General features: G+C 38.3%; 1 protein-coding gene and 1 pseudogene across 2 annotated transcripts; one reads left to right on the top strand and one right to left on the bottom strand.

The window, feature by feature from the left end:
* Nucleotides 1–54: 54 nt before the first annotated feature.
* Nucleotides 55–372, bottom strand: LOC122747977 (annotated as a pseudogene).
* Nucleotides 373–25,292: 24,920 nt separating this feature from the next.
* On the top strand, nucleotides 25,293–41,752 carry FEM1C (fem-1 homolog C). Of its 2 annotated transcripts, none has more exons than XM_043962932.1 (3): nucleotides 25,293–25,624; nucleotides 26,409–27,136; nucleotides 37,169–41,752. In XM_043962932.1, exons 2-3 carry the CDS (start codon nucleotides 26,593–26,595, stop codon nucleotides 38,476–38,478), a joined length of 1,854 nt encoding a protein of 617 aa, XP_043818867.1. In that variant the 5' UTR covers nucleotides 25,293–25,624; nucleotides 26,409–26,592; the 3' UTR covers nucleotides 38,479–41,752. The 2 variants fall into 2 exon arrangements, with proteins under 2 accessions (XP_043818867.1, XP_043818860.1); XM_043962925.1 differs by having other exon boundaries at nucleotides 25,293–25,652.
* The last annotated feature ends 30,337 nt before the right edge of the window (nucleotides 41,753–72,089 follow it).

Raw genomic sequence — 72,089 nt, 5'->3', positions numbered from 1 at the left:
AATCTTTATTGGGTAATTTATTGGGTAACTGGGGCAAGGTAGGCAGGGTCCAGTCTAGTCCTTCTTGGCAGCGGCCTTCCTCATGGTAGCCAGGACGTTGCTGAGCTCCTCTCTCTTCGTCTTGGCTCAGATGTGAGTTCCCACCCTTTTTTTGATGAACTTTAGGGCTCGCTTATCCTTGGAGACCTTTAATAATTCCATGGCTCACCTCTCATAAGGGGCAAACCCACACACCTCCCGGTTCATATCTCGCACAAACTTGGTGTGTTTCATCAGGCGCCCACGGCGGCGGCAGTGTCGTGGCTTCGAAACATTTTTGGTAACTTTGTGGCCCTTGTTGAGGCCCAAGGCCATAGGGTAGCGGATAGCCATGGCTGCTGTGAGATTGTAGCCTCAACGGCAGCCACAACAGAGGGAAGGAAAGAGCCAGTAATGTTGTTCTTTATACACATCTGGCATGTTTCACATTTCTTGGCAACATCTGCAGGAGTCTTAGGCCAGTAAAGTTGGCTTCTTATCAGCTCTAAGGTCCTTTCTTGATACACATATCATCTTGAAAGGCATTCATGTCTATCAAGTGGCATGCTTCAGGTAGTATCAGCTGCTTTCTGGTTCTATTTGTGGAATCAATTACAGTACTATGCCATACTCCATTGAATAGTTTCAACTTCTGCTTGCTTCTGCAGTAAGGTGCCTTGTTGTTGTCTGGAACATCATGCAAACTGCTTTGGGGCTTGTATTATTGTCTTAGTCTTTCATTAAACATTTGTTTTCACTACAAGGTGTTTGCAGAAAGTTGTGGCAAGGAGACTGGCTCAATGTTACAAGATTTACATATGTCCTTGGCATGCTGTCTGGTAGAAATGCCATATACTCACTTGTAGTCCAGTACCCTGAATGTCATAGATTGCTCTCATACCTTATTCTGGCATCATCATAGTTCTAGTACTCTGTGGCATTCTGGACAAGGTATCTGCACACATATTAGTCTTTGCAGACCTATAATGAATGCTGAAATTACAGCTGGCCAAGGGGCAGCTAGATGGCACAGAGGATAAAGCACCCATCCTAGATTCAGGAGGACCTGAGTTCAAATCTGACCTCAGACATTTGACACTTACTAGCTGTGTGACCCTGGGCAAGACATTTAACCCTTATTGCCCTGCAAAAAAAAAATTACAGCTGGCCAATGTGACTACCCATCTCTGGCAAGCTTCGTACAGATCAAGATATGTCAATGGATTCTACACTTGGAATTTTGTTGCATATATATTTTCTTTGAACTTCTCAGAAATGGCCCCTTGAAAAATAAGAACTCAAACTTATTAACAGGGTAGCAAGACTCAATATTAGTCAGACTTCTGCTATTGAATGCAATTGGCCTTTGGTAACCATCATGCTTTTGGTATAGGACAGTCTTCAAACTTCTAGCCCCGGCATCTCTGTGTAGGACAAAAGGTTTATTTGGGTCTGATTAAGGCAAAATCAGTATATGGGTAAGACAATTGATCAAATCCTTGAAGGCTTTTTCACATTTGTTTGGCTATTTTTCTCCAAAAGCCTTTATAGGTTTTAAGACAATTTTGCCTTCCTTGGCTTTTTGATTCTGGATATCTTCAATTACATGTGCATGAGTGAGGTCATTTAATGGTTGAGAACTAGCTCACACCTTCCCTCCAGAAATGGTGCAGAGGTCTATTTCAAATCCAAAGTCAGAAGGTAGGCTGGAAACATAGGTCAACAGAAAAAAAACATACCTTAATGAGCTATTTTGGTGTCAGGGATGCTAAAGACACACAGAAGAAAATTACTCCAAAATAGCTACAAGCAAAGCCTCAGAGAAAATCATAGCTTGGGCACAAACTCAACAAGAATTCCTGGAAGTGATAAGGCAAGAGTTGTTTTTCTTTAAAGGATCTAAACTATTTTTATAAATGAAATGAGAGTACTTGAGGAAAAAATGGAAAAGAAATGAGAGCTATGGAAGAAAAAAATTGGAAAGGGAATTAACAGCTTGGCACAAGAGGCACGAAACTTTTCTGAAGCAACAAATTACCTAAGGATTTGAATGGACCAAATGGAAGCCAATGTCCTCATGAGAAAATAAGAAATATTAAAACAGAATTAAAAGGCTGAAAATGGAAGAAAATGTAAAGTGTCTCTTAGCAAAAAAACAAAACAAAACAAAACAAAAAAACCAACTGATCTGAGAAACAGATTAAGGAGGAAAAGTTTAAGGATCTTTGGGTTATCTGTACACTATGACCCAAAAAAGAGCATAGACATTCTTTTTCAAGAAATTCTAAAAGAAAACTGGCCAGATCTCTTAGAGCCAGATGACCAAGTAGAAAAAGAAAAAATTCAATAGTCATCTCCTGAAAGAAACCCCTAAAAGAAACCCCTCCTGAATCCAGGGCTGGTGCTCTATCCACTGTGCCACCTAGCTGCCCCCAAAAGGAGAGCTTCTTACAGTCAAGAATAATATACCCACAAAACTATAGAGGGAAAATGGATTGAAAATTAAATAGAGGACTCAGAGGACCTGAGTTCAAATCTGGCCTCAGACACTTGACACTTACTAGCTGTGTGACCCTGGGCAAGTCACTTAACCTTCATTGCCCCACTAAAATTAAATTAAATTTTAAAAAATGAAATTAAATAGATGACTTCTAAGCATTCCTGATGGAGAAAAAAGCATAACACAACAGTTCTCTAGAAATTTTGAAGTTCAAAACTGGGAGTGAAGAGAAGTATAAAAAGGAAAACATGAATGAACAATCATAAAGGAATAAACAAAGATAAAGTGCTTGCATCTAAATAAGAGGAGATAATATTTGTGTCTCCTCTGAACTCTATAATCATCAGGTATTATAGAGGAAATCCAAACTGACAAGCCTTGGAAAGGACTCTGTTTTATCTTTGTGATTTTAAGAAAAGAATGGAGAGAGGAAGAGCAATCTATTGGGGTATGGGGATGGAGGGAAGGAAGGTTAGGGGAAATTATGTCATATAAGCAAAGTGCACAAGTAGATATCTATACAAAGAGAAGGAGATAGGAGGAGCAATTAACACTTGGACCTTGCTCTCATCTGAACTGGTCAAAAGAAGGAAGAACACACATACACACACACACACACACACACACACACACACACACCCTAAGTTGGGTACAAAAATCCATTTCACTCAACAGGAAAATAGGAAGGAAAGGGGAAAAGTGGAGAAGAAGCCTTAGAGGGAGGTTAGGTTAAGAATTAAGCAAAACAGGGGCAGCTAGGTGGCGCAGTGGATAAAGCACCGGCCCTGGATTCAGGAATTCCTGAGTTCAAATCCGGCCTTAGACACTTGACACTTACTAGCTGTGTGACCCTGGGCAAGTCACTTAACCCCATTGCCCCGTAAAAAAAAGAAAAAAAAAGAATTAAGCAAAACAAATTCTAAGAATGTACAAAAATATTTAGAATTCTTTTTGAGGTGACAAAGAATGAGAATCTGAGGAAATACCCATAAAATGGGGAATGAATGAACAATTTATGGTATATAAATGTGATGGAATACTATTGTGCTTAACTCTTATCAGTGTAAGGATCAATAATAATTCCAAAGGACTAATGATGAAACATGCTACCTCTTAAGACACAGGAAAAGCACTTGGAATTCAGAACAAGAAATTTTTATTGGACAAGGTCAGTGTGAAAATTTGTTTTGATTAGCTATTCATGCTTGTAATGGGTTTTGTTTTTCTCAAGTTCTCAACTGAGGTCAGGGAAGGGGAGATTAAGGTGGAGGGGTGAGAAGGCAAATTATGGCTACTTAAAACAAATACAGTTTTTTAAAGTTATTTATTTAATGCATAGGACTAGGGTAAATCTAAATGGGCATTAAACAATTGCACCCCAAGCAAATAGCCTGGAAGGACTAAAGCTAAAATGTAATTAGTAGAAGCCATAGGGGGAAAAAATACTAAGCAAAGCTCATCTCAGCAACAAAGATTGATATGATGGTGGCTTTGGGATAGAGAGATTGTGATGCTAGCTGACAATGGTAGAAGTGGGGCTGTTAGAGCTTCAGAGGCAAAGAGTTATCTGTAGGGCTTGTCTTCTGTCTCTCAAGGAGGCCAGTGTCTTGAAGCATGGCACTTCTCCCTGGATAATTTGTTTCCTTTTCCCAAATAGTTATTCATAAACAAATGGAAAATAACCCCCTGCCCTATTCTCTGATATTCTGACACTAATTTTAATGACATGAAACCTCTTATTCTGTTTCATTCAATTATAGATTGCATTAGATTTTGCTTCTGATAACATGGGGGATTGAGTTGGATATATTTCCTTTATCCATATGTGAAATCAAAGGACAAAATGCAGAACCATAGGATAGAGTGGAACAACTATGTTAAACTGATATTTCCAATCAATAGAAGTGATCTAAGTAGATTTTCCTTTAAAAAAAAATTTAACAACAACAAATTAATTAATTAATTAAAAAATTTTAAAGGGGGGGAAGGCAGCTAGGTGGCTCAGTGGATAAAGCACTGGCCCTGTATTCAGGAGGACCTGAGTTCAAATCCAGCCTCAGATATGTGACACTTACTAGCTGTGTGACCTTGAGCAAGTCACTTAACCCTCATTGCCCTGCCCCCCCCCAAAAAAAACTAACATGGGTATCCTTGTAATAAATGCTCAGGGAATCACAATTCTTTTTTTGGGTCTAGACTCAATTTGTTGAAAGTGCTTTGTTTTAGGATTGTTACCATTTTGTAAATATTTGGGAAAGAAGAAATGATGAGTAATGCATTAGAAAGCTGATGTGAAGAAAGCATAAAGGTAGAATCATAGAATGTTAGAGCTGGGGGGCAGGGGGGGGGGGAAACACACCTTAGAGATCATCTATTCTAACCACTCATTTTATGGATAAGGCAACTAGGGACCAGTGAGGTTAAGTGACTTGCCCAATAATTGAAATTTAGCTGTAGAATCAGGATTAGCTTTTCTAGTTTAGTCTTCTTTTCTACGGAGCAAAAGCAATCTAAACCTTTCTGTAAGGTAATTGGGAACAACAGTACTAGACTGCCTAAAACCATGTTTTTATTTCCATAAGCCTAACTATCTAGGAAATCATGCAGAGTCAACAAAATGGACCAATCTTTTATAACTAAGAACTCATGAAAGAAATCAACCATAGCATCCTCCCTTTTCTGCTTCTTATTTAGAAATTACTGTAGTTGTCTTGGTATTATTTAGATCTTTCACAAGTTTCTCCAAGTTTCTTTACACAGCTCCTGATCTCTTAATGCACAAAACACTATTACATTTGTATGGAAATGGGCGCGGCTAGGTGGTGCAGTGGATTCAGGAGTACCTGAGTTCAAATCCGGCCTCAGACACTTGACACTTACTAGCTGTGTGACCCTGGGCAAGTCACTTAACCCCCATTGCCCCGCAAAAACAAAACAAACAAAAAAAAAACATTTGTATGGAAATTATCAAAGTGCTTGTTTCCTGTAATGAATGAAAAACCCAAGAGACAGAGTTTCTGGGTAATTGATATTCAATTTATTAATTAGGCTAGCTAATAATCAATACATTGGTGGCCAGTGGTTTTTCTTGGCAACCAAAGACAAAAGACATAGAAAGCCTGAAAGTGAATAATCCTTGAAAGTGAATTCCCTTGACAAATGAAAATCAACCTTAATTAGTGGACGTTTAATGAGAAGGTGGGCTAGAAGCTCTTCCTGCTGAGAATGTGGCTTGATCATGAGACTGAGCCAACTTGAGCAATCTGGACAGGGGAATCTATCTCCCTTGAGACCACTCTGGTTAGTTTTTTCCTTCATGAGAGGGGTCACCCTAAACTGTAATGGAGGGAAAGAAGGAAAAGGAGCTCTTCTCCTTTGGGTAGGAACTAGTCCAGACTGGATTTTGTTTACACTCTAAACAGAAGTAAGGTCTCCTAGTTGGGTGGGATTTGGCCCAAGATAGAAGAGAATGTTCCTTGAGGATTAGGGGTAATCTTAATCAGTCATGTCCTTCTGAAGCTGACCTTCCACAGGAGCTGGGTCTCAATGAAGAAACAGAAGAGAAAAGCCTGGATATCGAACGGTTATTAATATAATAGTAAATATTAATATAATAGTAAAATTAATTCTCTCATTACAAAAATACTGGTAACATCATTAGAGCTTGTTATATGACATCTTGATATGTTCTACTACATTATTTCCCAGAAATGACCTGAATAAACCTGATTTTTCTAGTTTTGAACCTGTTGTGTGAGTAGTTAGGAAAACATTCTTAATTAGCTGCTTAATGGAACTGCTTAAATATAGCTTACTGTTAAGTTGCTAATAAAAGCTTTCCTATATCTGAGTATGACTCAGAACTAACTCTGTAGAGGATGGTAGGAGAAATTTTTTTAAAGTAGCAGCTTTTTTTCCTGAACAAATCTTATTCATTCTAAATAAAAGATTATATTCACTTTGCTAAAAAGTTTATAGTAAATGAAAGGTGCCACTGTATCTTCAGGAAGAGAAATAATCTGTGTTTTTAAATGAATTGACTTTGTTGGGATTTTGAGCAATTTCTTTTTTTTTTTTGAACAATTTATTTTTAAGCTATGAATTATCAGTTGATGCAACAATGCAGTATAACTGATATTTAATTGTCTAGATTAGTTACAATTAACAAAGACAGTCTTAATGATATAGTATGTATACCTGTCCAAATGCTAATGGTAACCACCATGATATAGTATATATACCTATCCAAATGCTAATGGTGGTATACTATAGCATGACCTGTGAATACATATGTGGGTTAGGAGAGTAAGATCAGAGCTTTGTGACATCAGTTGTTGTGACTATCTAAAACATTTTTTATTTGGGTAAGTGAAGGGAGAGATGTGGAAGTGGTATTTACCAGTCAATTTTCATATGTAGATTCTATTTTAAGTGTTGGTTTAGAAATGTCAACTACAAATCACTCTGGTTTCATTTCTGGTAGCAAACAGACAACCTTTGGGAAGGGTGCTGCTTTATCTCTGTGATTTTATAAGAAGAATAGAAAGAAGAAGGAAAAGCAATATACTGGGGGGGGGGGGAAAGGAAGGTGAGGGGAAATTATTGCTTAGCTTTTTCTCTTAGCCCACAGCTCATCCCCATCAAGTACAAAGGGCACCACGATTTTCTACTTAACAAGGCTAGAACTAGAATGCTTTAGGATTCAGTTTGCTTGCTGAAGCTTGAGAACACTGTAGCAATCAGGAACAACTATGCCTTTCCTTATTTTCACAGGACTGAAGGAGATAATATTTTTAAAGCCCTTAGCACAATTCCTCATGAGGGGAACTTAATAAATCCTTGTTTGTTTGTTTTATCACCAATCAGAAAATATTGGAGAAATAATGGGTAACTGACATTGAGAACAAACCAGAATAGTGGCTTGAATTTATAATTGTTGTTCATCCTTTCTTTAGAAGAGGACCAATGACATTATGGGAAGATGTCTTGAACTGTGTGTGAATTAGATTTGAGTGAGGCAGAATTGCACAAGGTAGTCAGCCTCACTATCTTCCAGAGTCATCAAAGTCCAGTGGCAAGACAAAAGTCAGGACCACTGGTGATGGCCTAAAATGCAGTAGATGACCGTGGCATCTTGGATGGTTGATCAAGTTGTAAGCACTCCATAGCACCTGCTACAGCCACTTTTGTGGCCATTGAAACAAATTGTTCTCATCTGCCCATTCCAACGGGGGGGGGGGGGGAGGGAGTCTCCACTACTCCTTCAGGATACCCCTAGAACCCTGGAGAGGTGTAGCCAGCTAATGTTATGCTCTGGGAGCCTGACCTGTTAGTGCATATGTGGGTTAGGAAAGTAATACCACAGCTTTGTGACATGTACTTGACAAATATTATTTCATGAACATTTCCTTATACATGGAAGAACAACAAAAAAAAGAAGACTGAACATGAAACCACACATTTCTATTTCACACATAAGACTATCAAAAATTCAACATGTTCTTTTCAAAGCACACTTGCATGTCTGTTTCCTTCTGAACTCCTTTATGTTCTCTTTTGTGCATTTAAAAAATACCACAACTCTTTTCTTTCCTTTATTATTCTTTGGGGGGGGGGTGTATTCCTAACAATAGACTCCTTTCCACTGGCCATGTCTAATAATAATAGCTAGCACTTATTTATGTAACACTTATTATTTGCCAGGCACTGTGCTAAGCACTTTACAAATATTATCTCATTTGAGCCTCACAACAACTCTGGGAGGTAGGTACTATAATCATCCCCATGTTACAGCTTGTAAAACTGAGGCAAACAGAGATGAAGTAACTTGCCCGAGGTCACACAAGCTCATAAGTGTCTGCACTCAGGTCTTTCTGACTCCAGGCCTGGTGCTCTATCTACTGCACAATCCAGCTGCAAAAATCTGAAAATGTATCTCAATTAGTCCCTCATGTTTCCCACCTGGTGGCAGGTAACGTGATTCTTTATCAGTCCTCTGGAGTAGTAGCTGATAAGAATTCTTAAAGCTTTAAAAATTGTTTTGCTTTACCTTGTTTTAGTTATTGTATGTTTCTCCTCATTCTCATTCACTCTGCATCAATTCATGTCTTACTAGGTTTCTCTGAATATATACCTTTTGTCATTTATCATGACATGATAATATTTCTTACATTCATATACCATAACTTATTTAGTCATTTCTTTGCCACAACAAAAGTGCTGCTATCAATATTTTTGTACATATGGTTCCTTTCCCTCTTTCTTTAACCTCTTTGGGGTATTAGTGGTATCTCTGAATCAAAGCGTATACACAGTTTAGTATCTCTTGGGGGTATAGTCTTAGATTAGATGGACCAATTCATAGCTGTACCTACAGTGCATTAGTATGTGTTTTTTTCCCCATGGCTTCTGAGCAACACTGCTGTGCCAAAAGTGATCAGCTGTAAAATCTGGCACTGGGAATAGTCTTTGATCATTCTTAAATCTTCCCCCAAGGCTAGTTATAGGAATATGACAAAAGAGGCAATATGGTATAGTAGAGAGTGGGAGTCTTGGAGTCAGGAAAATCTGGGTTAAGTCCAGCTTCTGATACATACTGGAAGCTTGGCAGTGGAGAATCATTCAACTTAGTGCCCCAGGCAACTCTCTAAGGATATAAATTGCAGAACAGAACTGCATTGGTAGAGGAAGTTTCCGCTTAAGGATTAAATCAATATAGGTTAAATCATTAAAGAATGATTTAACCAATAAAATGTTTATCAGAGCACATTGAAAATCAGGAAAATCAAATTGATTCTATTTGTTATTGATTCCATTTTGTATCACCATAGACATTTTTGTAACTGCCTTAAGTCATGTCTCATTTTTTTTTTCGGTAAGTTTGGAGATTCAGCTTTCATGTAAATCACTCATTGTCTCTGAGTTAAGTTTGGAAATTCAGTTCTCCTTCTAATCACTGTTCAACTTTTGTCTCAAGGAAATCTGTTATCCTTGAAGGATGCAGGTGGATACCAGGGAGTCTAGTCTTTTATCTAAAGTAGTCTGGTTCACTAATGCTAAACTATACTTGCAAGTGAACTCAAACAATGAACATTTCTTAGCAACAGGATGGAAAAAGGGACTGTTTTATTATCTCATTCCTAATTTCCATACAATCTTATTGTTTCTCACACCTATGATGCTATAATCTTTGTAACCAATCATACTGTTTTCCCCATCTATGAGACTGCCTTCTTTCTATTTTTTGGATGTTCCTCCTTTTGTCTATAAAAAAGGAATGCAAGTCTATTTTGGGGTCTTAGCTTTGCTGAGGAGGCTGAGACCCTGTTTACTGTGAAATTTGTGTTTTGTCAATAAATTAATCATGCTCAGAACTTTGTGCCTCAGTTTACCTTGATTTTAATCCTAACAGTTTGGCAACCACAAAAGTATTGAGGGAGGGAGGCTAGTCCTTGGAACAACCTCTTGGAACCCCCCCACCCCAAGTGCTCAGGAGGAATTTTCATGAGTGCAGGATTTCTCTGCAAAGGATTGTACTGAAGACCTGACTCTCCCCTCAATCCCAACTATTCTGAGCCAACATAAGCCCCAACACTTTTAGGGAAATTGCAATTGTTTGTCTTGGTGTCTTGTCTATGTTTAAGTGTGACTGCTTGGCAATAACTAGCAATAAAAAATCCTAGGAACTAGAATTAGGGACTAAAAGCCTTGGAGAAATTTTAACATAGAGGACTCCCAGTTCAATCCAGGAAAAGGTCATAAGATGTGTGCCAATCAACATCCCTTCAAGTAAGTACTGTAGAATTGACATGTCTCTTAGGAAATTGCTTCCAATTCAGGAAGTTGAAGGACCACCAAAGAAATAGAAATACTTTCCATTCAAGAAGGGGTTGGGGAAGTACCATGTCATAAGTAACCATCATTGCTGAGTGACACAGCAGGCAGTCACAAATAACCATAGTTGGTGCGTGAATGATAGATTGGTAGTGGATCCTCCCCAGTTAAAAGGAGAAAAACCAAAATTATTAGTCAGCAAGATAGAAGAGTCCCAAATGTGGCCTGAAAAGGGACTTTCATCCTTGCACACTAAATTTGTACCTTCATTACTGATGCTTAATATGTCGATAATTTCTCATTTCACTGTATTTAAATTCTAGAAAAAAAGAGGGAGATCATTTCCAGGTTTTGCCCTCATACTATTCTATCATAGTCAAAAATTGGGTACCAGAAAATTGAGGGGTGAGAGCAATGCACTGGGGGAGGGGGGAGGGCAGAGATAGCATGGGATGAAATTCCACATGAAAGAAACAGGAAAGGGTTTATGGAGTGGGGGAAGAGATGGGGGAGGAGCAGGGCAGTAAATGAACTTTACACTCATCAGAATAGGCTCAAAGACCTTAATTTCATCAGAGTTGGCTCAAGGAGAGATTAAGACACACCCAATCAAGTGGAGTAATCTATTTAATCTGGGTAGTAAATGAGCCTAACACTCTACAGAACTGGCTCAAAAACCTTAATCTCATCAGAATTGGCTCAAGGAGGGAATAACATACATACTCATTTGGATGGAGTAATCTATCTAACCCTGCAGGAAAATAGGAGGGGAAGGGGATAAAGAGAGAGGAGCAAAAGAAGGGAGGGCAGATTGGGGCAGGGGACAGACAGAAGCAAATCTGTCTGGATGAAAGAAGATAAAGAATAGAGTGAATATCATGGGAAAGGGAATAGGATGGAGGGAAACAGTTAACAATAGTAATTGTGAAAAAGAGAAAAGGGGAGAAATTGTACAAAAAATATTTATAGCAACTCTTTGTGGTGGCTAAGAATTGCGAATCAAGAGAATGTCCATCAATTGAGGAATGACTGAAGAAGCTTTGGTGGCATATGATTGTAGTGGAATGGTATTGTGCTATAGGAAATGACAAACAGGATGATACCAGAAAAACCTGGAAAGACTCATGTGAACTGATGTATAGTGAAATGAGCAGAACTGGGAGGACATTGTACATAGTGACAGCAGTATTGTTCAATGAGCAATTGTGAATGACTTAACTACTCTCATCAATACAATGATCCAAGACAATCTCAAGGGACTAATGATGAAGCATACTATCCACTCCCATAGAAAGAACTGTTAAAAAGAACTTGTAGATTGAACATATATAACCTATACCAGATTGGTTGCTGTCTTGTGGAGGGGGGAGGAAAGGGAAAGAGGGAGAAAAACCTGCCCTCCCTTAAACCAAAACATCTGGGACCCTCTAAAGCTTGAGACAGTGTAACTTGGAAGTAGGGCCCCACTGTAAGAGGGAGTTAAAAGTCAAGTAAAAAACGGCAAGATTAGCAAGCGAAGAAAGTTGAGAAAATAGAAAGTTTCTTTAGCAACAAGGAAGATCAAGGTGCACCCCCAGAAGATGATAACAACCTCAGGGCCCCTACATCCAAAGCTTCCAAGAAAAATATGAATTGATCTCAGGCCACGGAAGTGCTCAAAAGGGACTTTGAAAAGAAAGTAAGAGAGATAGAAGGAAGATTTAGAGAAGTGGAGGAAAGAATGGAAAGAGAAATGAGAGCAATGCAGGACAGCTATGAGAAAAAAGTCAACAACTTGAAAAGCCAAATGGAAAAGGAGATTTTAAAAAGCTGTCTGATGAAAATTATTTCCTAAGAACTAGGATTGAACAAAGGGAAGCTAGTGACTTTATGGGAAACCAAGACACAGTAAAGCAAATCCAAATGAATAAAAAAATAGAGGGCAATATGAAATATCTCCTTGAAAAAACAATTGACCTGGAAAATAGATCCAGAAGAAATATTTTGAAAATCACTGGACTACTTGAAAACCATGACCAAAATAAGAGTTTAGATAGCATCTTCCAAGAGATTGTAAGAGAAAATTGCCCTGATATTCTGGAACTCTTAATCTTATGAAAATGAATGTTGAAAACTACCCTTACATGTAACAGGGAAAAAATAAAATAAATGTTTGTTGCAAAGAAAGAAGAACTAACAAATAAAATTATACTTCAATCTGTAAAAACCAACAACAATAATAACAAAAACCTGGGTACCAGGACAAGGACTTAATCTGTTGGCAGCTGCACCTACCCTGGGGGACTATGGACTTGTGATCCCAGTTGTAAAAAGCAACCCTATGTCCTCCCAGGAGAGTCCTTTTGTACCCATGAGCCTTTCCTTAGACATAAACTGACTACCCATTCTGGCATGACAATTGGCAGTGGCCACCCTGAGGCTATCAAGAGGGATTTCCTGTTAGAATTTTCTGGGCTTCTTCTACATCTATGAACTAAGGACCATATCTGTTATGAGGCTACTTTCATGAACCACGTGAACCATTTGAATCATGTGAACCGTGTGAACCATTGGCAGGGATTCCTAGGGAATGAGTAAAGCCCTATCAGGGCAATTCCAGAAGCCATATCTCTCTATACAATCAGTTACACAAGTCTTTTTATTAAAAAGCACATAGTTGGAAGGGTGGCTTGCCTAAAAGAAGTTAATTCGGTCCAACATAGTTAAGTTAGCATCAGGAAAGGATCTTTGCTTTTGTTGCCATGGCTAGGATTCTTGGGGAATGCCTCATAGAAATCCATCAACCTTGTGCCTGTTTATCTGTTTCTCTATGTTTATGGTCTCATGACTTATAAATTTTGTTTTCCTTTTCTGTGGCTTGACCTAAGAATAATGGGATCTAATAATAGCAAGCCAGATAATAGAGTGCCAAAAGAAACCCCCTTGGAAAGATTTATTGTAGCATGGGACAAGGTTCCTGGTACAGTCAGAAATGACAAAGAAGTTATGTAAGTTATATAAAATCTGGTCTAAATCTGTTAGACATTTGGCTGATAGTTTGTTTTGCCCTCAAACCTTTGATGGTGTCAAACTTTTGAGGACTGTAAATTGAAGAACTTAAAGTTAGCTCTAAGTAAACATCCAAGTCAGATGGAGTTCCAGTTCTGTTGGTTAGCCTTGGTAAAGGGAATATGTCTGACCTGAAGGTACCTTCTCTGTACCCTGCCTTGACTGTGCCCTCTCCTGTTCCTTTGCAACCCTTTTCACTATTTCTGTTGCTATTGATTTGCCTTGTCTTCCCCACAGCAGCCCCCTCTCCTCTGCCTCCCCCTTCTTCCCTCCCCTCCTGCTTTCTGTGCCTCAATCTTATCCTCCTGTCTGGGCTGGAGATTCAGGGTTGGGTTTTTTTTTTCCCCTGAAAATGAGAGTGGTGCAGTGAATAGAGCACCGGCCCTGGATTCAGGAGGACCTGAGTTCAAATCCGGTCTCAGACACTTAACACTTACTAGCTGTGTGACCCTGGGCAAGTCACTTAACCCCAATTGCCTCACCAAAAAAAAAAAAAAGAAAGAAAATGAGTAATAACCTACTGGTATTTTCCCTCTTCAAGAAAGGTTTAGTTCCAAATGCCAGGGGAAACAGTTATTCATAGGAACCTGGAGAAGGGACACTCTAAATTTTGATGAAGACTCTGGGGCTATTACCCAATTTCAGGCCATTTTGAGGGTTATAATTCTACTTGGAGAGATGTTACTGACTTTATGGAGACTCTTCTTTCCCCTGGAACAAGAACTGTTATGGAGGCAGCTCATAAACTGCTGCTTATCAGAGGAGGTCCTCTAGACCCTGTAGATCTTCCTAATTGGCCAATGAAAGATCTCTATTGGAATCTCAATGTTCAGGTCCATTATACTAGATTGGTGCAAGAAAGGGACACCTTAATTGCTGGTGTGGAGGCTTATGCCACAAGATAAATGGGATAAATTTCAAGAGACATTACAAGAAGAAAAAGAAACTCCTAATTGTTTTTATGACAGATTGTGCCTACAAGATTAAACCCACTCAACCTGTGGAGTTGCATGTATCATTAGTACATATTTTATTAATCAATCAGTCCCTGCCTGATATGAAAACATGCCCTGGATAGCATGAAATGCCTACTTGCCTACTTAAGAGTCTTGCCCTATATGTTTATAAAGGAAAAGAGAAGGAAAAAGTGAAATAGAAGAAAAACCTATAGAAAAAGAACATCCCCCCCTTGCTCCTATATAGGCTCTACTGCAAACCATCCTTGCTCCTGTACAGGCTGTTTCAGACCCCCCCCCCAATATTCACATGGACTTCACAAGTCACACAAATGTTTTTACTGCCAAAGGAGGCATCATCTTGCTTGATACTATAGAAAGAAAAGATGTGACATCAAGTATGGGAAAAGTGTTCCTAGATGTTCTCAGGGGAACTCTGATGCATGAAGGTTTAGGGAAGGGGTAGGTACTTTGGATTTGGGAGAAGATTCTTTTAAGTTTCCCTGAATCTGCTCTAAGTCAGTCATTCCAGTCTATTCCTCTCCCTGTACTGTCAAATCTCATGTTACCCTTAGAGTTGGTACAATCTATGATTGCTTGCTGGATACAGGTGTCACTAATTTGTTCCTAATGAGTTCATCTGATTCTGAATGTGCCTCTACTGGATCATTAAACATAGGGTTTTGGGAAAGCCTTGCATTGTTCCAAGATTGTCCCATTTTATTGTTGTCATTGTCTCCTTTCTGTTGAACACTCCTTTCTCCCATACTGAAATCCCCTGTGATTCTGTTGGGGCATGATCTCTTATGCAAATTTAGGACTATTGTTTCCTATTCTCCTCATGGTTCTCTGTCACTACAGCTGCCTGCATTCTCCTTATTCCTTGTTCTTATTCAAAATGTCCAACAGACTGTCAGGGATGCTTATAGTATTCCATCTGATATCCCTGACTTCCTATGAGCCTCTTCGCCTTCAGGCTATCCAGCAACACTGCCCCCATCACCAAGTAGTAGATGTGTGCCATCCTTGGGGCATCGGGATAGAGCAAGGATTGGATTCCTTCATTCAGTAGGATTACCAAACCCCTTCTCTCTCTGACTAATGACTCTGTTCTGGAACCTTTGCACCTTGACAACCAACATCTCTTCACCCTTGTGGACCTCAAAGGGGCCCTGTTCCTGGAACCTGCACTGGGGCTCCAGGATTACAGTAAATTCTTCTCTCTTTTTATACACAAGCAAAGTAGCTTATTATTCTGCCCAGCTTGATACTAGCTGCCACCATCCCTTTGGTAGAGAAGGCTTGTGATATGGTTTTGGAGTACCCCTTAATAGTGCAGTGTCCCTATGAAGTTGAGACTTTCTTACATTGTCACTAAACTTAGGCCTTTTAGGGTCAAAGACTTAACCAAATATGAGGTCACCTTGTTTGGCAAAGAAAATATCACTCAAGTGATGCACCATTCTAAATCTTGCCACATTGCTCCCTGATTTGCCAGTCTCTGGAGACCCACTGAATGACTATACCTTAATAGTGAACATGGCTGAAAAATTCCTTGATAACCTTTCTAACACCCCTTTGCACAATCCAGATTACATATTCTGGTCAGTCTTTTGTAAGAGATGCTGCTTACCACACTGGTGCTGCCATAATTTCTTTTTTTTTCCCTGCAGGGCAATGAGGGTTAAGTGACTTGTCCAGGGTCACACAGCTAGTAAGTGTCAAGTGTCTGAGGCTGGATTTGAACTCAAATACTCCTGAATCCAGGGCCGGTGCTTTACCACTGCGCCATCTAGCTGCCCTGGCTGCCATACTTTCTGACTGACATTATCTGGGTGGCTTCACTGACTTCTAGTCTCAACGAACAAGCTGCTGAGCTTATAGCCAGGCATGTCACCTTGCCACAGCTTATATTGATTCATGGTATGTATTTTGTGTCTGTCATGCTGTTGGCATGCTTTGGTTACAGAGGTTTTGGGGGGTTTGTTTGTTTCTTTGTTTGTTTTTAGTGAGGCAATTGGGGTTAAGTGACTTGCCCGGGGTCACACAGCTAGTAAGTGTTAAGTGTCTGAGGCCGGATTTGAACTCAGGTACTCCTGACTCCAGGGCCTGTGCTCTATCCACTGCGCCATCTAGCTGCCCCTTGTTTGTTTGTTTTTTTATTTCTGCTGGTAAGAACATTGCAAATGCAGATTTCATCAAGATCTCTTATGTGCTCTGAAATTCTCTGCTGCCCTGACCGTTGTCTATTGCTCTACCCACACTGGTAGAACTGATCCTGTTTCACAAGGAAATGAATAAGCTGGTACCATGGCAAAACTTGCAACCCTGGAAGGCTCTGCTCATATTTTTAATATCTCCTTTTGATTACAATATTTTTCTTTCTTGTGATGACTGAAACTGAGAAGTAGATACAACAGTTTAAAGCTAAACAAGTTGCTGGTGCCTGGGTGACTAAAGGGGACAAAATACTCCCCTAGAGTGTCTATCATCAGGTATGTCTATGAATTCATAAAGCTGGAGGGAGCATTTTGGCATTTAGGTAATTGTGAATTCAATTAGGAGGATTTGGGTTGCTGAAGATATTACCCAGGTGTGCCTCTTGCCCTATTTGCCAGCTATGCAAATCAGCATCAGCATGCCTTTTGTGCTTTTGCATATGGTGGGCATCCCCTAGCCTTTTGAACATTTCCAGATTGATTTCTTTTTTGTGCCCAAGTCTGGCCATTATAAAATCTGTCTTGTTATTGTTGACCAACTCACCTGGTAGGTGGAGGCCTTTCCTGGCTCTTGAACAATAATAGCCAGATTTGTTGTTAAGCTTCTCTTAAAAATAACTATTCCTGGGGCAGCTAGGTGGCACAGTGGATAGAGCACCAGCCCTGGAGTCAGAAGGACCTGAGTTCAAATATGGTGTCAGACACTTGATACTTACTAGCTGTGTGACCCTGGGCAAGTCACTTAACCCCAATTGTCTCACCAAAACACACACACACACACACACACATAACTAAATAACTATTCCCTGTTTTGGTCCACTGACAGGCACTGATTCTGACAGGGGCGTCCAGTTTACTGACTCTATTCTGTCCCAGGTCTACTCTTGGCTGGGAGCTGTTCCTAAATTCCATATGCCTCATCAGCCCCAAATCTTGGGACAAGTTGAATATATGAATAGGGAGCTGAAAATTATGGTTGGCAAGTTGTGTACATCTGAAATGGCCTGACATCCTTCCTCTGGGCTTCTCCTATCTATGCAATAGACCAAGGGAGGAAATTACATATATCTCCTTTTGAAATGTTTTTTGGGCACCCCACCCCCATCCAAACCAGATCATTCCCTGCCCCAACCCCACTCTATACATCCTTACTAGAAAGAGATACTTCTGTTGCTTCCTACATACAGAAACTACAAAACAAGCTGTACAAACTACATGCTTCGGGAGCAGCAGGGCAGGCTGTACCTTTCTACTTTACACTTGAGAGACAAGGTCTACATCAATAACTTCTAGCTGACCAGAGAACTCAGCCCACCTGGGAAGGACTGTTCCAAGTGCTGCTGACCACCCCCACTGCAATCAGGAATTGAAAAAAGGAGTCTTGGATATATTGCACTCATGTGAAACCTGTTCCTTGTGTTTTTTCAAAATGTTTCAGCCCTCTCCTCTCCTGTACGCTCCTCACAAGAGGATTAGAAAAGACTTAATGATATTAGCAATCTCCTTGGGGAGGTGAGACATACTTTATACCACCTTCACACTATTGGACTTCATGGATGTTGGGTTTATCATCATATGCACCAGAGAAGTGCTGACCCATGGGAAGTTTTCCTTGTTACTGAAAAGGGCATCCTTTCCCAGTCAGAAGACATTTGTAACTCAGACATTTATCATCTCCACCTTTAAGTGGGGCTTTTAAGCCTTTTGCTTTAGATGTCTGTATTTTTTTGGTTTTGTTTTTGTGAGGCAATTGGGGTTAAGTGACTTGCCCAGGGTCATACAGTGTTAAGTGTCTGAGGTCAGATTTGAATTCAGGTCCTTCTGACTCCAGGGCCAGTGCTCTATCCGTTGCGGCCACCTAGTTGCCCCTGGCTGCCTGTATTTTTATTGTGCTAATGTTTCTAAAGGCCATTTTCTTTACTCACCTCAGGAAAAACCAAATTATTCTCAAATTCAATGGGTCTCATGGTATTATTCAAGTCAGGGCTATTTTGTTAAAAGTTGTTACTCTTGGGGCAGTTAGATGGCGCAGTGGATAGAGCACTGGCCCTGGATTCAAGAGTACCTGAGTTCAAATCCGGCCTCAAACACTTAACACTTACTAGCTGTGTGACCCTGGGCAAGTCACTTAACCCCAATTGCCTTACTAAAAAAAAAAAGTTGTTACTCTCTTCCTTAGTTTTTATTTGTGTTTTGGGGTTTTTTTTTGGGGGGGGGGTGTTGCAGCACAATGGGGATTAAGTGACTTGCCCAGGGTCACACAGCTAGTAAGTGTCAAATGTCTGAGGCCGGATTTGAACTCAAGTCCTCCTGAATCCAGGGCCGGTGCTTTATCCACTGCGCCACCTAGCTGCCCCTAGTTTTTATTTCTGCATAAAGGAGAAAGGCCCTAGTGCTACTTTAGATTTAGGTAAGAGAAATAACTGTATTTATTTCCTTCCTTTCCCTAATATTCATAAAGGGGATTGATTTATCTGTACTAAAGCCATTCTTTATAATGATAGAATGACCACACATCTCTACCTGTTTCCCTAATTAGTGGGTCCAGGTGGGTTCAAGTAGATGAAGCCAGGGACCAATACTATAAATAGTAACCATTTTTAGCAAAACCTATGATGGACATAAACTTTCCCCTTCCAAAATTTAATGGGGGTTGGTGACTCAGGCCAGTTTTTTTATTTGTAAAGATAAAGTCTATTCCTCCCTGCCTCCAAACTGGTTTGTTCTTCTGAATTGCCTATTTGGCCCTACCAATATCAGTCTTTAATCATACCATAGGACTAGTCGGGGGGAATCTACCTGCAATTGAGGTGCATTGTAGCATAAGCATCAAAGGAGCACAGAGTATGTAGTTTTAGTTCCAAACCCTGTTAAGGAACTTGGAAACAGAATGAAATTCTTTTGGTCACTATTTCCATTTTTAGGAGTCACTTCACTAAAACCAGCAGCTAAAAATCTCTCCCTTGAGATTGAGAAGTTGGCCCAGGTCACAAGTGAATCCATCTCTTCCTTCCAGATTGACAAAGATTCACATTACCTTGAATGGCCTTATAAAATGGAATAGTTCTTACCGCAAATCAGGGAGGGGCTCATGCTAAGATTAATCAATTCTGTTGTTTCTGTATTAACCGTTCAGGCAAATTATAACCATGCTTTATAAAACCCAAAAAATTATAGCAGAAACACAATTATCCAATTCCAGTAACTCCTGGTAGAATTCCTCTCCTTTGTTAACTTGGCTGCCTAGAAACAATCTGTTAACCATCCTTGGTAAAATGGCACCTTATTGCTCTGTCTTATTATTCTTTTTAGACTTTGCCTTAGTTGCTGTGTTAAAGCCTGTTCTAAACTAGCCCCAGAAAAACTTGACTATGTTAAAAAACCTTATGGAATTAACTTATAGATAAGTGATCTATGAGAGATGTGTCTTCCACTAATCAAAGGAGGAAACTAAAATTGGGATAATGAAATTGATTCTGTCTTGTTATTGTTATTATTCTATTCTGTATCACCACGGACATTTTTGTAACTGCCTAACTCATGTCTCATTTGCCAATCATATTGCTCCTTCATATTACTATGAAGCTGCAAGCCTTGTAACCAATCATACTGTTTTCCCCATCTATGAGGCTGCCTTCTTTCTGGTTTTTTGGATATTCCTCCTTTTGTCTATGTAAGATTCAAAATTGGATATACAGAGCATTAATCTCCCCCTTAAAATTTTCCCTTTTATATATATCTCCCAGACCAATAAGAAAAAGGAGCCTCTGAGCTTTAATCTGTGAGGGATTAGTTTTTATTGCTTGGGAATTAATTAGACAACAAAAGATGAAACCAATTAAGGAAATAGGGAAGTAGAAATACAGATGAATAGTCTTAGATCTAAGCTTAGTCTATTCGATCGCAGAGATTAAGCCGGTTTAAAGGAATTTAGGATTTTCCTTTATAAAACTCACTGAATCTCAAACTGCCCACCAGGACTCGAACCAGCACACCCAAGGCCAAACACCAACCATGTGCTTCCCAACTCCCCTCACCCGAGCACCGCTACAGCTAAGTCAGCAGCCCGAGAGAGCCAACTTCCATTCCTTGCCCTCACTTTTAAGTTGGCATTCTGGAAGTTCCTCGCGTGTTCCTCCCCAAAAGGGGAGATCCTTCAAAAGCCGCTTCAGTAGCATGCACAGTCTCTCAAATGATTCAGCTAAAACTTCAGATATTAATCTTTACCACAAATAATTTTTGCCACATCTATAAAAAAGGAACGCAAGCCTATTTCATAGTTTTAGCTTTGCTAAGGAAGCAGAAACTCTGTTATTGGCAAATTGTAAATAAATTGATTGTGCTCAGAACTTTGTGCTTTAGTTTACCTTGATTTTTACCATAACATGTATATATTTTTAAATATTGTTTATGCAGTACAAATGAGATATACTTTTTTGTTGATAAAATAAATAATAAGAAAAAGGTTTTCCCCCAGGGATATTTTTTGTTTGTTCTCCATATGAAAATAGTATGAAAACTACAAAATGTTAAGCTTAGCATTGATTACTGGCCAAATAGGACAGATGTTTTGTGAATAATTAGATGGACAAATAAGTATCGTGGCAGCATTGTCAAGGGTTCACTAAAATAATAATAAGTAGTGTACATTCATACAGGTTTGATAAAATAGCCCTTTTGCTTGCCAAGGCCAATCCCTCAACATGTACCTTTGATTCTATCCCCTCCTGTCTGTTCCTATAATCATCCTAAATTTTTCTAATCTTCAGTCTCTATCTATTTGTCCCTTCCTAGCTGTATACAAAAATACTCATGTCCCCCATTTTAAAAAAATACTCCATTAAACATTATAATTCCTCAAATAACATTCCAAATCTCTCCATTCCTCAGTCAAACTCATGGAAAAAGATGTATACATTTACTGTTTCTACTTCCTCCCCTTCTAATCACTTCTCAACTCTTTACTATCTGGCTTCCAACCCCAGCACTCAAATGAAATTGCTCTCTTCAAAGTAATCAATGTTCTCACATTCTTGACTCCTCTGCAACATATGACATGCTGACCATCCTATCCTCCTGAATAATCTCTCCTCTCTGAACTTTCATGAAACTAATCTCTTCTAATTCTTCTCTCCACTTCAATATATTTTCCATTCAGCCACTAAAGCAATTTTCCTAAAACACAGGTCTGATCATGTCACCTTTCTACTCAAACTCCAGTGGCTCCTCGTTACCTCTAGGAGCAAATGCAGAATGCGCTTTTTGGTATTAAAAGTCGTTCATAACCTAGCTCCCTCCTACCTTTCCAGACTTCTTATACCCTACTCACTAATACCTACTTTTTAATCCAGTGACACTGGTCTCCTGGATGATCCATGAATAAGGTACTCCAACTGTTGGCTCCAGATATTTTCTCTGACTGTCCCCCATGTCTGTAATGTTCTCCTTCCTCAACTCCACCAGGATGACTACCTTGTCTTGCTTTAAGTAGCAACCAAAATCTCATCTCTTACATATTCTAGTGCCTTCACTCTGTTAATTATTTCCCATTTTTCTTGTATATAGCTTACTCTGTATATATTTGTTTGCTCTGAACTAGGCTCCTTTATTCTCTTGCAGTGACTTCATCAGCTCTTGTTGTAGGCATGGTTCTAAAGCCAGTGCTCTCTTAGTTCAGGTTCAGTGTTGGGATGAAATGAAGCACTAGGAAGGTACTGTACATTTAACAAAGAAGGAAGTTTACTTTGGCCTAGCACAGCAAGGACACACTGGCACTTAGCTTCATTGGTCATGAACCTCCTCATCTCCATCTGGAAACATGTCTGATTAGCTAGTCATCAGGGTACAGTGACTCACGTGGTCTCAGACACCCACTAATTCAGAGAGGTGGTGACTATGCATAGTTAGGTCTTTATGCTTCATCAGGGAAGTTGGGGCCAATCAGTTTTTGTGGGAGAAGGAAAATATGTCAGGGTCATTAAAGCTTTGATGACTTCCAATCTTGCCCCAATCTCTTTAATCCTGTACCATCAATTGTTTATTGGACGTTATTTTTAGCTAGATGCTATGGAGATACTTTAAGTGCAACAATGCAAAAATAGAACTCATTGACTTTTCCCCAAAACCCACCACTATTCCAAACTTCTTTTTGTGGTAGGCATCACTATTTGTAATCTTGTCATTATCCTTGAATGCTTACTCTCCCTCACCTCACATATCCAATGTGTAATTTAAAATTCTAAATGTGGATTCTAATCTGTTCCCCCCCAGTTTTGGAGGAAACTGACTAAAACCACTGATAAAACGAGTTTGTTTTTAAGGGTTTATTGAAAGATAGAAAGAGAAAGATTAAGAACAGAATTCCTACAGCCTAGCAATGCTATCTTTCCTCAATTTGCCTGTGAAGTCCTCTGGAGTCTCTCTTTCCTCCACCATGGTGAAGTCAGGAACCAAAAGAGACAGAGCTCTCTGCGCAGGCTCTCCTTCCTCCTTCCTGTCCCCTCCCAGAAATGGGAGGTTCTTCAGGCTGGTTGGTTGACTGGGCTGGAAGTTCAAAGTTTAGGTTTTTTGTTTGTTTGTTTTTTTAGTGAGGCAAGTGGGGTTAAGTGACTTGCCCAGGGTCACACAGCTAATAAGTGTGTGTTAAGTGTCTGAGGCCGGATTTGAACTCAGGTACTCCTGCTTCCAGGGCCGGTGCTCTATCCACTGGGCCACCTAGCTGCCCCCAGTTCAAAGTTTTTTTAGCTTCTGAGGACCATGCTTTCTTAAGTACTCTCAAGTATCAGCCAGATGTGCTTAGAATCTAGTCAACTAGTAACCAGTCAAATCAGCCAGTAATCCACTCAGGTGGGTTCCTGAGTATATGCCAAATCTCATCTATCACATTCCATTATCTTGACACAATAACTTGCTAAATCTTGCTTTTTTAGAGGGAAAGAACTAATATTAAGATAGGATAATAAAAGCTTCTTATAGAAGGTAGGATTTTTGCTGAGACTTGAAGAAAGTCAGAAAGCAGAGATGAGAAGGGAGTTCCAGGCATTGGAGGGATGTGGGGAACAACTAGTGAAAATGCCCAGAGGGGGCAGCTAGGTGCGCAGTGGATAAAGCATGGCCCTGGATTCAGGAGGACCTGAGTTCAAATTTTACCTCAGACACTTGACACTTACTAGCTGTGACCTTGGCCAAGTCACTTAACCATCATTGCCCTACCAAAACCAAACCAAAACAAAACAGAAAATGCCCAGAGTTGGGAGATTGGAGCATGCTATGTAATGAACAGGAAAGAGGTCAGTGTCACTATATGGAAGAGTACTTGGAGAGGAGTAAGGTTTAAGAAGACTTGAAAGGTAGGAGGGGGCTAGGTTATAAAGAGTTTTGAATGCCAAACAGCATTTTGTATTTGCTCCTGGAGGTTATTTGCCCTTCATTCTGGTTTTGGTTTTGTTTTGGTTTTTTTGGTGAGGCAATTGGGGTTAAGTGACTTGCCTAGGGTCACACAGCTAGTAAGTATAAAGTGTCTGAGTTCGAATTCGAACCCAGGTAATTTGCCCTTCATTCGGATAGAGTACCATGACATCAGGGAGGTGATGTCATGACTTGCAGTGGACTGAATTGGATTTAAATGAGGGAAGAGTCTCCTGGAGGTAACAGGAGAACCAGGAGAGAGCACTGAGGGTGAGTAGGAGTCAAAGCAGTGAGTAGTGGGAGTAATCCAAGGCTGAAGCTTGCTTCGCATAGCAAGGCCTTCACTGAGAGGACAAGCTACTTGAGAAGACAGGTTACGTTGAACTGGTTTGGCAAGGGATTAAGAGAGGGAGATACAAGAAGTTAACTAGTAACCAGGTTACACTGATATTCTAGTAGCTTTAAAAAACCAAGTAGTATAGTTTGAAACCAACTTTTAGTTACTAATTAGTAACATCAGCAACTTTTATTTCAGGTAGCGTTACTGTACCAATAGGTTTGAGAGACTGCTTTGTGGGATACACTTCACGGGAAACATTGTTGCACGATATATTATTCAAGGGCACTGGCTGGAATTAAAGGATTTAGATTCAAATCCCATTTCCGAAGTTCTCTGCTAGTGTACTCTGTTTCTTCAAATGTAAAATGAGGTGACCAGACAACAGAGCTAGAGGTCTCTTCCAGCTCCAGTTTTCATCTATAAATTACAGGAGGATTGATGTGCATCAATAGGAGTTTCCAAACTATGAGTTCTCTAACCGATCATCATGAAGTTCTAGGTGGTGCTCAGTACTTTCTTTTCTGGTAGGCATAAAAGAAACATTTCATCCCTTGAGGACATTCTGTGTGAGTGAAGATATATAGTTATTTTCGCAGCTGGGATAGAGTAGGAAAGGAAGGAAGAGCCACCACACCCACTAACGAGATCCACTTGGGCCAAAAGTCAGGAGTAAAGGCTCAGAGCTGCCTCCACTGTCGGGCTTTCCGGGATCTCTTCCCGTCTTCTCTCTTTCTCCTCGCGCCCCTGGCCAAGAGAACCCGCGAGACTAGACCTAGGAAAGCACGTGGCCTGTGCGAGCTGGCTCTTCCCCAGATCTCGGGAGCGCTCGGGAGCGCTCGGGAGCGCTCGGCAGCCCCGCCTCCTTTCGCTCCGCCTCCTCTCCTTGCCTCGCCCTCCTCCCCTCCCCCAGCGCCTCGTCCGGCGCATCACGCACCACGCTGGGCCCGCCCCGGGGCGGTTGCTCGCGGCAGCCGCCGCCCTCTCCTAACCCAATGGCGCGGCTGTCGCGTCAGCGCTGTGAGCCAGCACTTTAGGCTTCCCCCGCCTGTAGCCCATTACAACATCCGCCATGGCTGCTGCTGAAGCGGCATCTTGAGGAGTGAAAGGAGGTGCCTTAGCCCAGTTCGCATTGGCGGCGGTGGGGCGGCTAGAATTCCTCTGCTGCGGGTCATGGAGGAGCTGGACGCCGACCAGGAGACTAGGGCAGCCCGGGCGGCGTCGGCTGAGACTGCGACGGTTATCATTTGAAGGGGGTGGCGGCGGCCCGAGCTGGAGCGGCCGGAGACCTGACCCAGCTACCGTGGTGAGAGGCGAGAAGCCGGCCCGGGCAGGTGGGTGGCGGCCGAGGCACCTTGGGTTCGGAGCTCAGTCAGTCGGGAGCCGCCAGTTCATGGGGAATTTGGGACTGGGGACAAGAGCGGGGAAAGTCGAAGTTTCGGGGGCGCGGGGAGCGGAGCCAGAGGAGGGGGAAGCGGGAAGGCCGTGAGGCCTGGGAGGGCGGGGAGGCGGAGCCGGCTGCGGGAGGAGAGGGCGTGCGGGTCATGTGGAAAAACTCCCGAGCTCGGGAGGAATCCGCTGGGGGACGTGGGGAATGGGGTGGAGCTTTCGGGGTCCCGGGGGAGCGGAAGTTCTGGTTTTCGAGGAGGCTGGAGTTGAGGAAGTGTATGGGGAAGTTGAAGGGGACAAGCAGCTTTCTGGTCAGTATTTCGAGAATTGGCCTCGTTGTCCTGGGACCTTTTGTTTTCTCTCCGCTTCCCGCATGGGAACTGGCGACTCTCACCAGGAGATCAAGTTAAAAGTTCAGCAGTACCCCAACTGTTGCCTTTCCCCGTGGGCAAATGCACCGCAAAATTAGAAGCTTAGAGCCGAAAACAGAAATGATCAAATGAGCTAACTATATATGCATACTGGGTCAAAACTTGGTATGATCTTGGCTCCAACAAGAGCTTTTTAGGAAGATTATATAAGAAAACCAAGTCACTCCTAAAAGATAGAATTTGGAATTGTCGCAGGAACCATTATGCTGAGGGGAAACCTAACATTTGTGGAAAATACAAATCCGGTAACCTTTTATCTTTCTTTTCTAGTTTGGTGATCTCAGGTGCCAGATGTTGGAGGCAGGAGAACAACGGACATTTTTCTTGGTTGTATGCACACTGAGTTGCAGTGATTGTCATTGAACTGGTTCCTGTAGCTGTTGGCCCTGCCCATAAAGTTAAGCAGGAACTTGTTCCTGAAGGATAAACAAGACACAGACTCAATTGGACATAAATGGATCTAAAGACAGCAGTGTTTAATGCAGCTCGGGATGGCAAGCTGCGCCTTCTTGCCAAGTTGTTGGCAAGCAAATCAAAAGAGGAAGTGGCCTTGTTGATCTCTGAAAAAACAAATGGTGCCACTCCACTTTTGATGGCAGCCCGATATGGGCACCTTGACATGGTGGAATACCTTCTGGAGCAGTGCAGTGCCTCCATAGAGATTGGAGGCTCTGTGAATTTTGACGGTGAGACCATTGAGGGGGCTCCACCTTTATGGGCAGCTTCTGCAGCAGGACATTTGAAGGTAGTCCAGTCTTTGTTAGACCATGGAGCTTCTGTCAACAACACAACTTTGACTAATTCAACTCCTCTTAGGGCTGCCTGTTTTGATGGTCACCTGGAAATAGTAAAATACCTTGTGGAACACAAAGCTGATTTGGAAGTTTCTAACCGTCATGGTCATACATGCTTAATGATTTCATGTTACAAAGGACATAAAGAAATTGCTCAGTATTTACTTGAAAAGGGGGCTGATGTTAATAGAAAAAGTGTTAAAGGTAAGTTCAAGGTCTGTATTTTTATCATTTTTAAATGGCTACAATTTAGACCTTTTCTAAGAGTAATAATTAATATTGACTGACTACCAGTTGTACTCTTATTTATTTTTCTTGCATCCTCTTCTAAAACTGCCTAAAAGACTTCTATGATAAGCATTATCTTTTCATTTGTAGTTGGGTAAACTTGTACCAAGATGTTAAATGATTTGCCCAAGGTTACAGATAACAAGATATAGTTTAATCAGCTATATTCCTTAGTTTTTATTCTATTCAGATAAATTGTCTTTTTCTATTTGTAAATGTACTGAAAGTAACTTTTTAAAAAATTATCTTTTTATTTATATATAAAATGTTTAGGGTTTTTTGCCCAAGTAGAAGGATTTGTTCTTTTGCAGGAAATTGTGGTGTTAGTAAAGTGACCTTATTGGAGAATTTCTATAAATGGAAGAAGAGAATCTTTCTCTAAAACATTTATCGTATGCCTCTTTTAACATGCTTTTTGGTACAATATTTCTGGCAAGTCAGAAAAATCTTCAGATGCCTTTTTCTGTTATGTATTCAACTTTTAAATGGGGGGAGGGGATGTACACTGAATTTATCAATAGTGGTACCATGAATTTTTTCAGAGAATGGCTTGTTTATTCTCTGTCTGTCTCTGTCTCTCTCTTTATATTTATATTTGATAAATAAGCATTAACTTTGAAGTCCTTTTTTCCTTCAGTACTTCAGAAAATCTTTGAGTCATTGTTTTGACACTGAAAGATTTATTTTCTTCCCAAACAAAATGTTTGTATGATAATGACATAATTATTTCTGGCCAATTTCATATAATGGGTGCTTTGAACAAAAAAAAAATTGGATATAATATTACCATTCTTTTTAGTTGAAACAGTAATAATAAGAAATCCTCCCTGCTTACTTGTAACCATGTTGATGTTTTGAAAAGTTATAGGAAGTAATATTAAAGTTTGTAATCTTAAATGAAAGAAATATGAGTTGGGGCACTTTGGAAAGGGCTCATCAGAATAATCTGTAACACCCTTTGGTTCAGTTAGTTGTTTCAGTAATGCCCAACTCTTTGTGATCCTATTTGAGATTTTCTCTGCAGAGATACTGGCGTGTTTTGCCATTTCCTTCTCCATCTCATTTTACAGATGAGTTAACTGAGGTAGCCAAGGTTAAGTGACTTACCCAGGGTCACATGGCTAGTAAAGTGTCTGAAGTCAGATTCAAACTCAGGAAAATAGTCTTCCTAACTCCAGGCCTGTTGCTCTAGTTACCTAGCTGCCCTGTAACACTCTAGGAATACAAGAATCTGTGATGACTCATTAAGGACTTTTTGTAACACTCTAGGAATTAAAAAAAGGCCATAATGAGTTATCATAGACTTTTGATAAAATGTCGTGTGCTTTTGATAGATCATTTCAATAATATGGAATCTAATACTATATTTCATTGTTTTTCTTTCACAATATTTTAAAAAATCAGTTACAACAACATTAAAATATGCAAGGGTATATATATATATATATATATATATATATATGCATGTATGTATCCATATATATAGCTTGTGTTGTCAGCATTTTTCTCTGTTAAGCTATAAGTGATATTAAGCAATATTTAACCCTGCCTTATGTTAGTTTCATCACTGTTTACTCCTCCATTTCTTTGTTTTTATTGTTTAATAACATTTTGTAGCCCTTTTTATATAAAAGGATGTACTTTTTGGGCCCTGGAGACACAACACTTTTGCTACTTGCACTTGTTTGTTTTCAGAAATTAAATTTTCTTCAATCAATATCATCAGAAGTGGTCATTTTTATTTTGCTGAAAAGCACATAGTACATAAACAATTTTCCATTTTTAAATTCAGTTTTTAAAGCTCTAGCACACTTTTTTCAGTTTGTCATCTAATGTTTATATTTAGATACATACAAGGATACCCATTAAGAAGCATGGGCAAATAATGTTTTAGGTGAAGAAACTTAGAGCAACCAGAGGTCAAGTCATGAAGGTTGGAAGTGGAATGTTATGTTTAATAATGGTTCTAATTTATATAGTACTTAAAGCTTTATATATCCTCATTTGCTTTTCACAAAAGGTGCTACTATTATGGCATCCCGATTTTACAGATGAGAAAACTGAAGCTTAGAGAGTTTTGTATGACTTGACCAAGGTCATACAACTAGAAAGTTTCAGAGCCTGGATTTGCACCAAGTTCTGATTCCAAATCCAACACTTTATACACTGTCAGTGCTAGGAATAGCAAGTAGGTCAGTTTCACCAGAATAGTTTCATTGGAAAGGTGAGCTGGAGCCAAATGGTAAAAGACTTAAATGCTAAACGGTAGTTTATATTTGACCCTGGAGGCAACTGAGACCCTCAGCCTTTTAAAGCTTCAGCTTTTAAGACAATGTAGTGTTTTAGACGTGTTGTTTAGGAATATCAGTTTAGCGGCAGAGTGTAAGATGATTTAGGGAATTGAGGAGGGGGGATTTGTGGGCAGGGAGAGCATTTAAAAAAGGCTACCATTTAAATGGTTGAACTGGGTAAGGGACTAGACGGATGGATGTGGGAGAAAGGAAAATAGAATGATAAAATTTGGCAAATGATTGAATATGAAGAATGGAAAGTGGAAAGGAAGAGGATAATCAAATCATCGAAATTGTCTACCTTCTGTGATCCTTTCTTACCCTTGTTTGATCATGTACTCTTCCCCTAACCATAGATTTGTCAGGTAATTTCTTCCATGCTCCTCTTGATTTCACCCTTTATGTTTGTCAGATACCCCTTAGTATACAGTGTGAAACATCATGCCTAGTTTCTACCAAACTGCTTTTCAATTTTCCTAGAAGTTTGTCTAATAGTGAGTTCTTACCCAAGTTACTGGGATCTTTGGGTTTATCAGAAACTAGTTTACTCTGCTTGTTTTCTTTTGTATGTTGTGTACTTGCTCTGTTCCATTGATCCGGCCTTTCTGTTTCTTAACTAATACCAAACTGTTTCTCATGATTACTGTTTTTATAGTATAGTTTGAAATCTGGTACTCTTAGGTCCTCTTTTACTCCCATTATGTCATTTGAGGTTACAACCCTTTTCTTCCTCCAGTTGAATTTTTTTCTAGCCCTATACAAGTAATTCATTGTTTGATTGGTATGGTACTGAATAAGTAATAAAAGTAATATTGCCCTTTTGATTTTATTGGCTTGACCTACTCATGAGAAATTAATATTTCTCCAATCATTTAGATGTGTTTGTGTAAAGAGTGTTTGGAAGTTGTATTTATATAGTTCCTGTGGACTTCCAAGAGCACTTGTGTTTTTAAGTGTTGTTTATATGGTATTTTTGTATAGTGAAAAATACTTTCTCTTATTAATTTAAAAGAGATTCTTTTGAGTTATTGATGGCTGATAACTGGCAAAATTTGAACTGATCACTTTTTAATAATTAGAAGGGCAAATAATCACTAAGCATTGGCACACATTAACTTAAATAATAGTAGCTCCCATTTAATATTTTAGTTTCCATATTTATTTACATAATTTTTATTTGCTCCTCACAACTCTGTAAGGTAGGTCCTATTATTCTCATTTTACAGATAAGGAAATGAAGGCTCAAAAGACATGGAATGACACCATATATAATGGGGCAGCAGAGTGCAACTGTTCTGGCAACCATATTACATTTAACTTTTGCTGAGCATATAGCTGAATTAAAACTCATAAAGCTTTGGCAAACTACTACTAAGCCAGACATATCCTATTCTGTGTGTGGTAACTTAAGAGCAGGCTTTTACATAAACTTAGCCGTACATCTTGCAAATTTGCTCATCTTTCCAACTATTGTCAAAGATTTATCAATCAGCTATGAATCCACTTACTACAATAACCAAATTTCTTCTCCATCTTGTTCAGAAGTGTATTGTGATAGAGTTGGTCAAATGTTTTGCTAAAATCCTAATTCATAAGCTATGTCTACATCACTTTCCCAACCAATTGGTATAGCAACAGTATAAAACCTACCATAAAAGCACTTAGTAATTGCATAACTGCAGCTCAAATGGGCTAAGGAAAGAAGGAAAAGCTCCATTTATTTGTCAAATACAATGGATTTAGTTAGAGAATCTCACTTTAAATTCCAGCTCTTCCAACTTACTGTCAATGAACTTAACTCCACCTCTGAGCATTAGTTTCCTCTTTTGTAAAGTGAAAAGTTTTAATTTCCAATTCTAAATTTTATGATTTAATGTTAGAGAACATGGTTACACATTCATGGATTCATAGCCAACATTGGTAGAATCAAGATTGAAACTCAGGTTTTCTGATTCCTAGTTCAGTGTTCTTAATATTCTTTTAAATACTGATCTGAAAGAATATAGGCCCCCATAGTAGTTTCTTAATAAATGTTTGCTCAACTGAACTAAATTATACCACCTGGCTGCTGGAAGACTGATAAAAGGCCCCTGTGGCCAGAATTTGGCAAGTAGTACCTGATAGGATGCTAGCTTTGATACCTTTTTCTGAGAACTAGGGAGGGGGTAGCAAGGGAAGGGCTAGGGCTTTAAAATGATTCGACCAAGAGCAGCTAGGTGGTGCAGGGGATAGAGCACCAGCCCCTGGAGTCAGGAGTACCTGAGTTCAAATCCAGCCTCAGACACTTAACACTTACTAGCTATGTGACCCTGGGCAAGTCACTTAACCCCAATTGCCTCACTAAAAAAAATAAAATAAAATAAAAAATGATTCGACCGTGTTGAGCAGAGATATGGGTTGGTTTTGTGGTGGTTGGTTTTTTTTTGAGAACTGTATTTCAGTTGCCTGTGTATTAAATTTTATGCATTAAAAAAATTCTTACAAGTGGTCATTAGGCTTCACCAGATTGTCAAAGGAGGGAAGATTAAGAACCCGTGGCTTAAAATCAATAGATTTGCTTGGGCCTCAAGTGCTACTTAGAATAAAAGGAGCACAGTTTTCTTGAGAAGCCTTATCTGAGGCTAGGGAGTGTGCCAGGATGAGATATAGAGGCAAATTAGGCAAGGATAGGATTTGAAACATTGTTATTTTGTTATACTTATTTAAATTTGATCATTTAGTGTATTGTCAATTTATACATTTTCATTGATTTTTTTTAACCTTGTTACTCCCCCCTCCCCCATAAAATCCACCCTTGTCACAGAAAAGTACAGTTAAACAAAGTCAATAAACACATTGGCCATGTTTGATAATGATCATCATATGTAGATTGTCCTTGGTTCTCTTGTGTTATTCCATTGTGTATCATTTCATACAAGTCTTCCCATGTTTCTTTGAATTTTCAAACCTATCATTTTTTTTTAATATTGCAGTTATCCCACTATAATCATATAAACCCAATCCCCATTTCTCCAATAAAAAGCCACTCATTTTGGCTACTACAAAAAGTGCTTCTATAAAAACTTTTTTGTGTATGTGATACCCTCTCTTTGACCTTGAGCTATATGCCTGAAAGTGGTATTGCTGGATCAAAGGGCATATACAATTAAATGGCTTTTGTATAATTTCAAATTATTATCCAGAATAGTTACAATTGATTTACAGTTCTGCCTGTGGATCTGTATTTCACAGAACTTCCAACATTTACCATTTCTACCTTCTTATCTTTGCCGATCTGATGGTGTCACATGAAACTTCACAGTTGTTTTACTTTCTGTTTCTTACATGTGATTTATATGTGCTCATTAATAACTTGCATTTCTTCTCTTGAAAACTGTATCCTTTGATTCTTCATCTGTAAGAAATGGCTCTTAGGAATTTATATCAATTCCCTATGTATTTTTGATATTAGACTTTATCAGGTATTTTCTGTGAATATATTTTTACTTCAGATTTTCATATTCTAGCTGCATTTATTTTGTTTGTGCAATGCTAGATTATTTTTGAGAGGATTTGCCATTTTTCATTTTCACTAGAAATGAGGTTATTCATTGACACATGAAGCAATTATGAAGATTTTGAAGGTTTTTTAAAATTTTGAATAAAACCAGAGATAGGAATTTGGGAAGAATGAAAGCTGTAGAGAGGAGAGAGAATTTTGCAGTGACTCAAATAATGTATGAAATTTAGTATTTCTGCATAGTCAAGTAATTGTTATAATTGTTATAATTGCTGAAAGTGCAAGGCAGGATCCTTCTCAGAAGAGAAGGTAGATGAGCTTGGGGAATACCTTTCCACTTTCCATCTTATCAAGGGAAGTGAAATATTCCTTTAAGAAAAAAAGCAGGGGCAGCTAGGTGGTGCAGTGGATGAAGCACCAGCCCTAGATTCAGGAGGACCTGAATACAAATCTGGCCTCAGACACTTGACACTTACTAGCTGTGTGAACCTGGGCAAGTCACAACCCTCATTGTCCTGCAAAAAAAGAAAAGAAAAGAAAAAAGCAGAAGAGCTTCAATATGAAAAATAATTTAGAGAGGTAGCGGATAATAATAATAACAACTACTAACATTCGTATAGCACTCTGCCAGGTGGAACTATTAATTGTTCTAGCCATTCTAGAAAGCAATTTGGAATTATGCCCCCAAAGTTACTAAATTATGCAAACCCTTTGACTCAGTCATACCAAAAACCGAAGGAAATCAAAGAGGGAAAAGACTCAGATATAAAAATATTTATAGTAGCTCTTTTTGTGACAGCCCAAAATTAGAAACCAAAGTGGGAAGGAGGGTCTTTCTACTGGGAAACAGCTAAGCAAATTGTAGTATATAAATGTAATGGAATATTACTGTGTCATAAAAAATGCAAAATGGATTGTGGATAGAGCATTAGGTTTAGATTCAGGATGACCTGAGTTCAAATCCAGTCTCAAACTCACTAGCTATATGACCCCTGGTAAGTCACTTAACTTCTGTTTGCCTAATCCACCAGAAAAGGAAATAGCAAACCACAACAGTATCTTTGCCAAGAAAACCCCATATGGGTTGATGAAGAGTCAGGCACAACTGAACAAACACCTAATTAATCCATGCCAGACACTGATAATCATTTTACAGTTATTACAAACCTGGGAAGTAGGTACTATTATCTCCATTTTACAACCGAGACAAGCAGAAGTTACATGACTTGCCCAAGGTCACACAGCTAGTAAGTGTCTGGACCTCATTTGAACTCAGGTCTTCCTGACTCCTGGCCCAGTGTTCTATCCATCAAACCACCTAGTTTCCATATTGCCCTTTTATCTCTCCAAACCAGAACCAGTATGGGACCAAAGTGGGCATGACACAGCAAAAGTATATACTTTTTTCCTATGACATCAGTATATGTGTAGTACTATCAATAAACCACCTAAAAAGATCACCTGAATATAAGGCTTTATCTATATACCTTTAAATTCTGGACTGACTAGATGGACATATAATTTAGTAGAGATATATGGTGGGTTTTGAAACCAGATTTGATCTCAGAGTCTTCCTGACTCCTGGCACAGTGCTCTATTCACTGCCCATTAGCTATCCTTCTAATTGCCAGGTCCCTCTCTGACTGTCTTTGATTTTAAAGGATGATTATGATTTTTGCATATCAATGGTTAAACATTTCATTTTGGACTAAACCTTTCTTTGGTGCTTTGGTGTGAGTGATCCTGTTTCACTGTGGGCTTGAGTGATCCTTGAAGTGCTTGACCTCCCCACATCAATAGCCACTGAACTTAAATGCTATAGCTTTGTAATTAATACTCCTATCACTATGCTATCAAGGAATAGAATGGAAAATAATTTATTTGACACTTACTATAAGCCAAGCATTGTACTAAGTGCTGGGAGTCCAAATGGAAAGTGACACAGTTCCTACTCTTGAGTCATTCTAATGGTAACAGATAGAAAGGAGTTCTGTTTTGGGGCACAGCACTCCTTAGGATCCCAGTGTCAGGCCAGATGTGAAAGCCAGGTAGTCTTCCATCTTACTCGAAGGAGTGTGCCAAGTCTTGTTAATTTTTATCTCCACAACAAGTCTTACATTTGTTTGCCTAGAGTATTGGGAACAGCTTCCTATTCTCTCTACTCTCCAGTCTATTCTTCACATAGCTACAAATTGCTTCAGGGCAGGGACTTTTTTTTTCATTTATTTTTGTATCCCTATCTTCTAGCACATATTAGGTATTTCATAAATTCTTCAGTGAATGAAGTTCTGGAGCTTGAAAGGGTGAGGTCAGGTCTGAAGCGACCATGTCCTCAGTATAAGCCCCACTTATACCTGCTTCCTTTGCCGTTGTTTGTGGTGCTCTCTGTACCTGGAATACCCTCCCTTCAGCTAGTCACTTTTCCCCACTACAAATGCACATCCAGAAAACCTTCCTAAATCCTCCCATGAGCCCTACACAGCACTTTTTAAACTTTGTACATTTACCATGTGTTATTTTATTTCATCTCTGTGACTTTGAACAGGCTGTTCCCTTCAGCCTGGAATATACTCTTGGCATCTCTTGGAATGTTTTCAAAGAGAAATGGGACTTGAGCTGGACCTTCAAGGACACACTGAATTTAAAAAGATTTAAATGGAAAGTGAGGGAAATAATCAATTCTGGCAGAGGAAAACATTGAAAGTCTGGAAGCCAGAATGTGAATGAAATGTTTGGGCAAGTGAGGCAGCTTGGCTAGAGTGGAGGGTTTATGCTGAGGAGTATTGGGAGGTAAAAAGTTGAGTGTAAATTGAGGCTTTTTTACACTATGTACTTAATAAATCCAGAAAAAGAACTGTGGAGTCTGAATGCAGATTGAAACATACTATTTTCACTTTTATTTGTTGGGGTTTTTTGTTGTTCTTTTTTCCTTTCTTCTAGTTTTCCCCTTTTGTTCTGAGTCTTTTCACAACATGACTGATATGGAAGTATGGAAGTGTGTTCACTTTAATTGTACATGTATAGCCTATATTGGGTTGCTTGCTGTCTTGGGGAGGGGGGAGGGAAGGAAGAAGGAGAAAAACTTGAAACTTGAAGTCCTATAAAAATGAATGCTGAAAAACTATCTTTACATGTAATTGGGAAAAAATAATGCTATTTTTAAAAATTAATACAATTGATGTTAAATGACCCACATTTTGAAAATTGCAGCATCATTCCTCTGGGTATACAATGTTTAATTCTCTGTTTGAATACCTGCAAAAGATGGTACAGTAGATAGAGTGCTGGGCCTTGAGTCAGGAAAGACCCAAGTTCAAATTCACCTTCAGGCAGTTACTAACTGTGTGATCCTGTGCAAGTCACAAACTCTGACTCAGTTTTCTCAGTGAAACAGGGATAATAATAGCACCTATAACTCAGGGTTATTGTGAGGATCAAATGAGATATTTGTAAAGAGCTCAGCACAGTGCCTGGCACATAGTACTATATAGATGCTTATTTCTCTTTAAACTGGATCTGAACTCTACACACTTTCTTTTGATTATTTGCTGTATTGCTCTGAATATGGACTACTTCTTCCCTCCTCCCCAAATCTGTTTTGTTTGGCCAGATTTGAGGCCAACTAATTGTATTCTCAGTAAGAGAAGGAAAATAAAAGTGATGAAGATGGAGAGAAAGAGATAAAACAGGAACAGTAAGTATATTTATATGGAAAGAAAATTTTTAAACCCTTTATAGTAAATTTATTTTTATGTGGTAATTTTGTGTACTTCTTTCATTATCTATTTAAGAGTATTTCATTGTACGGCTGTATTCAGAGAATACATAGTTAATTTTCCACATTTTGAAATCAAATTTAGACATTTTTGTCCAATTCTTTTTTTTTTAATTGGTGAGGCAGTTGGGGTTAAGTGACTTGCCCAAGGTCACACAGCTAGTAAGTGTCGAGTGTCTGAGGGCAGATTTGAACTCAGGTCCTCCTGACTCCAGGGCTGGTGCTCGGTGCTCTATTCACTACGCTACCTAGCTGCCCCCTGTTCAATTCTTTTTAATGCCTATTGGAACAAATCACTTTTTTCATCATTAAACTTGTAGTGTGGATATGTGTTGCATTATTTATCCATAAAGACATTTAATTTCCTTGTCTTTTTTCCTAAGGAAACACTGCACTGCATGATTGCGCAGAATCTGGAAGTTTGGACATCATGAAAATGCTTCTTAAGTATAGTGCCAAGATGGAAAAGGATGGCTATGGAATGACTCCCCTTCTATCAGCAAGTGTGACAGGTCACACAAATATTGTGGATTTTCTGACACAACATGCACAAACTAGCAAGACAGAACGCATTAATGCCTTAGAACTTTTGGGAGCTACATTTGTAGACAAAAAAAGAGATCTGCTTGGGGCTTTGAAATACTGGAAGAGAGCAATGGACATGAGGTACAGTGACAGGACTAATATCATCAGCAAACCTGTACCACAAACATTAATAATGGCTTATGACTATGCCAAGGAGGTGAACAGTGCAGAAGAACTAGAAAACCTTATTGCTGACCCCGATGAGATGAGAATGCAAGCTCTGTTAATTAGAGAACGTATTCTTGGTCCTTCTCACCCAGATACATCTTATTATATTAGATACAGAGGTGCTGTCTATGCAGACTCTGGAAATTTCAAAAGATGCATCAATCTATGGAAATATGCTTTGGATATGCAGCAGAACAATTTGGATCCCTTGAGCCCAATGACTGCTAGTAGTTTATTATCTTTTGCAGAGCTGTTCTCTTTCATGCTACAGGATAGGGCAAAAGGCTTATTGGGAACTACCGTTACATTTGACGATCTTATGGGTATACTGTGCAAAAGCGTCCTTGAGATAGATAGAGCTATCAAACAAACTCAGTGTCCGCCTGACCAAGTACAGTTGAATAAAGCCCTTTCCATCATTTTGCACTTAGTTTGTTTGTTAGAAAAAGTTCCTTGTACTCCAGAACAGGATCATTTTAAGAAGCAGACTATATACAAGTTTCTTAAGCTGCACCCTAGAGGAAAAAATAACTTTAGCCCTCTTCATCTGGCTGTGGACAAGAATACCACATGTGTAGGTCGATATCCTGTTTGTAAATTCCCATCTCTGCAAGTTACTGCAGTACTGGTGGAATGTGGTGCTGATGTGAATGTCAGAGACTCTGATGACAATAGTCCCTTGCACATTGCTGCACTTAACAACCATCCAGACATCATGAACCTCCTTATCAAATCAGGTTCACATTTTGATGCCACAAACTCTCACAAACAAACTGCTAGTGACTTGTTGGATGAGAAGGAGATAGCTAAAAATTTGATCCAGCCCATAAATCATACAACATTGCAGTGTCTTGCTGCTCGTGTCATAGTGAATCATAGCATCTATTACAAAGGGCACATTCCAGAAAAGCTGGAGAACTTTGTTTTACTTCATAGATGATAATTTGACTGAATTCTTGATACTGTTGAAGCACGAGTTGGTAACAGTTGTTTCATATTTGAGCACTGTTGTGATAACACCAGCATTCATATAACTTGATAACATTGTGCTTTCGTTGGCTAAGGCATTAAGAGTATCAGATTTGCAGAATTGGTTGACCCATATTTAATATAAATCTGCCATATATTGTTTTGTGGATTATTGATAAATGTAATGCCATATTCAAACTCCTAAAATTGTCTGCCAAAGCCCTGTCTGTCTTGTTTTATTTGCCTGTTGGGTGTTTGGGACTGAATTCTATTTTTCACTGGTCTCTTTATACAAGTCTTGGTTTGCAGATAGTAAGCAATTGAAGGCCTATTTTTTTGCCCATTTTTTCCTGTCCTTTTCTTCCCAGCCAGGCCTGCCTACCCCTCCCTCCCTTCTTCGCTCACTCCCTTCCTTCATTCCTCCCTCAGTCCTTCCTCTTCCCATCCCTTTTTTCTTCCCTCCCTTCTCCTTTCTTCCCCTCCCACTTCTCTTGCCTTCCCACCTGTTCTCTTGCCCTCCCCCCCTACCCTTTTCTTGGCTGGGGGTGGGGAGGGTAGGGGTAGATAGAGAGGGTGAGGTAGCTACAGATATGGAGTTCGAGCTTGAACATTTCTGGGTTTTATTTTTATGTAACGATTCATTGCTGGGTTGTATAAGCTTTATTGACTTTTTACCATTTGCAGTTACCACAAGTGCTTTATATTCTCTATGCACTGGCTTACACATGACTGTTGTACGTTAGCATATTTCTATGCAGCAGTTTGCCAACTTCAACTCAAACCACTGTTTTGAAGAGTTTGTTGAATTATTTTTTTGAGAACACTTCACAGCATGATCTTTTTTTTTTTAAGAGCTATGTCAGTTGCCTAAGATTTTCTGATTGCCTTTTTTTTCCCCAGGATATTTGTGCAGTTGCTTTCTCTAATACTCTGAAATTATTATGTGCTCAATTTGGGAGACCTATACGTCACTCACTGACCCAGATGAAATTTGTTTGCCATCTTACATCATGAAACAAAAGGAAAGAGTCTTCAGATAAAAACTGGCATACCTTTCATGCTGCACCAGTGCTGTTTTGCATGTACTAATTGTGTGATTGTGTATGGATTTGCTCAAAGTTATCTCAAATTTAATCACACAGTTTAATGAGAAATAGATGTTTATAGTATGAAGTTACAGATCACCTTATTTTTAAAGATTACCTTCCTTAGTTACAAGAAACTAAAGCATGTCAGTGGCATGATGCTTGCCAATCTAAACCTAGGCATCTAGGATAATAATATTTTATTAAATGGTATAATTTCATGGTATAAAAGGTTCAATAAGTGTCCCATTTTTCCTTAAGTTTAAATACACCTCCTAAAGATAACTTGCATGATTTGTCTTTATCTTTCAGCCATACAAGAAGGTTGCAGAACTACTTAGCCCCTTACTGAAAACTATATTTTAAAAATGTATATAATGTGTGCACAACAATTTGATATTGAAGCAGAAAGGGCTCTTTTGACTTAAAAGTATAAGTATAAATAAAGAATACAAATGTGTAAAATTCAGGTAATTACCGTTCAGCACTTTATTGTTATTCAGAATAAAGTTTGATAGCTTATCACTGCAGATGTCTAAAAATGAAATTATTCTGAATAAAAAGTTCCTAACTGATTTGAGGGGGGGAAAATCAGCTGACCTGTGATACAAGGCACTGGCAACATTTTGTTTTGTGGGTTTATGTAATATAAAGATAATCTTATGGGTTATTGTTGCAGCCAATAATTGAAATGCACATTTTCAAAAACTCTTGTCTTCTATACTCTCCTTTTCTCCTCACCCTTCCTGAAATATTTATTCTACTTTTGTGCATTTAATTAGTTAACCATTCAACATGCTGGATTGGCTAGTTAAAGGAACATCTTTCCCACCTATTAGCTAATTTAAATATTTTGAGGGGAGTTCTTTGGTGTATATTTTATGAAATTTTGGATCACCAATGAGTATGCTGCCTTTTATGATACAGGACTGATATTTTGCCAACTTTTACTTAAACCATGTAGTACTTAGTGTATGAACTTATTACTTTGTGTGTAAGCAACTTTTTAAAAAGAAAACTTGACAAGTACAAAAAAATCTAAATTGAGCTGATAAATGATATTTAAAGTCATCCTTTTTTTGTAGGTATAAACAGATTTTTGAACAGTGGTTCTAATATTTTTCCTCTTTTGCATATCTTTGCTGTCTTAGTAAGGGATACCTGAGAATCCTCTAAAGATGAATCACAATTGGGAGGACTCTGTACTTTAAAATGCAGCATTTCTTTACTGCTGACAATAGATAATTTAGAACTGCTCTTAAGTAGTGAGAATGAAGGTTCCTTATTTAAAGTAAGGTACTACTACCTAGTTTGACATATCAAAGTGATAAAATGACATGTCTTAAAAGAATTTTATTTTGAGAGTTCAGAGTTGGTAATTAAGTTTCTTTACATGTGAAAAGGCTTTTTTGGGATATTGTTAAAAGTTATGGTGAAACCAAATAAGATACTTAGTATCTTTATTTTTTTACCAATTATTAAATTTATCCCTAGTGTAAACTAATTGTACTGATTTGGATCAAGTCTAGTGCAAATAAATAGTATAGGCTATAGTTAATGCAAGTTAACTATGTGTCTGCCATGTTCTTTTTTTCACCTGTTGGCATTCAGTTTTATTACTGGACACTTTTTTTAAAATAGAAATTTCCATAATTTCATCTAGATGCCAATTAATTTTATATGGACAAATGGATTTTAAGTTTTAAAACACTCATTTTCTTTTATCTCTATTAACACTACATTAAACATTTCAGAGACCCCAACTACTGTGACTTTGAATAAATATTTAAATTATACTTGGCGCAGAGTAACTCTTTAAAGTTGTGTTGTATACCAGAAATACTAGCCTGGAATACAAGGATTTTAGCCCTTTAAATTTCCTAGGCTGAGACAATCTCTATATTCTTATATATTGAAATATAGGATTATTGACTGGCACATTTTGGGGTCAGATATTAAAGAATTTTGAATAATATTATAATTAACCACCCTTTCTGTCTTATTTTCCTAATCAACAGCTGTCTTTTGTCAGTTTCCCATTGTGTATCTTTCCAAAGCAATACTGTATTCAGAGATAACCAATGAATTGTCACACAATGGTAAAATGACATCCCACAATGTACATTGTGAGGCATAATAAAATTAAAAATTTACACCAAACTTAAGTGTATGCTTGTCAAAATGTGAATTGACATTCCTGTTTGGGGTTTGTTTAATGTATAACAATGAATATTTGTTTAAACAGAAACTTAAGTCTTCACTGTCATCTGATAATATTTGTTGCCCGTTTTTAGAGTACCTTTATGTATGTTATGTTGTCCTAGTTTCTTTACCAGCCCTATTCCAAGATAGGCTACAGAAAGGAGAACAAAAATAGAAGATATTTTGGCCAGCTGGAAAAGGATTTTAAAAAACAATTCTTGCTATTGTTTTAAAAGTAGTTTGGTATTTTGTTTGGGAGTACAAAGTGTTTGCTATCTATCACGACAAAATTGTATTGACTTAGAAATTAATTTCCTTAACCCATTTGCACACATTATATTGTCTAAGTGCTTGTTTGTCTTGAACGTTTAGACAAGGTTTACTGATTCCACTGTCATGCCTGATTTGTTCTAGCAAGAGACTTGTCAGAATTTCCAAACTCCACGCAGTACTTGATGCAAAGACGATTTTGCAATTTTTCTCCTTTTGATTGTTTATTTTGACCAGTAAAATAATGCCATCTTTTTTCCCCTTTCAGTATGTTCTTTTGTACTCTGGCATTGTTACTGTTTCTTCAGTTATTTTTCTAGCATATTTGAAAAGGAAATTCTCCCAGATTGATGAATCAGTATTATGTTTACAACAGCAAGCACAAGAAAAATCTTAGTAGTTATCAAAGTACCATTTCCCTGTCTACAGAAAAGCTTCATGTTTTAAGGGAAGGAAATTTTTTTGAGTGTGTAACTTGCTATTTGTTTTCAAAAGTGAATTCTTTAAAGACTGTTAAGGAATCTATAATATTGGTTGTATATATTTTTTATTCTCTGGGTAATGTTTACCTATTACTTTTGGTCTTCATGCAAAGTTTACAGCTATGTCTGCTCAAAACCCAAAGGAAAAATTAAACCCAGAAAAAGAGGTTCATATTAGTAAAGGATTCATAATAAAATTCTCTTATTGAAAATTGTTTTCCCTAGTACATTAAAGTATATTTAAGTTAATTGCTTGGATGAGTAAGGAGGGAGAAAACATTTAAAACTGAAGGACATAGACAAAGCGAACACAGTTTTGCCCCCAAATCCCAAAATACTAGAATATTTGAGACATTGGTAGATATAGTACACAATTATCTTGTAGGCCTTGGAACTAGTAAGACCTAGGTTTTTGAATACTGACTCAAGACGTTAGTTGTGTGACCCTAGGGAAGTGACTGATCTTTCTCATCTATAAACAGGGTATAATAGCATCAGCCTCAAAGGGTTGTGAAAAATAATTTTTAAAGCATTTTTCAAGCTTTAAAGTATATATACATATATATATATACACACATGTAGCAAATATGTGTGTGTATATACTAGTTATCACTTATTAAACTAAGGGATGTGATTTGAATATTGAAAGATATATTAGGATAAATAGGACATTTCTTTCTACTTTATGCCATGCATAATAAATACTTGATGCTTCAATTGCTTAAATGTTTCAGTGATTTATGATTTCCTCAGTAAGAGTAATATTTTTGGGGCAGCTAGGTGGTGCAGTGGATAAAGCACAGGCCCTGGATTCAGGAGGACCTGAATTCAAATCCGGCCTCAAACACTTGACACTTACTAGCTGTGTGACCCTGGGCAAATCACTTAACCCTCATTGCCCCACCAAAAAAAAAAAAAAAAAGTAATACTTTCACTGATGTAGACTGTCTCCCCCACCCTAGCTCCCCCATTTCATTAGGTTAATTAGATGCCGTGACCAAAGAACATCATCAGGTAGAAAACATTCTGGTAATGAACTACAAATGTTGGATAACAGGCCTACAGTACATTTTTATCAGTACAGTACATTTTTCAGCCTTTACTTGAAACTTTTCCTGCTTGATTGGAACTACAGAACTTGTGATATCCTAGCCTAGCCTTTGAGAGTCCATAGTCCCCTCCATATCACATTGGAACCATAATAGGACATGGATTTTAGTAGCAGCAGTAATTTATCATGATGCCAAAAAAATTTTATCATGATGCCTATATGTAGATTCAAGGGCTTGATTAATGAATAGCATTTATAATAGTGTATTTATTAGATTGGGGGGTTGGGAAGCACTTGATTTGGAGTTGGAGGACTAACAGTTCACCGGCTGTGTGACCTTGGGAAAAATCATGTCACCCAAGCCTTATTTTACCTATCTGTAAAATGGGAATAGTAATACTTCGCACCACCTCCTTTACAAAATTATTGTGAGGATCAAATTACTATTACTTTGTTTAAACCTTAAATGGATATATGACTTTGAACTATGAGCAAGTAAAGATACTTGGCATAAATCCTCATTCTTTAGATATATGAAAGGAAACTTCCATGCAGTGTAACAGTGAAATAATTAATGTATTTATCTACTATATGCTTTTGTCCACTGTGTGGCTAAGTGCAAGATTGTGTTTCTGGCCATTTCTTATTTTACAGTTTTGAATGATGCCATTTCTTTAAAATTACTATTAGGGTAGCATCTGTATAGAAATTTTTTTTTTCTAAAGAAATTGTGATGCTAATCAAAAATAGTAAAAATTGTATGGAAAAAATTTATTTGACAAAAGGTTTTAAAGGCCTGAATATATACGTTTGATCTTTCCTACTGTAAATACTGTTCATTTTTCCCATATAACTACTTGTGATTGTGTTCCATCTTAGTCAAATAATATTTGTTGCTTTAGCCACTTTTTAAAAAATTTTACATTTCTTTGTCCAGAAGTTGCAGAATTGCAGTTTCCAGGTACTTTCAGTGTGAAGGTGTTAAAAAAAAAAACTGCAGTTTGAGTTCTGTTTGAAGATTGGGGGAAAAGGCTGTAGGCCTTCAGAAACATAATTAAACTTTAGTAGTTTGTCATTTAAATGTTCGTGTGGGAGGGACAGGGAAGAGAATGGCACAAATATAGACACTCTCCAAACTTTAGATATTTTTCAAGGTTTAAGGAGGAAAATGTTAAAAACAAAAACCCACTGTCAGATTCTAGTTTACTTCCTCATTAAAATTATACAATGTTTTATCCCTGAAAAATAAGTTAAAAATTTTTGTTTCTCCTTAAACTCTAAGCACCTAGTAATTAAGCCAAAAGGAATTAGTCATATCTTACAGAGACAACAAAATTAATATTTATTCCTGTATTATATCTCATCTAGAACTTGAAGGATCAAGCATTCGACAGACCTGAGAAAATCTGACCTTTCAGGTTTAAGTGAGGCAGCAGCTAATTGTCAAGTATAATTTGGAAGGTGCTCCAGGATATGCATATATTACTATTATTGTTTTTAAATTTTACCGTTGTTCACACTAAGTGCTTTAGCATTATTTTGTCAATTGTAGAGGTCATATCCAATATAGAATTTGCATTTTCTTTTACAGTTATTGCCTTTGTTTTATTTTGAAACCCCTTTAAGTCTTACAGTCATGTCCAACTCTTCCATGACCCCATTTGGGGTTTTCTTGGCAGAGGTAACAGGAATGGTTTGCCATTTCTTTTCCAGCCCATTTTACAGATGAAGAACTGAGGTAAGCAAGGTTAAGTGAGTTGCCCTGGGTCACACAGCTAGTAAGTATCTGAGACCAGATTTGAATTCATGAAGATGAATTCCTGATTCCAAGCCCAGTGCTCTATCCACTAAAGCACCAAACCCTTAGTTTTTCTTAACGTCACTTTTGGGACTAAATAATCTCAAAAGCAAGTGACATTTTAAAATTTTGATACTCATTAAAACTAGCCCTTGGGGTAGAGGTGGCACAGTGGATAGAACACCAGCCCTGGAGTCAGGAGGACCTGAGTTCAAATCTGGCCTCAGACACTTAACACTTACTAGCTGTGTGACCCTAGGCAAGTCACTTAACCCCAATTGCCTCAAAAAAAAAATAAATAAATAAACAAAACTAGCCCTTGCCACAAATACATCTTTTTGTTTTGTTTTTTAAATTTAATTTTTTTTATATTTTACTTTTTTAAAAATAAAAATATTTTATTAGTTTCCAGTTACATGTAGAAATAGTTTTCAAGATTTGTTTATATAAGATTTCCAGTTTCAAATTTTTCTCCCTCCCTTTCGTCCCTCCCCTCCTTCCCTAGACAGTAGGCAATCTGATATAGGTTATATATACATAATAATATTAAACATTTTTTGTGAATTTTTTTTTTGCAGGGCAATGAGGGTTAAGTGACTTGCCCAGGGTCACACAGCCAGACCATGTCAAGTGTCTGAGGATTTGAACTCAGGTCCTCCTGAATCCAGGGCTGGTACTCTATCCACTGTGCCATCTAGCTGCCCCCTTACCTTGATAAAAGATTAGTTATACTTCATCTCCTTAGCAAGCACCAACTATCAATTCTAGAAATCCAAAGAATTTTATTTCATGTGAAATAACTAAAAACTCTCTGACATAGAAGTGCAAGATCAAAAAAGGTTTAACTTTTAAAAAATGACCCAGAAGTTCAATTCCAGTTTTATTTTTTATTCATATCTGTAGCTTTTTTACTCTTCCCATGCAAACTGATATTTTCACAGGCAGTAGGCAAATAAGAGAGCACTATTTTTGCATTTCTACTTTATGAACTAAACCCAGAATATATCTAAAGCTTGATGATTCATTTGCTTTTAGAATCCTGTTCTAATGAGGGCAGCATTAGTCCCATTTGGTTGCCATTCACACTAACTACCTATCTTATGTTAGTGCATGTCTTGCATCTCAGGAGAGAGATAAGAATCATGTAGTTGAATGTTTGACCACTGCTCAGGGTGAAAAAAACAACCTTTCAAATGTTTTATTTTAGGTGGGGGTATATACATATGAAGCATAGCTTTTATTTTCGTTCATCTTGGAGACATTGCTTGGTTTTTGGTGTTCCTTATAGGATATAGGGAACACAGCCATTATTAAATTCAAAGAAAATGAGCAAACTACCCCACTGCCAGGACCTACCTTACCACCTTTACCACAGCACATGAGGAGGTTGAGCTAAATAGCCTCTCAAGTTTCTTCAAACCCCAGGTCTGTGATCCTATGGAATTTCTCAGCTGTGGTTTTAAAAAAAAAAAAAAGGATTTTATTTTATTTAAATCATGGGTCTTTAACCTTTTCTGTGTTACACCTCTCTTCTGGTGATCTGGAGACAGATCTGTTAGAGCTTATGGGATCCCTTCTCAATGAAAAAAAAATAATTCATAGGATTACAAAGGAAACTAATCACATTGAAATTCAGTTAACAAAATATTTTTTAAAACATTTACAGACCTAAAGTTACATGTCTCCAATCTAAATGGTAATGTTGGTATACAGGATTAACTTGACTACTGTTACAATGCCAAAAAGTAATGATAGATGATAGTACAGTTGCTGGAGCACTATTGTCAAAGTTGAGCCACCATATTTTTTTTTTAGCCATATTTTTTTAAATTGAAAGAGTTATACTATCTGCTTAGGACCCAAATGCTAGTCAGTGACAGGTATATTGAGAAAAATTTAGATTAAAAAAAGTTGTGCTCTATTTAAGGGAATATTAACATTTTCAGAAATTTACCGTGCAGTGTTTTGACGTTTTAATAATATTATCACATTTGTTTTTCTTGGTAGTTGGATTTGAATCACTGAAAACAATTGTGCTCTGTTTAAGGGAATCTTACATGTTCAGAAATCTACCTTGCAGTGTTTTTTTGTTTTATTCTGTTCTTATTTCCTACATTTTACAATAATAAATTTGGTCTATTTCCTTAGAAAACTGAAGACCATTTTTTTTTAGCCTTCAGAATGAAAAATCTGTTTTTAAGTCCTATAAACAGAGCTCAGAGAAAGTGAATTAAATGCAAAAAAAAAAATGAAACAATGAATGCTTTTTCGGAAAGGAGCAATAACATTTGTGATATGAGCTTTTCATTGTTGGAAAAAGGGAACCGATGTTGATAGTATCAGATCTAAGGGAAAGAAATATAGTAAGGGATATAATTGAAGCCCAGTATTTTTAAAATTAAATTTGGAAGCGCCAAAAAGCTCTGGCTGCATCCTTGACTGTAGCAGCTTTCTTCTATTTTGCCTTTTGCCACTTGTCTTTTGGTTGACAGAGTTAGGATTGATGAAACTTTTGTTTTAGGGGGGAATTGAGAGAGGTTGATAGCATTCCAAGGGTTAGGTAGAGAGGAATTTGCTTCACTAATCACTTAAGCCTTTATTAACCTCCCAGCCTATTTAAAGCAGCATAATATAATCTGGGGAAAAAAATTGAATTGAATTGAAGGGTTTTAATCCTAGCTTTCCTTTTTACTACTAAAATGATATAACCTCTCTGGACTTCATTTCCTTATCTGTAAAGTGTGATTTCAACCAGATGACCTTTCCAATGCCTTCTAACTCTGGCCTTGGCCTCTAAGGATATTAGCAACAATGACTTCCCCACACTCAGTATTGCCTCCTTTGACAAATGCCCCACCATGGAGTATTTACTTAATAAATATTAGCATCTCCTGTGTACTAGGTGCCAGAAATAATATAAAATAAAATAAAATAAAATTAGCCCGTGCAATAACATTCTTTTTTCAAAGAGAAAGGTTCGAAGTTAGTGGGCCAGGTTTTAAGCCTAGTTTTGCTAGTGATTAGATCACCTGTGCAGCTTTGGACAAGTCACTTAACCTTTCTGGGTTCCCACATCTATAAAGTGAGGAAATTGGACTTCATAACCTCATGTGTCTCTGACATTTAAATGTGTTTTTTTTGTTGTTGTTGTTTGTTTTGTTTTGGTTTTTTTAGTGAGGCAATTGGGATTAAGTGACTTGCCCAGGGTCACACAGCTAGTAAGTATTAAGTGTCTGAGGCCGGATTTGAACTCAGGTACTCCTGACTCCAGGGCTGGTGCTCTATCCACTGCGCCACCTAGCTGCCTCTTAAATGTTTTGTTAAGGATAGGAACTAGACTCAGTGGCATAGGGAACTCTGAGGAGTATACTCTTACCAATGCAGGTTAGCATCTTTGCAAGTATACAGAGTTATAATTTGCATAGGTCCTCTGTTCATTAATCTATCACCTTCCTTGGAGCCTTGTACGAAGTAGGTGATCAGTACTTGTAGGATGAATAATAAACTTTACCTATACCTTGTTGTATTTCTTAGTGAAAATGTCAAACCAAAAATCCTACCAAAAACTGTTGTTTCAAAGCAAGACAATTTGCCTTTAGAATTTTTTGTTTCCAGCTGTTAACCTCAATGATTTTCTTTGTTTTATTTCTTAGACAATACGCACCATAGTTTACATTGCTTCATTGACTGAATCTTCAGGCAACAAAGCCTAGCAGAGGATGGATGGGTAAATAGCTAATTAATTTGACTGGTACAGATACTAATAGCTGTTAATGCTTTACAATTTACAAAATGCTTTGTATACTATTATTTGAGCTTCATAAATAATGTTATGAAAAGTCTGGACAAAGAAGTTTGGAAAGGAAAGTTAAATACATGGTCCATGGTTACACAGCTTAGAAAAGACAGGGCTCAAATGCTCTAAGGCCATTTCCTTTACTACACCACAGATGCCACTCTGGTTCACATAGAAGCAAAATTTAATACATTTAAGGATTACAGTGAGAAATTGTGCCAATGTCTTAGATGATTACAATTATAAATACCTATTACCTCAATTATCTTCATGTTTCCAATGGTGTTTTGGGACTGAAATTATCTGGATAATCCCCCCCATTCTAGATAAAATATAAGTTTCTTTAGAGCAGTTTTTCCAATTTGTTTTTGTATTCCCAGTCACTAAGAGAGTTGAATGTAGTAGGTGCTTTATAAATGCTTTTTGGATTAAATTGGTATTGCCTGGTTTTTATTTCACTTTATAAGTGGACAACTTTCATAAAATAGGCTGGGAATATTGCTATGATATTAGAACATTAGGCACAGTTCCCAGGGACTGTAGCATTTTCAGGAATTGTGACTTTTTACAAGAAAAAGTATAGGAGGTAGAGCCAAGATGGTAGAGAAAAGGCAGGAACTCTCCTGAGCTTTCCCCCAAACCATCTTTAAATTATGTCCTAAAACAAATTCTAGAGTGACAGAACCTGAGAAAGAACACAGCGAAGTAATTTTCCTGCCCAAGACAACTTAGAAGGTTGAGAGGAAGTCTGTTGCTCAAGGGTGAGAGTGGAGCACAGTCCAGTGCAGGTTTTGTCAGTGGAGATGGGCCCCAGCAAACAAGGAGCAGGCTTTGGGGGTTCCTGAATCAGTGGCTGCAGTGGTGGTTTCCAGACCTCTCAGCCCACAGATGGTAAAGGAAATTAGACTGGTTAGAAGGTGATTAGAGGGTTCCTTTTTCTGGCACCAGTGTTAGGACTCTATTGCATTGCCTACACTTGGATCTGGGTTGCAGCACTGTGGGTTTCAGTTCCAGGGCAAGGCAGAGCACTTGGCAGTCTAGGGCTTATACCTGCAGGGGAGCAGGGACCCAGGTCACAATTCCTGTAGTGCCTGTGTTTGATCACCTACTAGAGCACAGAAAGGGAGAGGTGTATCCCTAGATCATACCACCATGGAAGAACCAAAACCTTACGTCCCCAGAATTGCTTTTTGAAAATAGCTGTACAAAAAAGCCTGAAGTTTGGGACAGTGTCCCCTTCTCTCTGGAAGCAGAGCCCCAATTTAGCATAGAGTTAAAAGTCAAGAAATAGGGGGCAGCTAGGTGGTGCAGTGGATAAAGCACCAGCCCTGGATTCAGGAGGACCTGAGTTCAAATTCAGCCTCTGACACTTGACACTTACTAGCTGTGTGACTCTGGGCAAGTCACTTAACCCTCATTGCCCAGCAAAAAAAAAAGTCAAGAAATAGGTTGGAAAATGAGCAAATAGCAGAAAATGATCCTGACTATAAAAAGTATGGTGACAAGGAAGATCAAATCATAAACTCAGAATACAACAAAGGCAAAAACTACATACAAAACCTCAAAGAAAAATATGAATTAGCCCTAGGCAATGGAAGAGCTCAAAAAGGATTTTTTTTTTTTGCAGGGCAATGGGGGTTAAGTGACTTGCCCAGGGTCACACAGCTAGTAATTGTCAGGTGTCTGAGGCCAAATTTGAACTCAGGTACTCTTTTTTTTTTTTTTAGTGAGGCAATTGGGGTTACGTGACTTGCCCAGGGTCACACAGCTAGTAAGTGTTAAGTGTCTGAGGCCAGATTTGAACCTAGGTACTCCTGACTCCAGGGCTGGTGCTCTATCCACTGCGCCACCTAGCTACCCCGAACTCAGGTACTCTTGAATCCAGGGCCGGTGCTTTATCCACTATGACACCTAGCTGCCCCTCAGAAAGGATTTTAAAAATCAAATAAGAGAGGTAGAGGAAAAATTGTGAAGAGAAATGAGAGTGATGCAAGAAAATCATTAAAAAAGTCAACAGCTTTGTAAAGAACACAGAAATACTGAAGTAAACAACACCTAAAAAACCACAATAAGCCAAATGGTAAAAAAAAAAAAAGGCACAAAAATCCAAAGACAAGAATGCGTTAAAAAGCAGAATTGGTGAAATGGAAAAAGATATACAAAAATTCACTGAAGAAAAAAATTCCTTAAAAAATAGAATTGGCCAAATGGAAAAGGAAGTACAAAAGCTTACTGAAGAAAATAATTCCTTAAAAATTAGAATTGAGCAAGTGGAAGCTAATGACTTTATGAGACATCAATAAACAACACAAAACAAAAAGAATGAAAAAATAGAAAAAAAATTTAAATATCTCATTGGAAAAACAACTGACCTGTATAATAGATCCAGGAGAGGCAATTTAAGAATTATTGGACTACCTGAAAGCCATGATAATAAAAAATCCTAAATATCATCTTTCAAGAAATTATCAAGGACAACCACCCTGATATTGTAGAACCAGAGGGTAAAATAGAAATGGAAAGAATCCATTAATCACTTCCTGAAAGAGATTCCCAAATGAAAACTCCTAGAAATATTGTAGCCAAATTCCAGAGTTCTCAGATCAAGTTAAAAATATGACAAGCAGCCAAAAAGAAACAATTTAAATATCATGTAGCCACGGTCAAGATAACACAAGATTTTGCAGTTTCTACGTTAAAGGAATGAAGGACTTGGAATATATCTCAGAAGACAAAAGAACTAGGTAGGATTACAACCAAGAATCACCCACCCAGCAAAATTGTGTATAATCCTTCAGGGAAAAAAAATGTACATCCAATGAAATTAAAGACTTTCAAACATTCCTGATGAAAAGACCAGAGCTGAATAGAAAATTTGACTTTTTTTTTTTCAGGGCAATGAGGGCTAAGTGACTTGTCCAGGGTTACACAGCTAGTAAGTGTCGAATGTCTGAGGCCAAATTTGAATTCAGGTCCTCCTGAATCCAGGGCTAGTGCTTTATCCACTGTGCCACTGAGCTGCCCTTAAATATGACTTTCAAATACAAGACTCAAAAGAAATAAAAAAGTAAAGAGAACTAAGGGATTCAATAAGATTACTGTTTACATTCTTACATGGGAAAATTTTACTTATAGCATCTAAACATTTTCTCATTATTAGGAGTTAGGAGTATACATAGACAGAGGGCATGGGTATGAGTTGAATGTGATGAGATGATTATCTAAAAAAAATAAAATTAAAGGATGAGAAAGAAATATGCACTGGGAGAAGGAGAAAGGAAGAGGCCCAAAAGAGATTTTTACAATGGAGGGGAAGATAGGGGAAATAGGGGTTTGGGGGACATATGAACTGGCTCAGAGGGAATAACATATACACTCAGTTGGGTGTAGAAATCTGTCTTACCATACAAGAAAGTAGGAGGGGAAGGGGATAATAGAAGGGGGGGGGCAGATAGAAGGGAGGGCAGATTGGGGGAGGTAAAAGTCAGAAGCAAAACACTTGAGAATTGACAGGGTGAGAGTAGAGTAGGGGAAATGGGAAAATAAATTTACAGCAAGTTTCTCTGATAAAGACCTCATTTCTCAAATATATAGAAAACTGAGTCAGATTTATAGAAAAAAGAACCATTCCTCAATTGATAAATAGTCAAAAGATATGAACAGGTATTTTTCAGACAAAGTAATCAAAGCTATCTATAGTCATATGAAAAATGCTCTAAATCACTATTGATTAGAGAAATGCAAATTAAAACAATTCTGAGCTACCACCACATACCTATTAGTTTGACTAATATGACAGAAAAGGAAAATGATAAATGTTTCAGGGGATGTGTGAAAATTATCTAACTCTTCTGGAGAGCAATTTGAAACTATGTCCAAAGGGTTATAAAATTATGCATGCCCTTTGACTTAGCAGTACTACTACTAGGTCTGTTTCCCAAATAGATGAAAAACAAGGATATATACAAAAATATTTATAGCAGTTCTTTTTTGTGATGTCAAAGAATTGGAAATTGAGGGGATGCCCATCAATGGGGGAATGGTTGACAAGTTGTTGTATATGATCATGATCAAATACCATTGTGCTATAAGAAAGGATGAACAGGCAGATTTCAGAAAAACCTGGAAAGATTTAGATGAACTGGTGCAAAGTGAAATAAGTAGAACCAGGAGAACATTGTACACAGTAGCAACAATATTGTATGATGGTCTACTGTGAGTAACTTAGCTCTTCTCAGCAATACAATGATCCAAGACAATTCTGAAGGACTTATGATGAAGGGTGCTGTCCATTTCCAGAGAAAGAACTGGTAGAACCTGAATGTAGGTTGAAGATACTTTATTTGGGCAGTGAGGTAGGGAGGGGTTGTCTGGGGTTTTTTTTCCCCACATCATGACTTACATAGAAATGTGTTTTGTGTAACTACACATATAGAACCTATGTCAAATTACTTGCCTTCTCAATGGGGGTGGGGTGGGGAGAGGGAAGGAAGCAAGCAAAGGAGAGAATTTGGAATTCAAAATGTGAAAAAAAGAATGTTAAAATTGTTTTTACATGTAATGGAGGGAGGGGGCAGCTAGATGGCGCAGTGGATAAAGCACTGGCCTTGGATTCAGGAGGACCTGAGTTCAAATCCAGCCTCAGACACTTGACACTTAACTAGCTGTGTGATCCTGAGCAAGTCACTTAACCCTCATTTCCCTGCAAAAACAAAACAAAACAAAACAAAACAAAACAAAACAAAAACAAAACTACATGTAATGGGGGGGGGAGGGCAAAATATTAAATAAAAAGAAAATTTAAAGAAAAAAAAAGTATAAAATTACTCTCTATATACTACTTCAATTGGTGATACCATTAGTTCCCATCAGTTTAATTACCATCTCTATGCAGATGGTTCTCAAATCTACCTATCCTGCCATAAGGTCTTTGCTGCCCTCCAATCATATCATGTTTGCCTTGCAAACATATTGAATTGTATGTCCAGTGTACATCTTAAATTCAATATGTCCCAAACCAAACTCACTATTGTTTCCTCTACTTTCCCCCCTTATCCCTGACCCTGCCCCAATTTCTCTATTATTGTAGAGGGCAAGACCATCCTCCCAGTTCTTCAGACTCATGATCTAGGTGTCATACTCAACTCTTCCCCACCCCCCCTGGCCTCCACATCCAATCTGTTGCCAAGGCCTGTTGATTTCACTTTTGCAATATCTCTTAAATCCCATTCTCTGATGCTTTCATCATTCTGATGCAGGCCCTCATCACCTCACACCTGGACTATTGCAATAATCTACTGGTGGGTCTTCCAGCCCCAATTCTCTCCTAGCTCCAATCCATCCTCCATTCAGACCTTAAAAGTCATTTTCCAGGGGTGGCTAGGTGACATAGTGGATGGAGTACCGGCCCTGGAGTCAGGAGTACCTGAGTTCAAATCCAGCCTCCGATACTTGACACTTGCTAGCTGTGTGACCCTGGGCAAGTCACTTAACCCCAATTGCCTCACTAAAAAAAAAAAGTCATTTTCCTAAAGTGCAGGTCTGACCGTCCCTACACAATAAGCTCCAGTGGTTGTCTATCACCTTTAGAATCAAATAACAAAAGCCTATTTGGCCTTCCAAGCCCTTCATAACCTAGGCCACTTCCCTTCCCCTTTTCTAGTCTTCTTACAACTTATTTCCTGCCATGTACTCTTCAATCCAGTTCAGTCTTGGCTGGGCATTTTCTGTAACTGTTCCCCATGCTTGGAAGGCTCTCCCTCCTCAACTCTACCTACTAGGCTTCATTTTATGTCCCAACCCCTTTCAATCCAAATGCCTTTACTCTTTTATTTTTCCATTTTTCCTGCATGTATTTTGTACATAATTTGGTTTTTTGTTGTCTTCCCCCATCATATTGTGAGTTCTTTGAGGGCAGGGACTTTCTTTTGTCTCTTTTTGTATCCCCAATATTTAGTACAGTGTCTGGAACATACCAGCCACTTAAACATGCTTATTGACTGATTAAACCCACAATCAGTGTAATTTCCATGTGTCCATAAAAACCGAAGCACTCTGGGTCTTGGTTTCTTGGTCTGTGGTGTAGGGGATTAGACTACATAATGTACCAGGGGCTAGGAATTCGTAGACAAAAATGAAACAATCTTAAGTAAGGTTAGAGTTTAAGCTCTATTATGGGTGGGTGGGTGGGGGCAATATTTAAATTCAAAAGTGTAAGCCATCCTAATTAATGTAAACACAGAAGGTGTAGAATTTCAATCAAAGGTATAAACTAGTTGAAGAAAAAATCCTTAATGAGTTTGGGAGGAATGAAGTGCTTTTGATCATTAAATGAAAACAGATAACATCTCACAGGAAGTATTTTGTCACTGATTGAAGAGGGACAGTAACAGCCTTTATAGCTTTTACAACAGCAAATGAGTTTGGAAACTTGAAGTCCAGCAATAAAACAATTGAGCTTGGAGAGCTTCCAGGCTCAGGAGCACATTGGGTCTATCAGAGGATAGCAAGAAGGAGAGGGAGGGAGGGAACCTAGAGGGATTGTTACATTTCCCTCTGACCTTCCCACCCCACCATTAACCTTGTTAACATGAAAAGGTCAGAAGATCTGGAGCTCCCATCTCCATTGATACATTGTTTTCCAACAGCAATAGATGATGGAAATTCTTCCAGATAGAATGTAAGCTCCTTAAGCTTACTTGATACTGTTTTATTTTTGTCTGTCTATTGCCAGGACCATGTACATTGACTACAAAGTAAACTTAACAAGAAAAGGCCCCTTGAGGACAAGGGCTTTTCTTTTTTTCTTTTCTTTTTTTTTTTTTAAGCGAGGCAATTGGGGTTAAGTGACTTGCCCAGGGTCACACAGCTAGTAAGTGTTATGTGTCTGAGGCCGGATTTGAACTCAGGTACTCCTGATTCCAGGGCCAGTGCTCTATCCACTGTGCCACCTAGCTGCCCCTGGGATAAGGGCTTTTCAAAGGGAGAAAGGACTTCCAGTGGCTAGTAGCAGTGGGTTTATTCTTTGGCTATATGCTTTCTAGGTTTGATCTCTCTCTTTCCTAGGAATTCTGGGTGTTTAAGGGAAGATTGTTATACTTCTTGTTTGGGGATTTTTAAAAAAAACAACTTTCTACTATAAAACATTAGTAAATAACCATTCCAAAAGCTCACTATGCCTGGTTAGTTGCAAATCAGTGGGGACTTCTGAACTACATACAGTACTAGAAAAATACAGCCCCTAAGGATTACTCATAGAACTTGAAGGAATAAGTAGCACAAGGTAATTTGGGTGGATGTTGGTAGAACATTAGCAACTTCGGCGATCATGAAAGCCTCTTGTAAAGAGTGGTGCTTGAGCTGGAATTTGAAGAAAACAAGGGATTCTAGGAGTTAGTGACATGGAGGAAGTGAATTCCCAGCATAAGGGAAGAGCTTGTGCAAAGGAGACAGGATGCTCCCTAAGGTCCCATCTATCTGTGAAATTGTATGTTCTATGTTGTTTTTTTTTTAAAGTAATAAAAGTTGATATGTAGATACTGCTTTAAGGTTTATAGTGTTTTCTGCATAATTACCCATGAGATGTGTTATGATACTAACCCCATTTCACACATGAAGACACTGAGACACTGAATAGCTAAGTGACAACCCAGTCATACAACTAGTAAGTGACAGAACTGATACTCTGATCTAAGTCTTGATTTCAAGTCTAGTGTTTATTAATTACATCATATTGCTTATCAACTTAGTAATAGCATTAAAGATTCACTTATCTAGCCTGGCTCAATTCACTGAAAATTACTAGTTTTTAACTTTATGTTGTCTAGAAGTGAGCAAATTTGTTAGTCATATGTGTTTATGTATTATGAAAAAATAATTATTAGTAATGAATTTCTTGGGGGGGACCCAGAGATCAGTTTCAATCCTTTCTCCCTTCTCCCCCCACCCCCACTCCAGAAAGTCCAGTTCAAATCTTGCCTCAAACAAGCCCAAGGTACAAAAGAAATGGAGATTGATTCTTTTGTCTAGCTCAGTGAACTGATTAAACCACACCTAGTTACTGGACTTTGCCTTTGCCCTTCAGCAAAGGTCTTTTCCCCTTTATGTCATCTGTAGAGTCCATTTTAATTTGGATCACCCTCAACTCAAGTCAACCAATGGAATTGAATGATGCTAACCAATTAGCTTTGATCTGCCCCTATCAAAGCAGGATAAAACTCTTGACCATGCCAGGGTCTGGGGCTCTCTTGGTGAATGCTCTTCCTCTTAGGACAGGGAAGGTTTTGTAGGTCTTCTGGACTTTTCTTGAGACCACATGCTGTCTCTCTGAGAGACAACATGGGTCTGGGGCTTTTTTCCTGCTTGTATTCACTGCCACACGAGGTCAATACTTTACTAATATATGATATTATATAATATATGCTTACTGCCAAAACAGGTGCAATAGCCATTTATATATATATATATAACAATAATTTTTAAAAACACAGTATATGTGTATAATTTTATGTGGAGCAAAAATGGTTCTACAAACATATTGTAGTAGGAGTGGATTTAATTAATCAAATTGATTGTGAGGCATCCCAAAGAATTACAAGACTCAGTGACTCAGTTTCCCAAGTTTTAATGAAATACTGTGAGTGACCACAAGGAGACAACCAGGAGGTGTGTCTATTTGGAGATGGACATAGTTATATTTATCTAGAGAAAAAATAGGTTATCTCATTATCTTAATCTCCTCCTTAAGGAGGTACATGGGTGCTCTTATCCTAATTTGGACTTCCTAGAGTCCTAAAACAACCTCCAAGGAGGGTACCTTTTCCCTTGGAGGTGTGGTTGTTTTGGGTTTACATGTCATAAGATGAACCTAAGGACACATTTGGTCTTTTCTGAGCGTGTTCCTAAAGATATGATTAAACTTGTCAGACCCAGAGGGTCTTTGTGTTTTTGATATCTCTTTACTTAAGATCTGTTTTCTAGGTGTCCTGTCATGTAGGAATATTCATGGCTATTAATGGTTAATAGTCCCAAGTTAGTGTCTCTGTTGATGGTGAGGGTTGATAGGGACTTGAACGCTCTTGGTTATAGTACTGTTGATAAAAACACAAACTTTAGTTTCTCTTTTAACCCTTTTAGGTACTATTGATAAGAACCCAAGTCTTAGGTAATCTCCTAGCCCCTTTTAGCTACAGATAGATTTTAGCTAACAGATAGATTATCTGTTAACCCTTTTAGCCTCCTCCATCAATATCACCCCACAGAAAAATCTCAGGATATCAGTATTTTAGGGTCATAGATTGGGGGTGGAGGATGGAGGATGGGGGAGAAAGCCAATTCCAGGAATTCTTGTTGGGCTTGTGTCCAATTTCTATTTTCCTTTGAGGCTCTGCTTGTAGATATTTTCACAGTATTGTGCTTCAATCTGCTCTCAGAGTTCATCATCAATTCTCTCTCTGGAAGTAGATAGCATTTTTTGTCATGAGTCTTTCAGAACTGTCCCAGATCATTGAACCAACAAGAGTAGCTAAGTCTTTCACAGTTGATCATTAAACTATTGCTATTATTGTGTACAATGTTCTCTTGGTACATTGTACACAGTAACAGCAACAATTTGCAATGATCAACTATGATAGACTTCAATCTTCTCAGCAATACAATGATCAAAGACAATTCCAAAAGACTCATGGTGGAAAATGCTATCCACATCCAGAGAAAGAACTATGGAGTCTGAATGCAGATCAAAACATACTTTTTTCAGTTATTTTTTTTTCTTTCTTGTGGCTTTCCCCTTTTATTCTTATTCTTCTTTCACAACATGAATAAGAGGGAATTTTTTTTAACATGACTGTACATGTATAACTTATATCAGATTATTTGCTATTTTAGGGGGAAAGGGAAGGGTGAAAAATTTGGAATTCAAAATCTTATAAAAATGAATGTTGAAAACTATCTTTACATGCAATTGAAAAAAATAAAATACTATTAAGTAAAAAACAACTACAATAATGTTCTTGGTTCTGCTCACTTAACTTTCTATTAGTTTATATAAGGCTTCCCAGGTTTTTCTGAAACTAGCCTCCTTATCATTCTTATAATACAATAGTATCCCATCATAATCATATGCTACAATTTTTTTCAACCATACTCCAAATGATGGGCATCCTCTCAATTTCCAGTTCTGGCCTCTACAAAAAGAGCTGCTAGAAATATTTTTGTACTTTTTGTACTTTTCCTTTTTCTTTTATTCCTTTGTGATATAGATCTAGTAGTGGTATTGTTGGGTCAAAGGGTGTGCAAAGTTTTATAGCCTTTGGGACATAGTTGCTTGAAGTATTTTCTCTTTGACTTGGAGGTATGGAGTTTAGCTACAGTATTCCTGGGAGTTTTCATTTTAGGATGTCTTTCAGGAGGTGACCAGTGGATTCTTTTACTTTCTATTTTAATCTCTGGTTCTAAGATATCTATCTGGACAGTTTTTCTTTACAATTTCTTAAAATATGATTTCTTGGCCCTTTTTTGATCCTGGCTTTTAGGTACTCCAATAATTCTTAATTTATCTCTATTTTCCAGATCAATTATTTGTTTGATGTATGGGGACCAATTTTTAATTGAGGAGTGCTAGCTAAGCGGCTTGCCACAATATTGGGGCAAAGAAGGAAACTGGCAGCCTCTCTCAAAACAGAATAAGATTTATTTTAACAAAAGTGAACTTAAAACACAAACAGGATCAGTAGGATCAAGGGAAAGGAAATAAAAATGGGGAAAGGGAAATTATAATACCTGAAAAATACCACCGCCCAGGAATCAGCTGAAAATACGCAGCAGAATGCCTGTTGCTTTCCAGCTTCCACCTAGAATGCCCAATTCCCCTCCCCAAACCTAGAAACACCCCACACAGTCCCAGACAAGGGGATGGCCACTCTGACAGTCACATGACTGCCTTCGCCAGCATTCCAATCATTATAATTTTGCCAGGCCCATGTAGGCCTCAGCAGTGGTGATGACCTGGTAATTGCTACAACCAATGGGTGGAGCACCGCTCGCCCTGCGGAGCCCCAGGCCAGTGTGCGCTGAGGCATAAAAACCTCAAATAACAATTAATTCTTTACAGATGTAATATTTCACATTTTCTTCTCTTTTTCCATTCTTTTGACTTTGGTTTATTGCTTCTCTATGTCTCATTGAGTTATTAGCTTCCATTTGCCCAATTCTAATTTTTTTTTAAGTGAGGCAATTGGGGTTAAGTGACTTGCCCAGGGTCACATAGCTAGTAAGTGCTAAGTGTCTGAGGCCAGCTTTGAACTCAGGTACTCCTGACTCCAGGGCCAGTACTCTATCCACTGCGCCACCTACCTGCCCCCCCCAGTTCTAATTTTTAATGAATTATTTTCTTTAGTAAGTTTGTTTAGTAAGTCATTGGCTGATTCTGGTTTTTAGGTGTTATTTTCTTCAGTCTTTTTTGTGCCTCTTTTATGAAACTGTTCATTCTTTTTTCATAGTTTTCATGCTTCATTTTCTTCTCCCAATCTTTCCTCTACCACTCTTGTTTGATTTTTTAAAATTCTTTTCTGTTCTTTCTTCAGTTCATCCATAAATTCCTGTTGGCTCATGTCCAATTTGCATTTTTTTTTCTTTGAGGCTTTGTACCTTTGTTCTGTTGTGGTCTTCTTCTGAATTTGTGTCTCTATTTTCCTTGTCACCTTAGCAACTTTTTATGGTCAGGTTTGTTGTTGTTGTTGTTGTTACTGTTGTGTGCTTATTTTCCAGCCTATTTTTAAATTAAATTTTTATTTTATTTAAAATTTTTTTTCCAATTACATGTAAAGGTATTTTTTGAGTTCTAAATTTTTCTCCCTTCCCTCCCCCTTCCCAAGTCCAGCAAGCAATCTGATGTTGGTTATACATTACAATCATGTTGAATATATTTCCATATTAGTCATGCTGTTAGAGAATACAGTCTATTTTTTTTTTTACTTTGAATTGTATATTAAAGTTGGGTTCTGCTCACCTGGTTTAAGGAGAGGGACACTGTTCCAAGCTTCTGGTTTTTTGTGCTGCTGTTTTCAGAACTAGTTCTGGGCATTTGCAAGTTTTTGGTGCTTCACAGGTAGTGGGATCCGAGGAGAGGTGTGGTCACTGCTCTCTTAGTCTGTGCTTTGGTCTTTACCCAGGAACGGCCCCTTCTCGCTCACAGGCTCAAGCCTTTCTCTCTGCCTTGGAATTGCAACCCTGAACTGCATGTGAGCAGTGGAGTTGCCAAATAACACCCAGACTTGTGCCAAGTACCAGCACAGGGGTCCCTTGTTATCTCTTTCTGAACAGTTGTCCAGTCTCCTTACCATCTCTGGGCTAAGAACTTTAAAGCTGCTGCTGCTAATATCTTGCCTCCAAGGCCCACTGCTGGGTTTGCCTCTGTATGCACTTTGGACCAGCCATCACTCCAGTGTCACAGACTTCTCCTTTCAACATCCTAAGTTCTCTTGGGCTATAAAAATTACCCTGCTGTTTTGTTTGTATATCACTCCAAAATTCAATTTGAGGCTTTATTTTAAAGTTACTTTGAGTGGAATGTTGGGAGAATTTGGCTACATTGCTAACTCTCTTCAGCCATCTTTCATGATATCTCTACCTCTCATGATATTGCTTTCTCAAAGTTACAAATGAACATTCACCAGTTCTGATGGTCTTTTTGTTAGCTCTTACCCCTCTTGACCCATCTGCTGCATTTGACAATGTTTATCATCCTCTTTTGTATATTCTCTCTTCTTTGGGTTTTTATGACACTGTTCTCTCCTGCATCATCCTCCATCTCCTTTGCTGGTTCATCATCCATCCAGATAATTCCTCTTAATTGTGAGTGTTCCCCAAGTCTCTGTCATAGACTTCTTATTTCTCTATAGTCTCTTACTGACCTTATCAATACCCTTGGGTTTAATTATCATCTTTATGTTGATGACTGCAAGGTCAATATTGTCCCATATTTTCTCGGAGCTTCAATCCTGCACCACCAATTTCCTACTGGACATTTTAAATGAGACATCCCAGAGACACCTCAAACTACATGTGTCCAAAGTATAATTCACTGCCTTTACCTCAAACCTCTCCCTTCTAAACTTCCCTATTTCTGTTGAACACTCCACTGATCACCTATCTTCCAGGTTTGGACAGTTGATGTTGTCCTCAAATCCTTACTCTCCCTCACTTTATGCATCAAATCAGGTGACAAATCTTGCCATTTCTATTTATATACTATAATATCTCTTGTATTCAACCCTTCCTTCTACTCACACAGCATCACCTCTCATTTAGATTATTGCAAGAGTGTCCTAATTAGTCTCTCCTGCCTCAAAACTCTCCCCACTCTAGTCCATCCTCCACACAGCTATTAAAATTATTTCCTTAAGTGCAAATCTAACCATGTCCACATGTCAATCAATTCCAATGGCTTTCTCTTGACTCTAGAATCAAATATTACATATCATTAGCTTTGGGGGGGTGGATCAATGAGGGTTAAGTGACTTGCCCAGGGTCACACAGTTAGTAAGTGTCAAGTATCTGAGGCTGGATTTGAACTCAGGTCCTCCTGAATCCAGGGCCAGTGCTTTATCCACTGGGCCACCTAGCTGCCCCCCCCATATCATTAGCTTTTTTTTTTTTTTGGTGAGGCAATTGGGGTTAAGTGACTTGCCCAGGGTCACACAGCTAGTAAGTGTTAAGTGTCTGAGGCTGGATTTGAACTCAAGTCCTCCTGCCTCCAGGGCTGGTGCTCTATCCACTGTGCCACCTAGCTACCCCTATATCATTAGCTTTTAAAGCTCTTTATGATCTTCACCCCCCCCCCCAACCTGTCTTTCAAACCTCATTTCACATTGTTCTCCAGAGTAGCTAAATTGGCCTTTTCTGTGCCTCACAGGTGACACTCCAACTCCCATTTCAGTGCTTTTTGCATTGGTCATCCTCAGTATTCCTTTCTCCTCCCACTCATCCCCCTCCCATCCCAGAGAGCTACTATACAACAAATAATATTTTTTTTGTTTGGTTGGTTTTTTGGGGGTTTTTTAGTGAGGCAGTTGGGGTTAAGTGACTTGCCCAGGGTCACACAGCTAGTAAGTGTTAAGTGGCTCAGGCCGGATTTGAACTCAGGTACTCCTGACTCCAGGACTGGTGCTCTATTCACTGCGCCACCTAGCTGCCCCCAACAAATAATATTTTTAAAATAAAAAATCAGCAAGACCGATCAATATATTTTTAAAGTATGAAAATATCAATATATAAAAAAAGCACAAAAATACATGCAATGTTCTGCACTTGTGGACCTTCCATCTTTACAAAAGAGTAAAGTGTCTTTTCAAATCTCTTCTTTGTAATTTTACATTTGTTCATTTGTTTTGTGGTGGTTGTTCTTTCCAATTACAGCATCACAATCATAGTGGTTCTGCTTGATTCATTTCAAGTAAGTCTTTCCATGCTCCACTTATTCATTATATTCACTATGTCTTATAGAACACTAATATTTTTATTCAGTTTTTAGAGAAGAAACTGAATTAGAACAGAGAGATATTTGAAGTGAATCTAATTCCAATTCTCTGGAGTCAAAGTCAGGGCAAAGGGGAAAGGAATAGAGGGAGAATAAAGTTTTTTTTTTTTTAATATAACATTTACTTTTTGTTAAACTTTCACTTTCTTTTTTTTATATACTTTTTTTTTTTAAGTGAGGCAATGGGGGTTAAGCGACTTGCCCAGGGTCACACAGCTAGTAAGTGTTAAGTGTCTGAGGCCGGATTTTTGAACTCAAGTACTCCTGAATCTAGGGCCAATGCTTTAACCACTGCGCCATCTAGCTGCCCCCAAATGACTAATATGAATTTTTTTGTGTGTGAGGCAATTGGGGTTAAGTGACTTGCCCAGGGTCACACAGCTAGTGTTAAGTGTCTGAGTCCAGATTTGAACTCAGGTACTCCTGACTCCAGGGCTGGTGCTCTATCCACTGCGCCACCTAGCCGCCCCAAAATATCTTTTTTTTTTTTTTTTGGTTTGTTTGTTTTTGTGAGGCAATGGGGGTTAAGTGACTTGCCCAGGGTCACACAGCTAGTAAGTGTCAAGTGTCTGAGGCCAGATTTGAACTCAGGTACTCCTGAATCCAGGACCAGTGCTTTATCCACTGCGCCACCTAGCTGCCCCCCACTTTATTTCTTAATGTTAATCAAGGATATGGAAAGATTTTCTCTTAATTTATTTTAACAGATTAACAACAGAAGTCTGAACTAGCATAATTAGGTTCATCCATGCCTGTCTAAAAGCTCTGAATAGTTAAATTTGCAAAGCAAACAAAATTAACTTAAAAACCTCCCACCAATTAGCCTTTCTGTACTTTAAGTCTTGTTCTGCTTGGTTTACCTTTGGGGAATGAATTTCGCCTATTTATCTTTTCCCTTGGATAAATACAAAAAAATCCATTCCCTTTGCAAGATTACATACTGCTGTGGCTCCTAATCCTTTTTCAGCAGTTGGAACTGTTGTAACACAGACTAGCCTGAACTTTTTTTGGTTTGTTTTTTTTTTTCATTCCTTTTTGTGTGTGTGTGTATGTAGCTATTTTAAGTAATTAGGTCATAGAGTTTTCAGGCTATTACAGTGATAGAATTAATATCACATCTCTAGTTATATATAACAAATCTGTATGGTGGGCATATGAGTGATTGCTATCTAACATGCATAATTCACTAATAAACATGTTTAAGCTTTAACAACATAGAACTGCACTAAAATTTTTAGAATACCCTCTATAGTTGTATTTGAGTACCAGCTGGTAGACCCTAAAATTAGACAGCTTTAGCCCTCCTTGACTAGCTGGCTTGTTTGAGTTCATTTCAATCTTGAGGTTTATTTCAAGATCCAAATTAAAATAATGGAGAATTTGCCTACAGTATAAATTGATACGTTACAATTAGACTCTCTTCCCTTTTTTTCCATCCTGTTTATTTCTGGAAGATAGCAACAAGTTTAATTTTTAACCAAAACTTACATTTAATACTGGGCTAGGTTTGTATGTGGGAGGAATGTAGGGGGTGTTGTAAAATTTTCCAGGATTTCTACAGGATACTAGAGGGTGTATGTGTTTTTAAAGGGATGTCCTTTGTTTTTCCCCAAATAAATTTTTTTGTCTATAATATGCTCATTAATTTATTCAACGTTCATTCAGACATCTTGGTCAAGGGTAGATGAAAAACAATCAGGATAATGTATGTGTGTGTGTTTTCAAGAAGTTTAAAAATCCTTTATAATGCACTAAATTGTAATGCTCCTGAATTCTAGGGGAGTTTCATTCTTTGGGCTTCATTTATAGAGATGGTTCTAACAAATGACTCAGAGACTGTTTTCTTTTCTTAGGCAATGTTATGTCCTGGCCATTATAAACAACAATTCTATCTGTAAAGATGCTCCAATTTTAGTATTGCTTATTTGCTGAATTCTCAAGGACATTTAGAGGTTTATAGTTGTAGTATGGGAATTTGTCATGTTAATTTATAAAGTCTACTGAGCTTCTTGTGTATGATTTTAGCATAACCAAATAGGCATGACCAAATAAGCAAAGGGCATAGTTTTAGGTACCTGAAAGCTTGAGAGCAAGTGGGCCTTTTGTCATCTTTCAAATACTATCTACCACCTAACTCAGCCTACTTGTAAGGTAGACTTCAATTACCATCATGAGAATGACTCAGAGCTCATTTCAATTTAATTTAATTTAAAAGCATGTTCTACCTATCATGTTCTAGACATTATGCTAGATACTAGGGTAGGGAGTTGGAAACGGCCGATGACATTTTGTGGGTTGATTAACTTTTCAAAGTTTAAGAGGTTCTGCTATAATCATAGCATGCAAGGGGCAGTGTAAATTCCCCATGTATGTCCATGAAGACAGGAACCATTTCTCATCTAAACTCTCTGATGTGAGGGCTTACCAAGTCCTTTTCAGGGCTGCTCATCCACCTTTGGTGTCAAACTGGCATTCAACTCTCAAATGTGGCTCCAAGAAGCTGTAGGATGCACAGAAGCCACACCTCAGTAAACTGTCTCAGTAGACAGGCTAAACCAAGCTGAAAGTAACAGTTGGGTCGAAAAACTGTAGGTGAGTTAGGGTAATGTGAAGACTTCCCTAGAAGGAATGGGCAAATGAGAACAATTTGTTTCAGTGGCCATGAAGGTGGCTGAAACAGGTGCTGTGAAGTGCTTAGGGTTTGGTCAGACATCAAAGATGCCAAGGTCATCCACTGCATCTGGACCATTGCCAGTTATCTTGACTTTTGTCTTGCCACTGGACTTCCATGACTCTGGAAGAGAAAGTGAGGCTGACAACTTTATACGGCTCTGCCTCACTTAAATATAATTCATGCAAGAGTTATCACCCCATAATGTCATGGGTCCTCTTTGAAAACAAAGGACAACAACAATCTTTCCCCCAGAACTTTGTATGCTGTGATGCACATAGGAGGTATTTGTTGTATTAAATTATATTTTGGTCCAAAAGTAAACACAATCCTTTTAGATTCAATAATTTGTAGTTAATTACAGTAATCATCTTGGTCTTATCCAAGTCTTTTCTGGGTGTTAGGAAAATGAATCCAGATAAATCTTAAATGGGGATAATAATGGTACCTACATCCCAGGGTTGTTATAAAGATAAAATGAGATGACATGTAAAGCATTTTGTAAACCTTCAAGCACTATATAAATTCTAACTATATATTTTTTCCTTTGCCCAATAGGTAATATGACCATGGGGCCGGATGCCATTTTCTCTTTGGTTTTCTTCTTTGACGACACAATTCTCAGAGTATGAACACTTTTCCTTTAGGTAATGAAGTGATGTTATTATTTTTTAAAATTATCATCTTATATTCAATGTGTAATGAGCTACTGTTCTGCTATTCTTCTTTGATGTAGAATATTCTTCAGACTATTGGGCAGGTGGGCACAACTACTTTTTTGTGATTGTATTGGGATGTAACCTCATCTCCTGTATACTTTCTCAAAGCAATTTTGAGGCAATTCTAGTAGCAAACAAGATGTCAGGGGTGACATGTACCTTGTACTATTCCCACAAGGTTTTCATTTCTTCTGATTATCTTGAAAGCTTTTGATTCCATGTAGTTTGGAGATTGAGTATTTGGTATGGCTTCATCTGTTTAAAAAATTGTTCTAAAAACAAAAATAAAAACAAAAAAAATGTTCTAAAATTTCCATGGCTCACTGTGTGTCCAAGTTGTTGCAGGCTATATTTCTATCTGTAATGACAGTAAATTTGCTGAATTCTCAAGGATATTTTGGGGTTTGTATTTGTGCTATATGAATTTGTCATCTGTTCATTTATAAACGATAGCAAGCTTCTAGCATACAAATTTAGCCACTTGATTATGTCTGGTAGATGCAAAATTTTTGCAAAAGGGCAACAATGACATGTTAATTTCTATCATTTTATTATCTATGAAAGGGGAGTTGTTCAGTGGGGTCTCAGGCCTCAAAACAAGAGTAGGGGGCTCTACCAACTACTAATCTATACAGGAGTTGCTGGATATACTTCTGAAAATAAATGATAAATTGAGATTTCTTTGTTGCAAAAATAGTTTTGGGGCAGCTAGGTGGCACAGTGGATAGAGCACCGGCCCTGGAGTCAGGAGTACCTGAGTTCAAATCCGGCCTCAGACACTTAACACTTACTAGCTATGTGACCCTGGGCAAGTCACTTAACCCCCATTGCCTCACTAAAAAAAAAAAAATTAAAAAAAAATAGTTTTGTTAGTTTTAAGATTATTGTCTGCTCTAAGAACATCTCTCAATCCTCTTCCTTTTGTTGTTGTTGGTGGTTTTTTTGTTTTTTTGTTTTTTTTGCTGGGCAATGGGGGTTAAGTGACTTGCCCAGAGTCACACAGCTAGTAAGTGTTTAGTGTCTGAGGCTGGATTTGAACTCAGGTCCTCCTGAATCCAGGGCCAGTGCTTTCTCCACTGCGCCACCTAGCTGCCCCAATCCTCTTCCTTTTGATAAAGAAGTATTAATCTTTCTGTAGTTTCTTTGGGAGTGATGAGTTCTGTATTTTGTTAACATTGTATGTTTCTGTTTGAACATCTTCTAGATTTACTTTTGTCCACTTTGCAGTACCAAAAATATATGGCAAGAATGATAATTATATGAGTCTTCATTGCTGTAAATGTGTTTTTCCCATTATGCTTTGACTTCAGCATGACAGTCAATTCTTGACATATATAGCCTCAGTTTTTTCCTTGATACCCCAATACTCAACATGGCATCCCTGGAGAAGACCAAAGTATCTGTAAATATTACTTTTATCTATTGGTTCAATTTGACCTCTGCATTCAAGTCTTCAGTCTTTGTTATTCCTTGATACTCAAGGAGAATTTGATACTTATCATATTCAAATTATATTTGGATGTCACAGGATAAAATTTGCATGACATAAAATTTCTATTTAATGTGATTTTCCATAGAACCATATCACAATGTCATCTATGTACATCATCAAATGATAAATACATTATTTTTTATGACTCCTCTCTTTGATTTGAAAGCCATACTCAATATTACTGAGAATTGAGGATAATAGCTTTAAGTCCAGCTTCATCCATCTCTCCAAAAGATGTCATGTTTTATATTAGTTGTTCTTGACATTGTCCTGGGGGCATCTTTTAAATGGGGAACAATTATTCATGTATAATGGAGGTTTGATACATATATGATGCCTTCTGTTTAAAAGATGGGATCAGGTTTGCATCACTGAGGAAGCAGGTAAAATTTTATTCCAGTAATTTGTTAGCCACTGTGAATAATTAGAGCCAATATAATGGAGGTTTGATACATATATACAGTACAGTTTATTTGCTCAATGCTCAAGAATATATTCTTGTCTTTCATTTGTAATATTAGGATTTATCCTTAGGTCATCAAAGATAGAAAAAATTTGGGGGTATTGCAAATATTATTTTCATTTTTACAAATGAGGACACTGCTGAAGTTTTGATTTGCTCATGGTCTGATAGTTGCCCAGGGAACCTTGGTCAAAGTTGATTAAATACCATACTACCTCTTTTTTGCATTTCTTTTGACTAAAAGGGGAAATGTATTCTAAGACTAAAGACCCTAGAGTCTGAATAAAATTTCAATCAACAATTTATTAAACACACACTATGTGTGAGACAGTGTTAGGAGCTGGGGATTCAAGTACAAAGAATGATATAGTCCAGTTCTGGTCAGGGCCTGGCTTAAGGCCAGTTCTCTGGTAGTTTGGATTTGATACTGGAACAAAATGAGACACTTGTATGTTATTCAACAGTTAACAAAAAGATTTATTTAGCCATAGTAGAAGGTGGTGCCTCAACTGGCTCTCGAAGGAAACGAGGGATTCTACAAAGGTGAAGAAGGAATGTATTTGAGGCTTGAGAGATAGCCATAGGAAAGGCACAGAGATGAGAGAATGTTGTGTGTGAGGAATAACAAGAAGGCTAATGTGACTGGAGTATGGAAAATATAAATTCAACCTCTTTTCATCCTTATAGCTAACAATTAGGACCACTCCTGTGCTCAAGGGGGCTGGGGCATTTATTCTCTTCCTCTTCACTACAGGGTCTCCCTTCTCTGGAGTCCTGCATGCTGATGTCCTTGATTCATTTCTTATTGAGCCTGACCAACTAAAGGAAAGATCAGGCTCCTTTTCTTGTACTCTGGCATTTTGTTCCAATCCTACCACCCTTGAGAGAGAATTACCTAAAGCTTAGGTTTGGTTCATATCTAGTATCTTCTGCCTGGAATGTTCTCCCTCCTCATCTCTGACTCCTGACTTCCTTGACTTTCAAGTTCCAGCTAAATTCCTACTTTCTATAAGAAACCTTTCCTAATCCTTCTTAACTCTAGTGCCTTCCCTCAAGTGTTTCCTATTTATCCTGTATATAGCTTGTTTATGCATAGTTGTTTTCATGTAGTCACCCCCATTAGATTGTGAGCTCTTCGAGGGCAAGGACTGTCTTTTGACTTTTTTTATATATCCTTTTGTATAACTTAGCACAGTGACTGGCAAATACTAGGAGTTTAATAAATGTTTACTGACGGATTGAACATGAATCAGGTATGGGCCTGCTATGTATTTCCTCTACACAAATAAAATGCTTAACACACACAATACTAACAAGCATGAAATGGCAGAAAGGCTTAAAACAGGATCCAGTAACATTACTATTATTCTTCTCTCTTAGGAGGTGGAGACTTAAAAGCACCCAAAATAAAGCATTTGGGGTGGGAGACAACTATTGAAGAAACAGTTTGCATTTCACCTCAGCTCTTTCATTTCTCATTGTACTGCACTCCAGAATTCTCCATAATACCCTCGAAAACTTACCAAGGCAAACCTTTGCATATGTACAAGTGATCTCATTCTATCTTATCTTCTTCAGCACATTGCCTCCTCTATTTTCCACACTTTCTCTTTTATCATTAATTCCTCTCTTCCTACTGGCGGTTTCCCTACTGCTTACAAACTTGCCCAGTCTCCCCCATTCTCAAAAAACCCTTACTTGATCCCTCCATCCCTGCTGGCTATCATCCATATCTCTTCTTCCTTTTTTGGCTTTCAGAAAGTCATCTATGAGTGTCTCCACTTCCTATTTCTCATTCTCTTCTTTATCTCTGTAGTTTGGTTCCCAACTTCATCATTCCAGAGAAACTACTCTCTCCAAAGTTACTAATGATCTCTTAATTGCCCAATCTAATAGGTTTTCCTGAACCCTTATCCTTCTTGACTTCTCTGCAGCCTTTGACACTGTCAAACACCTTTGTCTCCTTGGTATTCGCTCTTCTCTAGGTTTTTGTGACAATACTCTCCAAGATCAAATATAAAATCCTTTGTTTTCCATTCAGTGACCCTCACAACCTGACACATCTCCTTTCCTGTCTTTTTTTTTTTTTTTTGGTGAGGCAATTGGGGTTAAGTGACTTGCCCAGGGTCACACAGCTAGTAAGTATTAAGTGTCTGAGGCTGGATTTGAACTCAGGTCCTCCTGAATCCAGGGCCGGTGTTCTATTCATTGCGCCACCTAGCTGCCCCCTTTCCTGTCTTCTTATACCTCATGTGCTTTGTGATCTTTGATCCAGTTTCACTGTTCTCCTTGCTGTTCCTTATACAAGATATTCTGCCTCCCAAATCTGGGCATTTTCCCTGGCTGTTGCCAATGCCTGGAATGTTCTCTCTCCTTATCTTTGTCTCCTGATTTCCCTGGTTTCCTTTGAGTCCCCACATTCTATAGGAATCCTTCCCTGTTTCCCCCTTAATTCTAGTGCCTTCCTTCTGTTAATTATTTCCAGATCATACTTTATAAAGCTTTTTTGTGTATCAACCAATCAGTAAACATTTATTAAGCACCTACTACTTGCCAGTGGGCAGCTATGTGGTGCAGTGGATAGAACCCTGGGCCTGGAGTCAGGAAGACTTATCTTCCTGAGTTCAAATCTGGACTCAGACACTAGGTGTGTGACCCTGACAGGTCACTTAACTCTGCCTCAGTTTCCTCATCTGTGAAAAGAGATGGAGAAAGAATGCAAATCATACCAGTATCTTTGCCAAAGAAAACTCCAAATGGGGTCACAAAGAGTCATATATGACTCAAACAACTGAACGACAATTATGTGCCAGACACTGTGTTTAGCTCTGCATGGTTGTTTGGCTGTTGTCTACCCTCATTAATTTGTGAGCTCCTTAAGAGCAGGAACTTTTTTTTACCTTTCTTTGTAACACCAGTGCTTAGCACAGAGCTTGGCACATAGTTGACACTTAAATGTTTACTGATTATTTGTTGAAAAAGGAAACACAAAGCCGAAATGACAGCCAGGGACCCAA

The sequence above is a fragment of the Dromiciops gliroides genome, chromosome 1 (genome assembly GCF_019393635.1).
Source record: "Dromiciops gliroides isolate mDroGli1 chromosome 1, mDroGli1.pri, whole genome shotgun sequence".
NCBI classification, from domain to species: Eukaryota; Metazoa; Chordata; class Mammalia; order Microbiotheria; family Microbiotheriidae; genus Dromiciops; species Dromiciops gliroides.
This window is presented reverse-complemented; position numbering and strand designations above follow the sequence as displayed.

Excerpts from the sequence above, each read along its gene's own strand:
- FEM1C (XM_043962932.1), top strand. The coding sequence starts at position 26,593 with ATGGATCTAAAGACAGCAGTGTTTAATGCAGCTCGGGATGGCAAGCTG. Across the intron at positions 27,137-37,168 it reads TAATAGAAAAAGTGTTAAAG|GAAACACTGCACTGCATGAT; the intron begins GTAAGTTCAAGG and ends TTTTTTCCTAAG.